At 44.1% G+C, this 71531-nt stretch overlaps 3 protein-coding genes across 4 annotated transcripts in view; all 3 read right to left on the reverse strand.

The window, feature by feature from the left end:
• Positions 1-9452: 9452 nt before the first annotated feature.
• Positions 9453-28116, reverse strand: LOC133416844 (adhesion G protein-coupled receptor F5-like). The gene is made up of 19 exons (XM_061704096.1): positions 27953-28116; positions 27244-27279; positions 22873-23019; positions 22602-22763; positions 22399-22467; positions 21441-21470; positions 21281-21369; positions 21141-21202; positions 20749-20873; positions 20397-20612; positions 19950-20150; positions 16238-16372; positions 15953-16137; positions 15471-15647; positions 14226-15392; positions 12774-12815; positions 12434-12490; positions 12282-12342; positions 9453-11328 (listed from the first exon to the last, which is right to left on the reverse strand). Exons 3-19 carry the CDS (start codon positions 22994-22996, stop codon positions 11276-11278), a joined length of 2955 nt encoding a protein of 984 aa, XP_061560080.1. The 5' UTR covers positions 22997-23019; positions 27244-27279; positions 27953-28116; the 3' UTR covers positions 9453-11275.
• A 4673-nt stretch (positions 28117-32789) lies between these two features.
• On the reverse strand, positions 32790-40924 carry LOC133417360 (uncharacterized). The gene is made up of 8 exons (XM_061705093.1): positions 40702-40924; positions 40183-40292; positions 37650-37884; positions 37399-37557; positions 36233-36265; positions 33412-33555; positions 33136-33303; positions 32790-32860 (listed from the first exon to the last, which is right to left on the reverse strand). The coding sequence occupies exons 2-8, from the start codon at positions 40285-40287 to the stop codon at positions 32790-32792; spliced, it is 915 nt and encodes a 304-aa protein (XP_061561077.1). The 5' UTR covers positions 40288-40292; positions 40702-40924.
• An 11500-nt stretch (positions 40925-52424) lies between these two features.
• LOC133417146 (adhesion G-protein coupled receptor F1-like) overlaps positions 52425-71531 on the reverse strand; it is a 19405-nt gene continuing 298 nt past the window's right edge. The window contains exons 2-20 of one of the 2 annotated variants that reach the window (XM_061704675.1): positions 71400-71531; positions 70687-70722; positions 66314-66460; positions 66043-66204; positions 65822-65908; positions 64866-64895; positions 64706-64794; positions 64566-64627; positions 64174-64298; positions 63822-64037; positions 63375-63575; positions 59423-59557; positions 59138-59322; positions 58656-58832; positions 57201-58577; positions 55749-55790; positions 55409-55465; positions 55257-55317; positions 52425-54303 (exon numbers count right to left, since the gene is read on the reverse strand). The exon at positions 71400-71531 is cut by the window's right edge and continues 36 nt beyond it. In XM_061704675.1, coding sequence (XP_061560659.1) covers positions 54251-54303; positions 55257-55317; positions 55409-55465; positions 55749-55790; positions 57201-58577; positions 58656-58832; positions 59138-59322; positions 59423-59557; positions 63375-63575; positions 63822-64037; positions 64174-64298; positions 64566-64627; positions 64706-64794; positions 64866-64895; positions 65822-65908; positions 66043-66100 — 2955 coding nt within the window. In that variant the 5' untranslated portion in view covers positions 66101-66204; positions 66314-66460; positions 70687-70722; positions 71400-71531 and the 3' untranslated portion in view covers positions 52425-54250. Of the gene's footprint in view, positions 54304-55256; positions 55318-55408; positions 55466-55748; positions 55791-57200; positions 58578-58655; positions 58833-59137; positions 59323-59422; positions 59558-63374; positions 63576-63821; positions 64038-64173; positions 64299-64437; positions 64484-64565; positions 64628-64705; positions 64795-64865; positions 64896-65821; positions 65909-66042; positions 66205-66313; positions 66461-70686; positions 70723-71399 lie in introns of those variants that run through there. The other variant, XM_061704676.1, reaches the window with a different exon arrangement.

Genomic DNA, 71531 nt, shown 5'->3' on the forward strand with positions numbered 1-71531 from the left:
TACGCGCCACGTGAGTTTGCATCGTTTATACTGGCTGGAGTCTATATCACACCGCAAGCTAACCTCAATAACATTAACTATACTATAGGAAAAATGTCAAACAGAATATGAACCAATAGGGTGCAAGGCTTTTGAGAGCTGGTCAAAAAAAAAATTCAAATAAATTATGTATGTTTAGTGTTCAAGGAAACTGTATACTCACTGCAGTTGTAAATGAATGGCTAATGCTTATCTATTTACCACAGTATACCTGAAAAGTAGACATACAGTGTGTGTGTGTGTTGGGGGGGGGGGAAATGGCTCCCCAATTACACAGAACTCCTCATTCTGTACAGTAAGCATAGCAAATTTGTCATTTAAGAATAATTCTAACTTGTCAGTGATCTGCATTGCTGTCAATTCTTACTTTGAAAAATGAGTTGAAAGATGGCGTGTAGTCCTTATTCAGACAAAAGATGTATGCAGCCAGAAGAAGGAGAACGATGAATCTAAATGCCTTTAGTAATTTCATCTCCACTGCAGAGAGAAATCATAATCACAATCATAATTTATAATTAACACATTCACACCCATAGACAATTTAGAGCCTTCAATTACTGGGAGAAAATGTAAACTCCATGCAGAAGGGTCTGAGCCCCGGTTGGAACCCAGGACCTCTTGACTTTGAGGCAGATCTTGTTTGTTCTAGTCCCTCGCACCCCCACACCCATGAATTGAATTTTTTTTTTCTTAAAACGTGATAGGCATTGCAAATGAGTAAATCACATCAATTTGTTATCATCTTCTCTGCTTAAATGCAGCTTATTTTGAAAATACAGTTTTTTGTTTGTAAGACAAACATTTCTAAGACTAATGTAAAATGTTTCACCTACAAATTTTGAGTAAAAATGTACAACATAAAAAGGAGGGGAAAAGTGTTTATTTACCTTTGGTCTTGTTATTTATGATGACTTATTTTCACGAATGCCTGAAGAAATTTGCACGTCAAGTAGTCATCCATCAACTGTATACAGTTTGTGTCCAAGTTACACACCAGTCTGACAGGTTCAGATTCTTCCAGTCGTAGACAGAACAATTAGAATCATAATACATAGTTATGCGGTCAAGCCAGCCTCCACTCGTAAAGTAGCAGTCAAGCCAGCCGCCCCTAATTTTGTTCATACTAGGCATTACGGTAATAGGTCGCCAACTCGCGGCGAAGCCACCTTCAAAATAAAAGCTTCCCAATAATACGGACGTCAGTGCTCTTCGGTTTAGGAATGCAACCAGCAAAGTTAGTTTGAATCTTGAAATACTGACATACATACATACATACATTAAAAAAATTACTTTATTTGATATCTTAGGAAAAATAAATGGTCATGGACTGCACTTATATAGCGCTTTATCTACATCATCACAGTGCCCAAAGCCTCACATTCATAAACCAATGGGCGACTGCTGCCATGCGAGGTGCTGCCAGACCCACTGGGAGCAAATTAGGGTTCAGTGTCTTGCCCAAGGACACTTCGACATGCGGACAGTCGTAGCAGGGATTCGAACCTCTTCTACATACTGAGCCAAAGCCACCCTAACATAATCCCATTGGTATCGCAAGACAAGTCCAGATCTGTGTGACAGACCACCAAGGACTCCACGAAAAGAGGTTTGATGAAGATCTGATATTGTATTTCAAAATAAAAATCTCTGAAAACTGCATATGTTGTTGCCATTACCCCTGACTGAAAACATCTGTTAAATATTTTTAATGAGATATCGCAACACCGGTCCTGTTCTGGGGGACACTACACCTCCCCAGGTCTGCAACAAAAGAGATCCCATCAAAATCTGATGTGGCATTTCAAAATAAAAGACTCTTGAAATTGGTATATTTCACTGTCACTACCACTGATTTAAAACATTCATTTAAAAAAATTACGAGATATCGCAACACCAGTCCAGTTGTGGGGGACACTACACCACACCAGGTCTCCACTAAAAGAGGTTTGATCAAGATTTAAAAAAAAAAAAAAAAAAAAAAAATAGAAAACCATCTTTCTTGTAACTATTTAAAATATACTGTTTTCCTTCCAGCGGCACGGTGGCCAACTGGTTAGAGCGTCAGCCTCACAGTTCTGAGGACCTGGGTTCAATCCCCGGCCCGGCCTGTGTGGCGTTTGCCTGTTCTCCCCGTGCCTGTGTGGGTTTTCTCCAGGCACTCCGGTTTCCTCCCACATCCTAAAAACATGCATTAATTGGAGACCCAACAACCCTGTGACTCAATAGGATAAGTGCTGTTGAAATGGATGGATCCATGCATGTCTTCCTTCCAGTGTCAGACTGGCATGAGAAATTACTTCAGTGGTTAAAGTGTTAATGTTGATACCCCAAACAATCATATTTAATGATAAAACAATCTGTGTTTTTTTTTACAGATAGCAGATATATTACATCAAATGGTGATTACAGTAATGTAGTAGCATCCTGTAATTGTCTCCTACATGTATGAAGGGTAAAAGGTGTTGCGATACGAACAGGATTATTTCTAATTATTTCTTAAAAGATGTAGTATTGACATAGATTTTTTTTAATGAATGTTTTAAATCAGGCGGTTGGAGCGTCTGCCTCACATTTCTGCCTCACAGTTCTGAGGAGCAGGGTTCAATCCCCGGCCCCGCCTGTGTGGAGTTTGCATGTTCTCCCCCGTGCCTGGGTGGGTTTTCTCCGGGCCTCCGGTTTCCTCCCACATCCCAAAAAGATGCATGCTAGGTTAATTGACAACTCTATATTGCCCATAGGTGTGAATGTGAGTGCAGATGGTTGTTTGTTTGTATGTGCTCTGTGATTGGCTGGCAACCAGTTCAGGGTGTACCCCGCCTCCTGCCCGATGATAGCTGGGATAGGCTCCAGCACGCCCGCGACCCTAGTGCGGAGAAGCGGCTCAGAAAATGGATGGATGTTTTAAATCAGTGGCAGTGACAGACTTTTATTTTGAAATGCCACATCAGATTTGGCCCCTCCTTGAGCTGTCCCCTTATCGTGGTGGAGGGGTTTGTGTGTCCCAATGATACTAGGAGCTAATTTGTCTGGGGCTTTATGCAAACAGGTCCTAGGTGAGGGACCAGACAAAGCACAGCTCCAAAAAACCCCTATGATGACAAACAATTCAGGAAGACGTTTTCACTTGCCCGGACGTGGGTCACCTCTGGAGCCATGCCTGGAGGTGGGGCTCGAAGGCGAGCGCCTGGTGGCCGGGCCTGCACCCATGGGGCCTGGCCGGGCAGAGCCCGAAAGGGTAACGGGGGTCCCCCTTCCCATGGGCTCACCAACTGTGGGAGGTGACTGTGATTGTGAGGAATGGCCCCCTCAATCAGAACCTGAGCGGTGTTCTGTTATTGGACTTCTGTGCTCATCACGAATTGTCCATAACGAACACCATGTTCAAGTACAAGGGTGCCCACACGTGCACTTGGCACCAGGACACCCTAGGTCGCAGTTCGATGATCGACCTTGTGGTCATGTCATCGGACTTGCGGCCGCATGTCTTGGACACTCTGGTGAAGAGAGGGGCAGAGCTGTCAACTGATCACCACCTGGTGGTGAGTTGGCTCCGATGGTGGGGAAAGATGCCGATCCGACGTGGCAGGCCCAAACGTATTGTGAGGGTCTGCTGGGAACGTCTGGCAGAATCCCCTGTCAGAAAGAGTTTCAACTCCCACCTCCGACAGAACTTTGCTTATGTTCCGGGGGAGGCGGGGGAAATCGAGTCTGAGTGGACCATGTTCCGCGCCTCCATTGCTGAGGCGACCGATCAGAGCTGTGGCCGTAAGGTGGTCGTTGCCTGACAGCAATCCCCGAACCCGTTGGTGGACACCGACGGTGAGGGATGCCGTCAAGCTGAAGAAGGAGTCCTATCGGGTCTTTTTGGCCTGTGGGACTCCTGAGGCAACTGATGGGTACCGGCTGGCCAAGCGGAATGCAGCTTTGTTGGTCACTGAAGCAAAAACTCTGATTATGGGAGGAGTTCGGTGAGGCCATGGAGAAAGACTTTCGGATGGCTTCGAGGAAATTCTGTTCCACCATCCGCCGTCTCAGGAGGGGGGAAGCAGCACACCATCAACACTGTGTATAGTGGGGATGGGGCGCTGCTGACCTCAACCCGGGACGTTGTGAGTCGGTGGGGAGAACACTTCGAAGAGCTCCTCAATTGCACCGACACGCCTTCCCATGAGGAAGCAGAGTCTGGGTTCTCTGAGGCGGGCTCTCCTATCTCTGGGGTTGAGGTCACCGATGTGGTGAAAAAGCTCATCGGTGGCAAGGCCCCAGGGGTGGATGAGATTTGCCCGGAGTTCCTAAAGGCTCTGGATGTTGTCGGGCTGTCCTAGTTGACACACCTCTGCAACATCGCATGGACATCGGGAACAGTGCCTCTGGATTGGCAGACTGGGGTGGTGGTCCCCCTTTTTAAGAAGGGGGACCAGAGGGTGTGTTCCAACTACAGGGGAATCACATTCCTCAGCCTCCCTGGTAAGGTCTATTCGGGGGTGCTGGAGAGGAGGGTTCATCGTGAAGTCGAATCTCAGATTCAGGAGGAGCAGTGTGGTTTTTGTCCTGGCCATGGAATGGTGGACCAGCTCTGTACCCTCGGGAGGGTCCTCGAGGGTGGATGGGAGTTTGCCCAACCAGTCTACATGTGTTTTGTGTACTTGGAAAAGGCATTCAATCGTGTACCTCTGGGAGTCCTGTGGGGGGTGCTTCGGGAGTATGGAGTACCGAACGCCCTGATACGGGCTGTTCGGTCCTTGTACCGCCACCCGTCCCCGCTCCGGCGGCTCTCGTCCAGCGGCCGCCACCCGACCCCGCTTCGGCGGCTCTCGTCCAGCGGCCGCCACCCGACCCCGCTTCGGCGGCGCTCGTCCAGCGGCCGCCACCCGACCCCGCTACGGCGGCGCTCGTCCAGCGGCCGCCACCCGACCCCGCTACGGCGGCGCTCGTCCAGCGGCCGCCACCCGTCCTCGCTCCGGTGGCGCTCGTCCAGCGGCCGCCACCCGTCCTCGCTCCGGCGGCTCTCGTCCAGCGGCCGCCACCCGACCCCGCTCCGGCGGCTCTCGTCCAGCGGCCGCCACCCGACCCCGCTCCGGCGGCTCTCGTCCAGCGGCCGCCACCCGACCCCGCTCCGGCGGCTCTCGTCCAGCGGCCGCCACCCGACCCCGCTCCGGCGGCTCTCGTCCAACGGCCGCCACCCGACCCCGCTTCGGCGGCGCTCGTCCAGCGGCCGGCACCCGACCCCGCTACGGCGGCGCTCGTCCAGCGGCCGCCACCCGACCCCGCTCCGGCGGCGCTCGTCCAGCGGCCGCCACCCGTCCTCGCTCCGGCGGCGCTCGTCCAGCGGCCGCCACCCGTCCTCGCTCCGGCGGCGCTCGTCCAGCGGCCGCCACCCGTCCTCGCTCCGGCGGCGCTCGTCCAGCGGCCGCCACCCGTCCTCGCTCCGGCGGCGCTCGTCCAGCGGCCGCCACCCGTCCTCGCTCCGGCGGCGCTCGTCCAGCGGCCGCCACCCGTCCTCGCTCCGGCGGCTCTCGTCCAGCGGCCGCCACCCGTCCTCGCTCCGGCGGCGCTCGCCCAGCGGCCGTCACCCGTCCTCGCTCTGGCGGCATTCGTCCAGCGGCCGCCACCCAACCCTATTGCCTGGCCCCTGCATTACCATTGGCTTCGGCACCGTGGCCGTCCACCTGAATGGCCCTGTAAAGACCCTGGTGCTTGGCGTCCTGGACGACCTCCTGAACCGCTCAGCCAAGCACCTCACCCTGGGTGGCCTGGATGGCCACCAGACTGACCTGAGGGGTGGACTCTGTACCCTCCTCCAGGCCCCCTTCCGCCCACCCTGGGTTGGTGACTTTTTGGTTGTTGTTTGGGGAACGTCTGGGATCCGTTCCTTTAGAGGGGGGGTACTGTCATGGTCTGTGTTTTGGTTTGGGTTGTGTTTAGTTTTGTTCCATGTTTTCCTGTGTTCCATGTTTGTTGTGTGCTCATTAAGTTGTTGTGTCCACCTGTTCTCGTCTGCTTTGTGTCAACCAATCAGCTCTCTCCAGCCACTCATGTCTTGTCCAGGTGTTCCTCGTTGTCTCGTCTATCTGTTTGTATTTAGTTCCCTGGTTTCTTTCAGTTCTTGTCGGTTCATTGTCGTTGTCACATGTCTCTGCCATGTCATAGTCGTCAGTTGTCTTTGTCATTGTGGTATGTCATTGTCAGGTGTCATTTTCCGTTTCTATTCCACGTCTTACTCACAGTTCATAGTTTGTTTCCAGTTTTAGATATTCGAGTGTTTCTTTGCTACTTTGATTTGAGTGGTATCTGTTGTGGGACTTTGTTCAGTTTTCCCTTTTCTAAGATTAAATATTATTTTGAGACTCCCGCACTCCTGCCTTGCCTCCCTGCTTCCCTGCAATTGGGTCCACCATGTTCTCACCTTGCGTTACTCGCCCTCGCCTTAACCACGTACGTGACATACACATTGTTCCCATGTGCTAAAATAAAGGGGTTTATTGTGAATTTCGAAATCTGGATTGTGCCAAATTGGGGAGAGCATACTGGGAGCTCATTGAGAACCTTTAGCTTCTAAACTTTTCCACCAAGCCGTTAAGGTGGATGCAACTATTGGGTTCTTGAAACATTCATGGCGTTTAAGACTTCTGAGAGTTTGATGTTGTTGCATTCTCTCTGTTCCAATTCTAGCCAAGAATGATGATGCATTTGATGAGGTATTGTAATTGGTTAGCTATATAGTAGTGTTTAAAGTTGGTAAATTTAAGCCTCCCTCCTGTTTACTTTTCTGAAGAGTGGATAAACTAATTCTGTTTTTCTTATTTTTTGAATAAAAATTTATTACGGGTGGCACAGTGGACGACTGGTTAGAGCCTCAGCCTCACAGTTCTGAGGACCCGGGTTCAATCCCCGTCCCCGCCTGTGTGGATTTTGCATGTTCTCCCCGTGCCTGCGTAGGTTTTCTCCGGGCATTCCGGTTTCCTCCCACATCCCAAAAACATGCATTAATTGGAGACTTTAAATTGCCCGTAGGTGTGACTGTGAGTGCGAATGGTTATTTGTTTGTATGTGTCCTGCAATTGGCTGGCAACCAGTTCAGGGTGTACCCCGCCTCCTGCCCGATGACAGCTGGGATAGGCTCCAGCACGCCCGCAACCCTAGTGAGGAGAAGCAGCTCAGAAAATGGATGGATGGATAAATGTATTACGGTTGAAACTAATGTTTGGAACCATCTAAATGTGGTCTCAAATTGAATCATTGAGAATAAATAATTTATTTGAGGTAACGTTTTGATTTTTATTGTGGCTATTCTTCCCAGTAGTTACATTGGCAACTTATTCCAGCGTATTAAATCAGATGAGATTTTTTCCAGAAGTGGTTTGTAAATTAAATTTGTTAGCTCTGTGAGTTTTTGGCGAAATATGAAAACCTAAATACTTAATGTTTCCTATAGGAATGGGGTTATCTGGGATTTGATCTGCAGGATTCCATGAGTTCCATTCTTCCCTCACTCGTGAACAAGACCCCAAGATACTTGAACTCCTCCACTTGGGGCAGGATCTCATCCCCGACCTGGAGAGGGCACGCCACCCTTTTCCGACTGAGGACCATGGTCTCAGATTTGGAGGTGCTGATTCTCATCCCAGCCGCTTCACACTCGGCTGCGAACTGCTCCAATGAGAGTTGGAGGTCACGGCTTGATGAAGCCAACAGAACCACAGCACCTGCAAAAAGCAGAGATGCAATACTGAGGCCACCAAACCGGACCCCCTCTACGCCTCGGCTGCACCTAGAAATTCTGTCCATAAAAGTTATGAACAGAATCGGTGACAAAGGGCAGCCTTGGCGGAGTCCAACCCTCACCGGAAACGAGTCCGACTTACTGCCGGATATGCGGACCAAACTCTGACTCCGGTCGTACAGGGAGTATGGGGTACCGAACCCCCTGATACGGGCTGTTCGGTAACAGCCCGTATCAGGGGGTTCGGTACCCCATACTCCCGAAGCACCCCCCACAGGACCACCCGAGGGACACGGTCGAACGCCTTCTCCAAGTCCACAAAACACATGTAGACTGGTTGTGGGAAAGAAGGAGCTAAGCCGAAAGGCGAAGCTCTCGATTTACCGGTCGATCTACGTTCCTACCCTCACCTATGGTCACGAGCTGTGGTTCGTGACCGAAAGAACAAGATCCCGGATACAAGCGGCCGAAATGAGTTTCCTCCGCAGGGTGTCCGGGCTCTCCCTTAGAGATAGGGTGAGAAGCTCGGTTATCTGGGAGGATCTCAGAGTAGAGCCAGATGAGGTGGCTGGGGACTCTGATTCCGATGCCTCCCGGACGCCTCCCCGATGAGGTGTTCCGGGTACGTCCCACCGGGAGGAGACCCCGGGGACGACCCAGGACACGCTGGAGAGACTCTCGGCTGGCCTGGGAACGCCTTGGGATCCCCCCAGAAGAGATGAATGAAGTGGCTGCGGAAAGGGAAGTCTGGGCGTCCCTGCTAAAGCTACTGCCCCCGCGACCTGACCTCGGATAAGCGGTAGAAGATGGATGGATGGATGGATGGATGGATTCCATGAGTTTGCTGTTATTGGGAGTATTGTTGATTTTGTCCAGTTGAGAGAGTAATCTGGTATTTGTGAAAATGTTTTCATGAGTGTAGACTGCCTGAAGAGATGACTTGGGTTCCTGTAAATAAAGACGAATTTCATCAGCATCCAGATTGAGTTTGTGTTCTGTCAACTGGCGAGCAGATACCTTTAAATTAGCATTCAGATACCTTTAAATTAGCATATAGCGGTAGCAAGAGGTTTGATGAATATTGCAACAAAAATGTCTCCAGTCCGCTTGATGACATCACACCAAGATATAGCGGCATATTATTTTTGGCGATGTAAAATGGGGTTGCCAGGGCAAGCCGTGTTGGATGTCACCCTCAACGTTTGAGAGATTACAGCGTGAATGCGGTTCCCGTCCACATTATTGGGTTTTGTGGCAGCTCTGTTCTCCATGAGAGGGGTCTTTATTGTTGTCTGTGTATTCCTTGTGACCTCGTTAGGACACGTCCTCCAGTGCTTTACATTACACCAGCAACACTTGAGTTCCTGATGATGGAAGCTGCAGTATTTGTGTGTCCTTCTGTGTGAGCCCGGGAGTGTTCCTGCCCTCACCAGTAGCAGCAACATTGTCGATGGGCCACCATACTATTTTTGGGGGCATTTACATTCATATTCATTTCTCCCACTGCGCTCCCTGTCGAATATCTTGCTCAATTTTTTTACTTTCTTTTGTGTGTGTGTGTGTGTGTGTGTGTGTGTGTGTTAGCACTGCTAAGGCCCAACAAAATATCCTATGCTTAAGTCATAAAATGCATGCAACTGCAATTTTCTGAAGGACAAAAGCAATTTCAAAGCACAATTCATTGCTTGGGTTCAACATTTTAATCATCACGTACACATTAATTTACAAATACACTTCATTATCTATGTTTTTAATGATGTCTTGAATTAATTATTGAATCATTTGAACACGGAACATACTGTATCGCAACATAGTATAATATACTCCCTTAATGGAAGTATGTTAAATAACACTAACAGGTAAGACAGGAAAAATATACAAACGTGTACAATAGTGTTACACAAATGATGTCCTTGACTAACACAGTCAGTATATAACTGCTTCTGCACTAAAAATACATACACTACTCACAAAAAGTTCGGGATATTTGGCTTTCAGGTAAAATTTTAGGTTGAGTCTAAAATGCACTGTATACTGCGTATTACTCTTATTTTGACCAACTGTTCAATGTTCAGGTAGTTTTTGAACAACTTGCTCTTCTCTAACAAGGAGATGAACAGAAAAATACACAAAAAGTGTTTGATCCATGAATTGACCAATTAGTTTCCTGGTTTAATTAGACTTGGTATTTAAACAGTCCTCTTCATCTCGCTCTTTACATTCAAGAGACCAAAATTTAACCTAATCAACAGTACCTCGCCATTACAAAGCTTCAAACGGGATGTTTCAGAGGACAGTGGCTATTGTGCTTAGAGTGTTGCTAATTTTGTCATTCAGCTCCTTGATAAAGAACAGAAAGATGTGCAAAATGTAGTGAAACATTGAAGTGATTGACCAGTGCATTCAAATGTTGAAAGAAGGTCAAATTAAGTCCACCTGTAAAGGTTGAAAGGCATTTTAGGTTAATCCTGAAATTTCACTCCAAAGCTGAGTATCCCTAACGTTTTGTGACTAAAGAATAATTCCGCAAAGTAGTAAAGCGTATTACAGAACGTTAAACATTTTAAAAGTAAGACAATCCTGAGCCTCTGTGACTTTTGTCAAGAGTTACCTGTTGTATTGTACATTTGATTAGAGGAAACATACTGTACACACTAAGTATAAGGTATAATTTATCACACATATATTTGTAAAGTGCTTCAAACAGCTTATGATAACGTTGTCTTGCAAGTGTATCAAACTTATTTAATGATATAAATCATGAAAACAGTGAATGCTTTTAAATTGCCTCCTGTCATGCTGTGATATTTATTCTTTAATAATTTTACTTCAACTGATAATCCTATGCCAGTCGTTGCAATGCACCTCCAGTAAATTCATGCAAATTCACTGACCTGTGTAGGATAATCAAAACTTTGCCTGGACAGGTCAGACAAAAGAAAAAGCCCTTCGCAAATTAATTACAATATTTTGGGTCTAATGTGTTATTAAATTAACAACTCTAACAATCACGTATCCATACAAAATCATCAATTATTTTCTGTGAGATTACGTCACCAACCAAAATGCAGAAGAAATATTTTGAGGACTATACCATTGGTTAATGATTTAAAGCAATTGGTAATTTAGCAATCCTTAGATACTTTGCAAACTTGACAGCAAAAAAAAAAAAAAAAAAAAGTTATCGTATCATTGCCACACGATTGCTTCTTTGTTCGTAAACCTGCCTACGATCATGCAGATAGAGTCCAATATTTAGAAACAAGTAACAGTGTTTGGGGTCTGTTTGGGACAAAGTAAATCCTAAATAGGTCACCAGTTTCAAGGCAATAGTACTGCTGTCAAATGTGTTTAGTTGATAGAGTCGTGGATGGAATTATAATAAGTAGACAACGGGACAGTAGTATTAAAGTACTTTAGCATTAGTGTAACAGCTTATCTCTGCGCATTCACACACTTTCTGGAAACAGTTTGTTGCTTGGTCAGCCTGAGCAGAGATGTTCGCAGGAGACATCAAGCATTGATCGCCTGAGATGAAGATAAATCTGATGACACGTTGTTGCCACCTGAAAAACATGAACAAAATGGATTCAATCCGTGACCAAACTGTAGCAAATGGCTAGATGCTACATCCTGGTTGCTGTCATATGTTGCTTTGTTTACTGGGTCATGTTGATCATCCCATCTTGACATAATTTGGTCCAAAGGGTTGGTGGGAAAGTCTTGAACTAAAATTGTCTCAGGGAAGGAGCAACATTACTGTGTTTGTTGGGACAGTTTACAGCTGCGTGCGTAGCTGGCAGAATCGGAATTAGTACTGCCAAATCAGAGCCAATGGTTCTCAGTGGGTTAAAAACTCTGGTTTTGGAGTGGCCTAGTCAATGCCTTGACTTGAATCCAAATGAAATGCTGTGGCTTGACCTTAAAAAGGCCGCTCATGCTTGAAAGCCTTCAAGAGTTGTTGAATTAAAACAATTCTGCAAGAAAGAGTGTGCCAAAATATCTCCACAGAGGTGTGAAAGACTCATTGTAAGTTTTGAAAACGCTCTATTTCAGTTGCTGCTGAGAGTGGCCCAAACAGTTATGATAACATTGTTGGAGAAAGTATCTGTGATCTGCTAACAAAATGTGGCCCAAACAGTTATTAGGTTTACGGGCGATTACTTGTTCACACAGGGTCAGGTAGCTCTGAATATATTTTTTTCCCCTTCATAAATAAAATCACCATTTAAAATCTGCATTTTATGTACTGTAAGCTCATATGGATGTGTAGCTAGTCAGTTTTTGGTGTTTCTGAGTATTCTGACCTGATATGTAAAATATAATGTAATCAGTGGATTCCCATGTTATTTGCGATGATACGACTGTAACTACCATTGGTAACTGACAACAGAGAGATGAATATGTGCTCAGAATGAGCTACAAAAATGTACAAACAAGGTTAAAAACCACTACAACTTAGGTTTTGTGCTTTATGAACATAGGAGGTATACCGCACACTTTTCAAAAGATGCTATACCTCTTCTTCCAAAGTTCTTCCATATCTGCCATCCACTTGATGAATTTGCAGAACTCGTCGTCTAAAAGAATTGACAAAACCACACATAAAAAACATTGTTGGAGAAAGGATCTGTGATCTGCTAACAAAATGTGGATGAGTTCTGTTCTTACCCTTGTCCCGCTTCCAGAACTTGTAGACGATTTGAAAACTGAAATTTCTGACCGGACCTGAAAAACGTTTATGCACACAAATTAGCATACTACTGTAAAATTCTAGGTCGATGATTCTGCGAGGAGTTATGACAAGTTTGTGACTTTTATACTCATTTGCTAATGTGTGTTACCAATAACACAATGAAGGAAATCTAAGCAAAGATAACATCAAAACTAGGACAGTTGTGAGACTGCTGAAATGCAGTCATTGTGATTGCCATGCTCATTTTAATTGTGCATAATTGCAGCACAAACACTCACACAAAAATTGCCTTTTTTTCCTGTTAGAGGCACTTACCTTTTTGTCTAAGAGAGTTCCAAAAACTAATATGAAGAAACCCTATGTGAAGATAGAGAGAAATTTTAGAAAACAAGAAACATTTTTAGATGAACAATGTTGTGCATTGTAAAACATGCAACCACATCCACATGTATGTATGTTGACTCATCATACATTTAATATCAGAACTTGTTATGGCAGTTCTGAATTACCAATTTCGAAGGGACACTACACATTGATATTTATTTCTTTTTCTTTTCTTTCCTTTTGATTTTTTATAACAGGATTGTTCAATTTGGTAAATCCAAGTGCTTAATGGAAAGCTAGCAAGGATGGATAAAATGAAGCCTCGTTGTCTTGGATCTTTGTCATGCTTGAAATCATAAAATTTCCTGTGTTTGGCAACTCTCATGAGATTTCATTTTAGTGGCTATAGGATTCTGCGAACAATTTTTTTATTTTTGTGTTTTTGTTTGCAATGCCACCACAGATGTACCAGTAATAGCGAATATTGGGAAAATGGTCCACGTTCCTCTCCTGTACCAGTAATAGCGAATATTGGGAAAATGGTCCACGTTCTTCTCCTTGCTAATTAATACAATATTGTATGGCTAGAGCAACAACATGGCGATATCATTATCAGAAAAACTAAATGAATGCTCCAAAATCAGCTCTGTTCCGAGTGTAGTAAATTACTGTGATATTCGCCTCCCAGTAATTCCCTTTACCACTACATCATGCCTCTGCGAGGTGTTAAAGTCAATGATAATAAGTTAATGATTGTACATAATTTGTTGTTTAACTGCACAGTGGTTACACATCTGCCCACTTACATTATAATTAAGAATGTTCTTAAATTGACTTAATATAGACAAGACTGAATAATAATAAAAAGTAAAACGAAAGAAAGTAACTTATAAACTGCATGCTTACACAACACTGCATACACATTTTTGTTCTCCACTTTCTATTACAGATACACACACAGCTCCTCTCACAAACATATAGTTGCATTATATATACACTTGTACGTATAATACACCTGGTCGCACAGAGCAACACTCGCACAAAAATCAACACACCAAGTCAAAGCTAGGAATGGTCCGCGACTGCATGACATCACGACAGAAAGCAGAGACTCCACTATAAAAGACTATGGCAGCAGACTTCCGGAGTCTTTTCACCTGGAGCTGTTCGAGCTGCGTGTGGAAGACCTTAGCGCTGAAGCTTCACCAACCTTGTAGTTTAGCTCTGTATTTTTGGCTCGAATAAATTGTTACACTTTTCATCCGGCCTGATCATTGAAGAATCACCTCGACCAGAATAAAAGAACCAGGTTATTAGAGGTTCGCACGGCCACCAGGCTTAAACCTGAGCCATTGCCTTCCTTTGTTCGTGAACCTCTAATAAAAGGAAACCATATAAAACACCAAAAAAATATATACATACAAAACAATAACAGAAACTCACCTGCAGAGAATTGAAGAAGGCGAAGGCTATGTGCATTCCTAGATTAGTTGGGTCAATTAAGATTCCAACTCCAAGACTCCAAGTTATTCCAAAAAAGGGTGTGAGGATGGCCAAGCTCCGAATAATGACCACCAGGACATACTTCTCATCGTCTTGTGCAGTGCTTGTCATCCCCCGACTCTGCAGTATTTTTACTATCACCACAATTAGGATTACAATGTTTATAAACACAATGAGCAGTGCCGGGATCACAAATGCCAGCAGCGCTCGTGACCTTTCCCAATTTAGCCAGCAGATGAAAAAGGTAGCAGCAGTGCATGCATCTGGATTCCTTTGATCACCTTCCGAGATACTTGCACCAATAATGAACCAAATGTTTGCAATCAGGAGAGACAGTGCAATGTTAACAATGGAAACATGGCGCAAGTGTGATGTGTTGCTCTTCCTAACTTTTTTCCATATAAACGCCTCAATAATGAGGCATATAACTAGGGATGCCATGGAAATACCGACGCCAATGTAGGTTATGAAATCCAACACACGTCTGTTTGGAACAAAGGGTGACATTAGCATTGAAAAGGAGGTTAGGTGGTCACACTGACATGTAACCGTTTCGTCATCTCTGTCAACTAGCTCGCAGCCTTCATCGTCCCATCCTCCAAGACCTTCAAAGAGAGTAAAGTTCCAGAACACACACTGAGGGTTCCCCAGAGTCTCATTTATAATGTCAAATGTGAAAGAGACATTGTCCACGGTGGTGTCAGACTGAACAAGTACGACTCTCCCATTGATTACCCTGCCTGTAGAGTTGTTTTCATCTCTTGGGGGAAGTACATTATCCAATGATTCAAAGGTTATCACAGTGAGGTTTGTTGGCCCACTAGACTCCTCTATGTCTATCTCCACTGTAGAATTAAAATCCCCATTGAAAGTGTTGGTGAATGTAGTTTTGTTCAAGAGAATCAAAGGTGTTTCAATGTTAAACGAGGCATTGATTAGCCTACTCGCTATACCCTCAAGACCAAACAACAATAATGAGCTGACACTCTCATTTCTGGGAGTGATGTTTCTTGTTTCTATGGTCTCAATGACTGCTTCAAGGTTGAGAATGTCCCATGATTCTCTTGCCTCATCTCTAGTAAGGACATCAGTAGTGATAAGAATATCCTAAAGTAAAAGGGGAGAAAGAAAAACAGTCAATACTTATTTTAACATCTGTTGTTAGATCAGCAAGAAAACACATACCTCCATGGAGTCCTGACTTATCTCGATATTAAATGTTGTTACAAACGTTGCTACATTGTTGAGAATTGTAACAATGGCCTCAATATTGTTAGGAGATTCAGTCACTTGCTGACTTAGTTCAAGAGTGGTGATCCTGAGTTCTTCCAAGAAATCTGACAACGTCCCTTCAGTCAAAAACTGATTTTGCAAAGGGGAAAAAACAGTGTTACAATCAGTGCATGGCTCAAGGTTTCTACACACAACAGTGAAATTATCCAACTCAGCCAAATGTATCTAATGTTTCAACAAACTCAGATTTGTAGTTCATCGATCAAATGCAGTGTTTTATCATTTGTGATTTTACTGCCTTAATGGAAGTCCAGAAAACCCCTACTGGGGAAACAACTCCCATTGGTTCTCCAATAACGCAAATAGTCCTTGCAGTTTCAGTTGTGTGCCAAAGAAAAAAAAGAAACAAAAATCAAGCCAACCAGCTCACTCACCCCAGATTCAAAGATTAGTTGCGCAATCCTTTGGAGGGTGCAATTGTCTGCTCGATCTTCCCATTCTCCACTTTCCCTGCAAATGGCAGTCTTCTCTCCCACCTCATTTAGTTCACAAGTAGCTCTACCCGTATCATTTAAAAATCCATTTCCAAATACTGGATCAGCATCACATGTGAATGCACCTGGTAAGACAATACATGTTTACAAGTGAGAGAGAATGGTTAGAAAAAAGCCTGAACTGTATCATATTAAATGTGTTGTCATTGCTTGGTCAATACTTACCATCAGCCACTAACACCAATGTTAGAATCCGTTTGAATTGCAAAAAATCAATCACTTGACAAGTAATGTTTAATTCTTGGTTATCACAGTCTGCCTGTGTGATTGTTATCAGATGTCGGATTGCAGGGCCTGTTTCTAAACATGGACAAACAACACACAGCACTGTGAAAGTGATCACAATTATTTCCATAGTTAAGTAAATAAAATAAATAAATTCTAAAAGTGAATTTTGCTTTGTGAATTTTTGAAAATCCCTAATTCAGTAAAACCCACACAAGAACAAGAAAACTCCACACCACTGTTGTGTGACTGGTAGGGTTGGGGATCGAGAATTGAGAACCGGTTGGGAGGGGAAACGTAACTGTTGAAGCGTTCTGACTCAATTCTGAATCTTTAGCGAATGATCAATGAACAGCTAGCGTGCAGGCAGGGGCGGGACTTCATTAAACGTACTGCCATGTGATTTGCATTTCACCAGCGCTGAGGAACATAAGAACTGAAGAAGTGAAGAGTGATTCGTTCATTGAACTTGTCATTCGCGATCCATGAGACACGAATGATTCGTTCATTGAACTTCTTCGTTTGTGATCCTCTAAGGAACGATGTACTAGTGCGATGAGTGAATCGTTTGCGTAAGGAACAGCGCACTATGCAGTGAACGTACTCATGAGTGATTTTTAACCACAAGTCCAGACGTCCTTGTGGGGATAGCTTTCACTCGCAGCCGTTTGTTCAACCTAATGGCTAATGTTGAGTCAGTCAAGCACATGAAAACAAGCACACATATTTAAAATAAATGTAAATTAAAAATAAATGTATGTACGTACACAACATTCCCTCTGTCTCCAATGCAATTATTAAAGCTTTTTATTTCATATTATTATTAATAACACAGGATGTGCTCGAGTTATGACGCACTCGACCTACGACATTTCGACTTTACGACGCCCGTGCCTCGTCCGCCATTTTGTCCCAGCACCATAGTGTTTCTGCTTAGCTAGTGCATAGCTCTTAGTTGTTTTTGCGGCGGGAGTATCTTTGTGTTACTTTTTATAATAAATAGTACAGTGGAAGATCCAGAAGACCGATATATAATTATACAGGCTACAATATTTAACAAGCTTTTCACAATTGTCAATCTATATGCTCCAAATAAAGATGATCCAGCCTTTTTTCACATGCTCTTTTCACACTTGTTAAAGTTGTCAGCCAATTCTACAATTATTATGGTAGGTGATTTTAACCTTACACTAAATCCCCTAATAGATCGCTCAAATCTCAAAAATAGCAATCAGCCAGAATGCTCCAGTATACTCGAGGAGTATATGGATAACTTTGGTCTCATTGACATATGGATGCTGAAAAATGGTACAAAAAGAGAATACATATTTTTCTCATCAGTTCACCGTTCTTTCGCAAGAATAGCTTTCATTCTTTCAAACAATTCGGCAGCTCAAAGAATTAGCCCCAAAATACATCCGATCATCATCAGCGACCAAGCACCAATCCAAAAGTTTAATCAAATTTCGGACCCCCACCAACATGGCGCTTCAACACGTCCCTTCTTCTCCTCTTGTCCCTGTTTGCTGTTCCAGAGTCTGTGGGGGCGGGACTTTATTTCACTCCTTCCTGATCTCGGGGGTGGGGGGGGAACCACTGGGGTGACCTCCTGGGGAGTAATGGTGGTGTGATGGTGACTCGCCCATGTTCCGTGGGTGCTGGGGCGGTGCCGGCTTGCACCCGCTTGGGTCCCCCGCTCTGGCTGCTGGTTGGAGGAGTGGGACTCTCCTGTCGCTCCTCGGGCCTGCTTCCTGCTCTTCTCTCCGTTCCTTGCGTGCCGCTGCGGTCGCTTCTTCCTTTTCCCGTGCGGGAGACGGGTGGTCCCCTGCGGGCTGTGGGTCCTACCGTGGGGTTCTTTTCCCTGCCTGATTTGGGGTGGGGAGGTGTGGGTGTCTGTGTCTGTGCTGTTTCCCGGTCCGTGCGCTTTGGCCCTCGGCCCTGCCTGCCCCCCTGGATTTTAAATGCATCACACACACTCCCCATGTTTTAATGCACCACATACACCTATCTCTGGGGGGCCGTGGGTCGTAGTTGGGGGGGTTTGGCTGTTAGGCAGTAGTGCCTGGCAGCACTGCCTCCACTCCCTCGGCTCACTGACATCTCCAGATTTTAATGCACCATACCACTTGGGGGGGCACTGATACACGGGGTAGGGCCAATGACTGCCAGTCAGGGACCTGGCAGTCATAGTAACAGGGGGGAGGTGGGTCTCACTTACTTGCATGGCGGTGCACCCGAGGCCGGGCCACCCGGGCTGGATGACTGCTTGGTGTTCGGGCTGACCTATCATGGCCCGCGGCTGCTCCTTGGGTTCCTCCCCTTATCATTCCCCTGTTGGGTGCCCCTATTCGCCCTCCTTTCCAACAAACAAGCGACACTCTCCCGCCCTTGGGCTGGGCGGGGACTGGCTGCATCGCGGGCCCTGCGGGTTAGGGGGGGCGTCTAGCTCTCCTGGGGATGGTGTTGGTGTGTGTGGGGCGGTGGTGTAGGGTGGGGTGGTTGGCTGGGGGGGTGGCATTGGGTGCTTGCGGCCCCCACTGGGTGGCCGGTTGTTGGGGCGCCTCGGTGGGGCCGGTGGACCGCCCTGGGTCCCTCGGTGTGGGACGTGTCCCATCCACCGGGCTGCTCTCGGGTGGACCCCTGGGCCTGATCCCGCCCCTCGATTGATTGGGTGGGGTCCTCAGCCGCCGCGGTGCGGCCACAGCAATTACAGAACATTCTGTCAGTTACATAATTAATACCACCACACTTCAGTTGTACCGCCGGCATGACGACCCTTGTCCTGCATGCTTCTTCTCCTGTCCTTGTCCTGTTCTATCTTGTCCTGTCCTTCCCTCACAGGGTGTAGCACTACAGCCCCATTCAACACTCATATTTAATGTTTCATTGTAGATAATGTAATGATTTACTTCTCTCATCTTGTTTACAATTAGTGCTTTGTCTTTTGTCTTTGTTTCTCTCTCCCCTCTAGAAACTTTGTTCTGTTCGACTGATCGACTCTGATTCTCAATAAACTTAAATTATAATACTAAGAAACCACAGCGGAAGCTTAAAAACTCCACTGTGACACAGTAAAATTCGGTATAAAAGGGATACAGATATTCCAATCTGCTTGACCTAACAGCCGAACAGGACAAAAAAAATAAACCATTGGACTTGATGAAACAGTCCCAAATAACGATTTTAACAATGCTATATTTAACTTTTAGCTGAAACATTAATTAATGAATATTACATCAATTGGGTTAGTTCCACACACATTGCCTTTCAGTTCATAGGTTTGATATTGATACTGGTTATAAAGAACCTTGAATCAAATTTGGGCTGCTAAGGAAATGGATGTTCATAATTTGGACACCCTTTATTTAAACCATGCAAACTTCAACCCTAAAAGAATCGGAATCAATAATCGTTTGGAACCTGAATCAGGACTGGAATCGCTCAAATTCAAACGATGCCCAAACCTTGTGATTGGTCAAGTATTTTCTCATTTTCTTGTTGTTTTCTAACAACAAGATGCCTATTCAAAAGATACAAATTCACTATAACTCACAATTTGGCAAGGCTAACAATAATTTTGGGCTAAACCGTAGATCTGCATAACTTTACAAATGCAAGACATAATTTTGATGCTTTTCTGTTTTAGTTTTACCTGCATTTGGGATGTCTTTAAACTCCACCTGGTAGGGGTCCTGGACAGTGCACTCTAGTGACACTTGCTGCCCAACATCACACAAGATAGTGTTTTGGAGGGGAACCATCTGGATTGTGGGTGTTTCCAAAAGACTGAGTATTTCATTAGAGTCCTGTCGGAAACTTGAATTCTGATCAAACAGCTGACATTGATAGCGTCCTGTAATGAAATTGTTTTGCAAATTAAAATTAAGACTTCATTACCAACTACCAAGTATTCCAACAATTGTTAGATTACAATAAAGGGAAATGGATTTCAAACAGTGTATAAAGGGTTAGGTCGAGTTGCTTTTCCTCAATTTTCCCCAGAAAAGATTACAACTGTGCAGTAGTCTCATATACATTTTATTGAGTATTTATTTCGAAAGACCATGTACTAATATAAAGTACTTCAAGTGATTCTTACCATTGTCAGTGGAAAAATAATTTGTGATCGTAAGTGTTGGCACTCCATTAACTTGTGAAAAGCTGTGTCGATCGTCTTCATTTATTAAAACACCATCACGTGTCCACTCTGACAAGGTGATACGAAACTCTAGCTCTTCTGGTGGCGGGCCACATGTCACACTCAAAGTGTCGTCGAAAAATAAAACATCTGGTTGAAGTATTAAGTCTCTACGGCCTTTAATGGAAAACAATACAAAGAGTGGACAATTATTTTTCTGCAGAAAATTTTCTAGACAAATAGGCTTAATAGTGAGATGATATTAAAACGTCTCTAAGGTTGTTCCAATGAGAACATTATTAAAGTTACTTACTCTCAAATACCATAGGAAATGTGTTTCTCAGGTCATTGAATAATGCCACTAGAAGTGCATCAACAGCTGGGTCTTGAATTGGAGTATTTGCAGTAATTTCAAAGTCACCAATGGTGCTACCATTCCTATATCAAACATTTCAAAACAGAATAAGCATTACAGGGGAACTTGATGGTAGACCTTTAAAAGAGGTCTAATGTTGCTTCATCTCAGAAAATGTTTACATTCTTGTTTGTTGTTTGAGTACACAGTGACTGAAGATACCTTTTGTTAAAATCATGAAACAAAGGACAAAAAGGCTTGCATTGTACTGTAGGCACAGTAAGGAAAGGTAGGTAAGTTAAATCATTGTAAAAAGCTTAACAAATATCAAATTAAAGAATTAAATCTACCTGAAGCCTGAAAGATTCGCTGATAGTAGACCTGGGATATGGATCGCAGATTGTGTTTCAATCTGTTTGAGATGGTGAGCACATCCAACGTGAGTTAAATAATTACAGCAATCATAACAATTGTGAGCATTCTTACTTACAGAACCTAAACATCTCTGGTGAACTTCATTATTTATATTGTTGTATAATTCGTCAAATTCGATCCCCATTGTGAACGACAACGACCTCTCTAAAATAAAAAGAGACCTCATTAGTACAAATTAGAATTAAGAAAAGAGTCATTGTGTGTAACTTATTTACCGTCTATTGTCAGGGTTGTACGAGTTATACCTAAAAAATTAATGGAAGAACAAAGTTGAATCAGAAGTGTTCAAACATTCCAATAGCCTTTCGCTAATCTAACTCAAGTAGTGTACAAATGTCTTAGCAAGAGTAAAGAAAAAGAAAAAGTTGTCAAACATTGTGCCATTTTAATTGCTAAGGATATTATGGTATATCAGATACAACTGATATATATCACTTACTGTGTACAATATACTCCATTTCCAAAAGTATTGGGATAACTGAGACAAAATTTGGATTTGCTGTCAACTGGACACATTTGAGTTTGACATCAAAACACAAATGTAAAAGAAATCATGCTTGTGCAATGACTCTCTCAGCCTTACAATTGCTTGTTTGTTTTTTGCCCAGAGACAGATCTCACACAGTGTTCATGTTGGTTACATCTTTAACTATTAAAAAAAGTTGGCAGGCGAAATTCAAAATCTGAAACTAAGTGAAGACATTCAGTGCTATTTATAGTTTGAATAATCAATGTAATAGGATATACCTGGGCAACAAGCACATCTATCAGGCACGTTTGAATTATTTTGTTGACTTATGCAAATTCCTGGAAATAAAAGCTTTAATGTTTATCACTTGTGTCATAGAGATCTTTTCAAGTCTAACGCAAATGTTTTCAATTTATCGCAAAAAAATAAAGGAATTGGCCTCACTGTTCCAATAATTCTGAAGGGTAGAGTACTTCTGTCTACAACTTTATACAATAATTTGAGTTAGCTAAAGACTCATTCGACATATTTCATGTTTGGTGCCGAAGAACGTAAGACGTATTTGAAGACTTATTTGGAGAGCAATTTAAAATGCTGCTATCTATCTTATTTCATACTGTTAGCTCCATGTGAATGTAATTGGACTGAGAGTTTAGTTCTTAGATGAAAGAATGTAAGAGTTGTATATGTCTCAGATACTTCACTTTCTGTTGGTGGTGATGTTGTTGTTGTTGTTGTTGTTGTTGTTGTTGTTGGACATGTGGTGATTATATCTGTGGAGCAAAATTAAAAGTTGTGTTTATTCGCAGTATACAAATACATGGTCATTACATGATAATTACTAACAAACTTAATAGTGAATTTGTTGTTCATATTCTGAAACAGGAGTCGGAGTAGCTGCACTTACTTAATTCACAATACTGGCCATCTGGAGGAATTCCATTTATGCAGTCGCAGGTTTGCATACTGGCATTACTGCATGTACCATAAATCTCACAGATGTCACATGGCCATAGATATGGATCCTCACACTGACATTGCTCTTGTCCCTTAAAGTCTGAATAGCAGGCTGAAAAAAAATTATGCCACTACATTGACTAATAAAATATTGAAAAAACTCAAAGACTAGACTTTTTAGACAGATTACAGAAACAAATTAATGTTCAATACATTCTCACCTGTGGTCAAATTTAAGCTTGTCAGTATTAAATCAATTGTAATGTTGAAAGGTAAAGGGACATTTTCCACAGCTTTTCTTAGTTGAACAATGAGTTCCTCTGGCTCAGTGTTGAATGTGGTCATGGTGAGAAGAGTGTCCACTGAAGCTAAGGAGGAACACAGAAAAACAATTTACATCAAGTGTAGTATTCATGAGAGTGTTAACATCATTTTACATAGAGTTCAGATATTAGGTGAATGAATGTAAGAGTTTTACCGGAATTTCTCGTGTATAATGTGCATTTTTCACCGCCAAAAATTGTCAAAAGTCAATCTTGTCCATTTTACATTGGTATCGGGGAAAATGGAAAAAAACTTTTACATTTTATAAATGTATGCTGCCATCTAGTGGTTATGAAAAAGGTGTAGCCTACAACAATATGACAAAGGTACGTACGACTGCAAACCTGTACAGTTGTGCTCATAAGTTTACATACCCTGACAGAATTTGTGAAATATTTTTTAAAAATATGACTGAACAACAACCATCATTAATTTCTTTATGGTTATATTTTGTTAAATTATCATGCTTTTCTGAAATGTTTGACCGTTTAATTTGAATCCCATTAAAATAAAAATAAATGTGTTTTGCCTGGCCCTTCATGTTTTCCATCCACCCATCCATCATTTTCTCCCACTTATCCGAGGTCGGGTCACGGGGGCAGTCGCTTGAGCAGGGACGCCCAGACTTCCCTCTCCCCAGCCACTTCATGCAGCTCCGTCGGTGAGATCCCGAGGCATTTCCAGGCCAGCCGAGAGACGTAGTCTCCTGTCCTGGGTTGTCCCTGGGGTCTCCTTCCGGTGGGACGTGCCCGGAACACCTCACCAGGAAGGCGTCCGAGAGGCATCCGAATCAGATGCCCCAGCCACCTAATCTGGCTCCTCTCAATGTGGAGGAGCAGCGCCTCTACTCTGAGCTCCTACCAAGCTTCTCACCCTATCTCTACGGGAGGGCCCGAACACCCTGCGGAGGAAACTAATTTCGGCCACTTTTATCCAGGATCTCGTTCTTTCTGCCACGACCCACAGCTCGTGACCATAGGTGAGGGTAGGAACGTAGATCGACCGTTAAATTGAGGACTTCGCTTTCCGGCTTAGCTCCTTCTTAACCACAACAGACCGACACAAAGTCCACATCACTGCAGACGCTGCACCGATCCGCCTGTCAATCTCGCGTTCCATTCTTCCCTCACTCGTCAACAAGACTCCAAGATACTTGAACTCCTCCACTTGGGGGAGGATCTCATCCCTGACCTGGAGAGAGCACGCCACCCTTTTCCGAGTGAGGACCATGGTCTCAGATTTGGAGGTGCTGATTCTCATTCCAGCCACTTCACACTCGGCTGCGAACTGCTCCAGTGAGAGTTGGAGATCACGGCTTGATGAAGTCAACAGAACCACATCATCTGCAAAAAGCAGAGATGCAATTCTGAGGCCACCAAACTGGACCCCTTCTACGCATCGGCTGCGTCTAAAAATTCTGTCCATAAAAGTTATGAACAGAATCGGTGACAAAGGGCAGCCTAGGCGGAGTCCAACCATCACCGGAAACGAGTCTGAGTTACTGCCGTCAATGCGGACCAAACTCTGACACCGGTCATACAGGGACCGAACAGCGTCAGGGCATTCGATACCCCATACTCCCAAAGCACCTCAAAAAAGACTCTCTCTGGTTGGGCGAACTCCCATGCACCCTAGAGGACCCTGCCGAGGGTGTAGAGCTGGTCTACTGTTCCACGGCCAGGACCAAAACCGCACTGCTCCTCCTGAATCTGAGATTTGACTTCCAAACGGACCCTCCTCTCCAACACCCCCCGAATAGACCTTACCAGGGAGGCTGAGGAGTTTGATCCCCCTGTAGTTGGAACACACCCTCCGGTCCCCAGTCTGCCAATCCAGAGGCACTGTCCCCGATGTCCACGCGATGTTGCAGAGGCGTGTCAACCAGGACAGCCCCACAACATCCAGAGCCTTTAGGAACTCTGGGCGAATCTCATCCACCCGCGGGGCCCTGCCACCGAGGAGCTTTTTAACTACCTTGGTGACCTCAAACCCAGAGATAGGAGAGCCCGCCTCAGAGAACCCACACTCTGCTTCCTCATGGGAAGGCGTGTTGATGGAATTGAGGAGGTCTTCGTAGTGTTCTCTCCACCGACTCACAACGTCCCGAGTTGAGGTCAGCAGCGCCCCATCCCCATTATACACAGTGTTGGTGGTGCACTGCTTTCCTCTCCTGAGACGCCGGATGGTGGACCAGAATTTCCTCGAAGCCGTCCGGAAGTCTTTCTCCATGGCCTCACCGAACTCCTCCCATACCCAAGTTTTTGCTTCAGCGATCACCAGAGCTGCATTCCGCTTGGCCAGCCGGTAACCATCAGCATCAGGAGGCCTACAGGCCAAAAAGGCCCGATAGGACCCCCTTCTTCAGCTTGACGGCATCCCTCACCGTTGGTGTCCACCAACGGGTCGGCCGCCTCAGCAATGGAGGCGCGGAACATGGTCCACTCGGACTGGATGTCCCCCACCTCCCTTGGAACATGAGCAAAGTTCTGTCGGAGGTGGGAGTTGAAACTACTTCTGACAGGGGATTCCGCCAGACGTTCCCAGCAGAACCTCACAATACGTTTGGGCCTGCCACGTCGGACCGGCATCTTCCGCCACCATCGGAGCCAACTCACCACCAGGTGGTGATCAGTTGACAGCTCCGCCCCTCTCTTCACTCGAGTGTCCAAGACATGCGGCCGCAAGTCCGATGACACGACCACAAAGTCGATCATCGAACTGCGACCTAGGGTGTAACTCGGCACCTCTCACCGTGGGCAACTCCAGAGTGGAAGAGAGTCCAACCCCTCTCGAGAGGACTGGTACCAGAGCCCAAGCTGTGTGTGGAGGCGAGTCCGACTATATCTAGTCAGAACTTCTCGACCTCACACACCAGCTCGGGCTCCTTCCCTGCCAGAGAGGTGACATTCCACGTCCCTAGAGCCAGCTTCTGTAGCCGGGATTCGGATCGCCAAGGTCCCCGCCTTCGGCCACCGCCCAGCTCAAACTGCACCCGACACCTGAGGCCCCTCACACAGGTGGTAAGCCCATGGGAAGGGGGACCCACGTTACCCTTTCGGGCTGTGCCCGGCCGGGCCCCATGGGTGCAGACCCAGCCACCAGGCGCTTGCCTTCAAGCCCCAACACCAGGCCTGGCTCCAGTGGGGGGCCCCGGTGACCCGCGTCCGGGCAAGGGAAAACGAAGTCCATTGTTTGTCATCATCATTAGGGGTCTTTGAGCCGTGGTTTGTCTTGTCCCTCACCAAGGACCTGTTTGTCATGGGTGACCCAGCCAAGGGCATAAAGCCCAAGACAACTTAGCTCGTAGGATCACTGGGACACACAAACCCCTCCACCATGACAAGGTGATGGCTCAAGGAGGGGGACCGGTGTCAAATCTTCCAAAATTCTTTAAAAAAAATAGCCATCAAATGTTCTCTAGAAATGTATTTGAACTTTTTCAGGGCGAATCCCTCTCCTGAGACAGCCCCCATGGAAGTGTTTGATGATCTTTTTCGAGCTGTGGAGACCAACACCTCAAAACTAGTATTACTACTTTACCTGGGGGCTGCCTTTGATACCGCCTATCAATATGTACTGCTAGATCGTCTTGAAACGTCGATATGTATTAGAGGTATATATATAGATATATATTGTGCGTGTGTGTGTATACACTCAATTGCTTGGTGTGAAGCCACTCCCTGATTGCTATAAATAACTCTTGGGAGGTCCCATGACTCCATGACATCCATTCCTTTTCTATTGAGGTTCAGAATTTGCATAGACACTCCCACCGCAATCCAATTGAACAGCCGGGTCCACTACCCTTGTCCTGCTCTATTCCCCTCCTGTCCCTGTCCTGTCTTGTCTGTCTTACATTGTCCTGTTCTTCCCTCAAAGGGTCGAGCAATACTGCCCCGTACAATACTGGAATTGAATGTGAAATTGATGATGCGAAAAATTTTTGGTTTTGCTCATTTTTCTTACAAATAGTGTCCCCTGTCTATTTTTGTTTTTGTTTTTCTCTATCAGCTCCTTTTTCTTTCTGTCACTCCTCTTTAAAAATGTGTTCTGTCCAACTGAAATGCTAAATAAAGAATAAGAACCACAGTGGCAGTATAAGTGGCATTATAAAAAAAGTGGCAGTATAAAAAAAAGTGTTACAGCTGAAGAGCACAGGTTAAACTTAAACTGTGCAGGTTCTAAAACACTGATACGTTAGTCCTTAAAATTGCGTTCAAAGAAGATCTTACAAAAAGTAACAGTTTTCAAACATCTTTATACAGTACCTTCTTTTAGTTGTGGTTGTGGACATGGGTTGATACCTGAAGAGTGAATTAGAAAAAGTATATTAGTATTAAAGTCACTGATGGTGTAGTGGTACACTCGCCTGACTTTGGTGCGGGCAGCATGGGTTCAGTTCCCACTCAGTGACGGTGTGACTGTGAGTGCGAATGGTTGTCCCTATCTGTATGTGCCCTGCGACTGACTGGCAATCAGTTCAGGGTGTAGTCCGCCTTTCGCCCGAAGTCAGCTGGGATAGGCTCCAGCGACCCACGACCCTAACCAGTATAAGCGGCGTTGAAAATGGATGGATGGATATGAGTATAACTCTCTAAAATGCATCCAATTCGATGCAACCATCGACTTTATAAGGAGCTTGTCATCATTGGGATCGTGGGTGAGCTGGAGCATATGTCAGCTGTCTTTGGGTGACAAGTCTGGTAAATTCTGGATTGTTCACCAGCCAGTCAAAGGTTACTAAACGTAAAAAACTTGATAGTACCTGTCATTTGAATAAAACAATGTGTCAGAGCTGGCCTGGGAACAGCTAAGTGGAGCCGGAGGAGGTGGCCGGAGACAAGGAAGTCTTGGCATCCCAATTTAGACTGCTGCTCTCACAACCCCGATGATTAGAAGACAATGGATTGATGGACACCAGCCATGCTTGACTTTTATAGACTGTTGATTCAACAGTTTCATAAGAGCTGCACTTACTTGAGATTGGTTTACAGAACTGTCCAAACGGAGGGATGCCATTAATGCAGTCACAGGTGAATGTACTAGCATTGCTGCATGCACCATAGGTGTCACAGATGTCACATGACCAAGCAAAGGAATCTTCACAATGACACTCATGTCCTCCGGTAGACTTCAGATAGCAGCCTAAAAAGATATTGGTACCACAATATTAATAGTAACCTATTTAAAAACATACAATGACAATGGCCTCTATCATTTGTGTAGGAGACTGATGAACAAAGAAAATCTCACCTGTGGTCAAATTCCAGCTTGTCAGTCTTAAATTATCTGCTATCTCAAATGGCAAAGAGACATTATCCACAGCATCCCTCAGTAGATTAATGATGTCTGATGGCTCAGTGTCGGCTGGAGTGTCCACCGTGAGGACAATGTCCACTGAAGGAGAGGAGCACCACAGGAGACAGGAAAAAACACTTTACCCCAAATGCAGCCATCATGACTTGATAAGCTATTTGTCTGCACTTCATCTCAAGATGAAGTTTTACACCTCATGGTACCTTTGCTATTTGAAAAGTAAGTTTGCTAACATGGGACACAAAATGCAGTCTTTTTGACTTTAAGACCAAATTGTCTAATCTTCTGCTTTCAATGAAGAAAAATATTTCCAAGTACCTAAACTGCTGAATTAAGATCAGAAGATTTAACCAAACCTGTCAAGACTGAATGAACACACCTAATATTGTTGAATCACTTGAAAATGTTAACGAAAAAAAGTAAAGAATATTTTGCTTCCATTTACTTGATTGCTATTTTAATTTCTTCAGCTTCTATGACATTAATACAATTATAGTCCTTAAAACTGCCTTCAAAGAATGTCTTACATCGTCATGGAACAGGAATCAAAATTTTTTATACTGTACCTTCTTTTAGTTGTGGTAGTTGTGGTGATTCACATGTGTCGATATCTGAAGAGAAAAATTGGAAAAAAGATTTTAGTATTGCTCTCTGAAGTGGGAAAAAAATGCCCTCATCAAATTCTTTCTATCCATCTAACTTTCGAATGAGCTTGTCTTCATTAGGGTTGTGGGTGAGCTGGAGCCAATCTCAGCTGGCTTTGAGGGAGAGGTCTGGTAAATTCTGGGCTGTTCACCAGTCAGTCAAAGGTTATCAAATGTTTCAAACCCTAAAAAAAAAACTTTATAGCAACTGTCATTTGAATAAAAGACAGCTAGATACACAATACATGGCAATTACCATCAATTCCACAGGCCTGAGTACCTCGAAATCTTTGAAACTTCTGGGACTGTCATCTTAGACATGTTCAACATTGCGTAGGAGATTCGCAAAGAATTTCAAATTTGACACACTAAGGTTTTGCTCCCCCACCCCCCATTAAGGAGGAACAATGGTTTGGCTCCAACGTTAGGGTAAACGTACTCCTCAGGAAGACGTGGACTGAGAAAAGGCATTCCACCTTGTCCCTGTGGTGATGTGAGGAGTGGAGAGCGGCAGGTGTACAGAGTCCTGGCACGCTACTACGGGTCATTTGGCCCTCATAAAATGGGAGAAGGAGCTGGGTTGACATAACCGGTTGTGAGTCGTGCTTGTTCACTGTGAATGTTGGACTCTGGCAAGGCTGTCCTTTGTCAACGGTTGTGTTCATTATATTTCTGGAAATAATTTCTCCATGCAGCCCATGCGTAGAAGGCATCCAGTTTGGTCACTTTAGGATCTAATCCCTTTTAATTGCAGATGATGAGGCGCTGATAGCCTGAATAATCGGTGAACTGCAACATTTGCTGGGATGGTCCCCAGCTGAGTGTGGAGCTGCTGTGACTGGAATTATCCCCGATGAATTGAAGGTCCTGTTCTTCAATTGGGAATGGGTGTATTGTGCCTTACGGGGTTGGAACAAAGCCTTTCTTCAGGTGCAACAGGTGGAGCAGTTCTAGTCTCTTGTGGTCTTGGTTACTCGTGAGTGACGGATGCATTGTGAAATCCAAAGTCGATTCGATACGGCCGTTTGCAGTAATGCATTCACTGCATGGAACTGGTGTGGGGACGTGATAGTTGAGCGAAAACAGGAAGCTTCCAATTGATAAGTCCACCTACATTCCCACTCTCATCGATGGTAACAAGCTTTGGTGAGTGACCTAAAGAACAAGATCGAGCGCACAAGCGACCAAAAGAAGCTTTTTCCGCCGTGTGGCTTTGCTTACTCTAATCTATGGCAAGAGAAGCTCTGTCATCCAGGAGGGAGTCAGAGCCACTGATTCTCCGCATTGTGAGGAGCCAGATGAGCTGGCTCTGGCACTTCGGTAAGATTCCTCCCTGACAGATCACGACGAAGTGGCCCAGTTATGTCCCACTGGGAGGTAACACTGGGGCACACCTAGAATATGCTGGAGGGACAACGTGTCAGAGCTGGCCTGGGAACAACTAAGTGGAGCTGGAGGAGGTGGCCGGAGACAAGGAAGTCTTGGCATCCCAATTTTGACTGCTGCTCCCACAACCCCGATGATTAGAAGACAATGGATTGATGGACACCAGCTATGCTTGACTTTTATAGACTGTTGTTTGAACAGTTTCATAAGAGCTGCACTTACTTGAGATTGGTTTACAGAACTGTCCAAACGGAGGGATGCCATTAATGCAGTCACAGGTGAATGTACTAGCATTGCTGCATGCACCATAGGTGTCACAGATGTCACATGACCAAGCAAAGGAATCTTCACAATGACACTCATGTCCTCCGGTAGACTTCAGATAGCAGCCTAAAAAGATATTGGTGCCACAATATTAATAGTAACCTATTTAAAAACATACAATGACAATGGCCTCTATCATTTGTGTAGGAGACTGATGAACTAAGAAAATCTCACCTGTGGTCAAATTCCAGTTTGTCAGTCTTAAATTATCTGCTATCTCAAATGGCAAAGAGACGTTATCCACAGCATCCCTCAGTAGATTAATGATGTCTGATGGCTCAGTGTCGGCTGGAGTGTCCACCGTGAGGACAACGTCCACTGAAGGAGAGGACCACCACACGAGACAGGAAAAAACACTTTACCCCAAATGCAGCCATCATGACTTGATAAGCTATTTGTCTGCACTTCATCTCACGATGAAGTTTTACACCTCATGGTACCTTTGCTATTTGAAAAGTAAGTTTGCTAACATGGGACACAAAATGCAGTCTTTTTGACTTTAAGACCAAATTGTCTAATCTTCTGCTTTCAATGAAGAAATATATTTCCAAGTACCTAAACTGCTGAATTAAGATCAGAAGATTTAACCAAACCTGTCAAGACTGAATGAACACACCTAATATTGTTGAATCACTTGAAAATGTTAACGGAAAAAAGTAAAGAATATTTTGCTTCCATTTACTTGATTGCTATTTTAATTTCTTCAGCTTCTATGACATTAATACAATTATAGTCCTTAAAACTGCCTTCAAAGAATGTCTTACATCGTCATGGAACAGGAATCAAAATTTTTTATACTGTACCTTCTTTTAGTTGTGGTAGTTGTGGTGATTCACATGTGTCGATATCTGAAGAGAAAAATTGGAAAAAAGATTTTAGTATTGCTCTCTGAAGTGGGAAAAAAATGCCCTCATCAAATTCTTTCTATCCATCTAACTTTCGAATGAGCTTGTCTTCATTAGGGTTGTGGGTGAGCTGGAGCCAATCTCAGCTGGCTTTGAGGGAGAGGTCTGGTAAATTCTGGGCTGTTCACCAGTCAGTCAAAGGTTATCAAATGTTTCAAACCCTAAAAAAAAAAACTTTATAGCAACTGTCATTTGAATAAAAGACAGCTAGATACACAATACATGGCAATTACCATCAATTCCACAGGCCTGAGTACCTCGAAATCTTTGAAACTTCTGGGACTGTCATCTTAGACATGTTCAACATTGCGTAGGAGATTCGCAAAGAATTTCAAATTTGACACACTAAGGTTTTGCTCCCCCACCCCCCATTAAGGAGGAACAATGGTTTGGCTCCAACGTTAGGGTAAACGTACTCCTCAGGAAGACGTGGACTGAGAAAAGGCATTCCACCTTGTCCCTGTGGTGATGTGAGGAGTGGAGAGCGGCAGGTGTACAGAGTCCTGGCACGCTACTACGGGTCATTTGGCCCTCATAAAATGGGAGAAGGAGCTGGGTTTACATAACCGGTTGTGAGTCGTGCTTGTTCACTGTGAATGCTGGACTCTGGCAAGGCTGTCCTTTGTCAACGGTTGTGTTCATTATATTTCTGGAAATAATTTCTCCATGCAGCCCATGCGTAGAAGGCATCCAGTTTGGTCACTTTAGGATCTAATCCCTTTTAATTGCAGATGATGAGGCGCTGATAGCCTGAATAATCGGTGAACTGCAACATTTGCTGGGATGGTCCCCAGCTGAGTGTGGAGCTGCTGTGACTGGAATTATCCCCGATGAATTGAAGGTCCTGTTCTTCAATTGGGAATGGGTGTATTGTGCCTTACGGGGTTGGAACAAAGCCTTTCTTCAGGTGCAACAGGTGGAGCAGTTCTAGTCTCTTGTGGTCTTGGTTACTCGTGAGTGACGGATGCATTGTGAAATCCAAAGTCGATTCGATACAGCCGTTTGCAGTAATGCATTCACTGCATGGAACTGGTGTGGGGACGTGATAGTTGAGCGAAAACAGGAAGCTTCCAATTGATAAGTCCACCTACATTCCCACTCTCATCGATGGTAACAAGCTTTGGTGAGTGACCTAAAGAACAAGATCGAGCGCACAAGCGACCAAAAGAAGCTTTTTCCGCCGTGTGGCTTTGCTTACTCTAATCTATGGCAAGAGAAGCTCTGTCATCCAGGAGGGAGTCAGAGCCACTGATTCTCCGCATTGTGAGGAGCCAGATGAGCTGGCTCTGGCACTTCGGTAAGATTCCTCCCTGACAGATCACGACGAAGTGGCCCAGTTATGTCCCACTGGGAGGTAACACTGGGGCACACCTAGAATATGCTGGAGGGACAACGTGTCAGAGCTGCCCTGGGAACAACTAAGTGGAGCTGGAGGAGGTGGCCGGAGACAAGGAAGTCTTGGCATCCCAATTTTGACTGCTGCTCCCACAACCCCGATGATTAGAAGACAATGGATTGATGGACACCAGCTATGCTTGACTTTTATAGACTGTTGTTTGAACAGTTTCATAAGAGCTGCACTTACTTGAGATTGGTTTACAGAACTGTCCAAACGGAGGGATGCCATTAATGCAGTCACAGGTGAATGTACTAGCATTGCTGCATGCACCATAGGTGTCACAGATGTCACATGACCAAGCAAAGGAATCTTCACAATGACACTCATGTCCTCCGGTAGACTTCAGATAGCAGCCTAAAAAGATATTGGTACCACAATATTAATAGTAACCTATTTAAAAACATACAATGACAATGGCCTCTATCATTTGTGTAGGAGACTGATGAACAAAGAAAATCTCACCTGTGGTCAAATTCCAGCTTGTCAGTCTTAAATTATCTGCTATCTCAAATGGCAAAGAGACGTTATCCACAGCATCCCTCAGTAGATTAATGATGTCTGATGGCTCAGTGTCGGCTGGAGTGTCCACCGTGAGGACAACGTCCACTGAAGGAGAGGAGCACCACAGGAGACAGGAAAAAACACTTTACCCCAAATGCAGCCATCATGACTTGATAAGCTATTTGTCTGCACTTCATCTCAAGATGAAGTTTTACACCTCATGGTACCTTTGCTATTTGAAAAGTAAGTTTGCTAACATGGGACACAAAATGCAGTCTTTTTGACTTTAAGACCAAATTGTCTAATCTTCTGCTTTCAATGAAGAAACATATTTCCAAGTACCTAAACTGCTGAATTAAGATCAGAAGATTTAACCAAACCTGTCAAGACTGAATGAACACACCTAATATTGTTGAATCACTTGAAAATGTTAACGAAAAAAAGTAAAGAATATTTTGCTTCCATTTACTTGATTGCTATTTTAATTTCTTCAGCTTCTATGACATTAATACAATTATAGTCCTTAAAACTGCCTTCAAAGAATGTCTTACATCGTCATGGAACAGGAATCAAAATTTTTTATACCAATGGTTTGGCTCCGTCTGACACCTTCGACTTGCCCATTCATTGTGCGTGTGCTGAGGGGGCATGAGCGCGTTTTGACGTTACGCTCAGCGTTGCGTCAATGCATAGGGTGTCTGACGCCCAGTTTCTAGCTCAGCTCGTGGCTTTTATGCTTGCATTGAATCGTATTTATTCAATTTTCAGTAAAACACAGCGAAATTTAACACATCGGATCATCAAATGAAAGCAGCACCTACTGGCAAAGTTGCTGCACAATCTAAAAAGAGTCAGATTAATGCTACGTTCACATTGGAAGCAAACTTTCACCACACGTTACTCACACAAGTTTGATTGCTGGAGTTATTTTTTGCACACTGAACGTGCGTGCATGCGCTTCATTTGCGCCACATTTCTGTGCTCCTCCCACCTCTGTCCCTCTTCAGTGGGTCGTTAGCGCACTCACGTCCAATGACGATGCACTGTGAGTGGCCACGGCAAGTATGACATGCTCCCAACTCGTTCCTTTGAATTATTATTTTTTTCTTCCATGTTTTACTCCCCATTTCAGCCCCTCTGCCCGGCGACGGTGCGCCGTGAGCAGCCACGGCAGCTAGCAGTACGCCTTGTCCCCCAGGCTGGCCCTTTACTCACCATTCTCCAAGCCAATTGGCTGTCGCAACATGATTTGTGGCTTGAGTTCTAATTTTCCAACCCGAGTAAAATGGGCGAAGTAGTGACTTTTCGCTTGTGCTCACTCCACTCGCGTTGCGTCAAACGGAGTATTAAGATGCATTCACACCGGTTGCAAATTTAACTATTCTTGTGACGTAATTACATATAAAGTCAATGAAGTTTGCGTGGGTCATGTGTTTGACACGACACGAGTCGCCCTGGCCGTGATCAACAGCACACGGTTGTCAGCGCACTCTGCTGAAGAGGAGAATAACAATGTGATGCAAAAGAAGCGTTCACTTTGTATAAACACATGCTGAAAGGCAGACAAATACTACAATTCAGAGGCATTACATAATGTATGAATGTTACCCTAAAAAAAAGTTGATATTGTCTATCTTGAGAAGCCAAATTCACCAACTTAAGTCATATATTATGGGTTGAGTCGTGTACTTCAGTCCACTGGAATTTTGGAACTGATTGGAACTGGTATCGTGTTCCGAGAGGAGAAAATTAAGAAATATCTATCACCATGTATGCCTCTCACTGACATATAAATGTTAGGTCTGACATTTTGGCCTAAGAGATAAAAAAAAGTACTACAGTGTTCCCTCGCCACTTTGCGCTTCATGTTTTGCGGCTTCAGTGCTTTGCAGGTTTTTCAAAAATATTCCTCAAAAAAAAAAATTATTAATCAAAAAATTAAAATGAAATAATACAGGCATATCAGCAGCCATATTGCATTCATGTTTCATGTTGATGCACGAGAGAGGTTTCCCTGCATGCCAAACAAAGAGATGAGTTGACTCAGAGGATTTGTACATGCCTGTACTGTACATGCCACACTCATACAAGGCGCGTGATTGGTTCCCCAGCGCAGCATCAACCAATGAGAGCACGAGTGGATTTATCCCGTGAGCTGATTGGCTGCGCATCATCACAGCCTCACCCAGCATCTTCCCTTGTTGTGTCTCAGCAGTCTCGTCCACGCTGTTGACTTGTCTCGCAGACTGTATCTTAGTGTTGTGTTCATGATAACTTTTTTTGTTTAAGAGATAACTTTTTTTGATTAGTTAAGCCCTTACAATGCCGCCTAAGAAGATGATGACCATCAGCGAAAAAGTTAAACTTTTAGATATGATCAAAGAGGGCAGAAGTTATGCATCTGTGGCACGCCATAATGGCGTAAATGAATCTACAGTGCGGTACATCGAGAAAGAGGAAGCAAACATCCGCAAAACTGCTTCAATCAGGAAGCGAAACGTGTGGTAAGAAAACAATGTTGATGAATGTTAATTACTGTAGAAGGTTTTATAATTAAAGATTTAAGTAAATATGTGTACTGTTGTAATCTTTGTCTCAAATATGTAAAGTATAAATACTGTTTACATATTTTAAACATTCTGGTACCCACATACACATACACAAAAATTCCTAGGGGGGGGGGCACCTTTCGCGGGGGGTTCTGGTCCCCATTAACCGTGAAAAATGAGGGACCACTGTATTTATAGGAGCATGTAAAAAAATTAAATAAAAAATACAGTACCTGTCATTGGTGGTGTGGGAAGTGTAATGATACCTGTGAAACACAAACAGTTAACAAATGAGTAAAATGTTAAGTAATTCAATAATATGCAAAACATGTCTTTCTTCTTTTTATGACATGTGCTCTCCCCTGTGTGGAGTTTGCATGTTCTCCGCGTGCCTGGGTAGATTTTCTCCCGGTAATCCAGTTTCCTCCCACTTCCCAAAAAACATGCGTGGTAGGTTCGGTGATGACTAAATTGGCCGTAGGTGTGAATGTGAGTGTTAATGATTGTTGTCTATCTGTGCCCTGCGATTGACTGCAACCAGTTCAGGGTGTAACCCGCCTCTCGCCCACACTCAGTTGGCTCCAGTATGCCCGCAACCCTATCGTGAGGATAAGTGGTGTAGAAAATGGATGGATGGTGTTGGATTGTTCTATTTGTACTCATGAAGCTATGTTCCTTTTTCTAACAATTAAGTTCCATTTCCAAAACACTAGGGTAATACATGTTTAAGTTTTGTTATCCATGGGAATATGTACAAGGTAGATTACTGAAGAATGATGCTCTTAGGATGACTCCCCTTTTCTGATAACACCCAAGGCCAGAGGTACCTTCTGCTAAACATATATCAAAACCTTCTGCTGAACAGTCATAACGAAACCTTCTGACGTGTATGAAAGGAGTTAGCGCAAATAAACAAGGTGTGTGTGGGCAGTTCATTGAATGCACCCTTAGACTCAGCACGTTGGTGTCTTGTTTTTTCCTCTCTCTTTGGACAAAGAAAACGAACACGCAAGGACGATTGAAGGTTCCATGATCTATTGAACATTGACATTATATTACGTCCTTAACAAAGGATATAATGTCCACATTTAGGCCATTGTAAGTCATGCTCCTTATGACCATGCGAGTCTGTTAGCATCCTATGCCGGTAGAAAGTTCACACAGCAGCTAAGCTGTTAGTTACATAGTTCAGTAAGTAAGCGACTGTCCAGGTAGCTGTCTGTACTCCTTGCAAAGCTGCACTTAAGACGCTGTTCACCACAGTCATTGTCTGTCCATTTACTGACGTCTTCAAAAGAATGAAACATCTCACTAGCTAACTTTTGTTTATGTTAGCAATATTTTCACATAATCATTTCGTATGCCGTTTGTGAAACTGTTTCATATAAGCTGCACTTACTTGGTTCACAGAACTGGCCATTTGGAATTCCATTTACGCAGTCGCAGTTTTGTGGGCTGGCATTGCTGCATGCACCGTAAGTGTCACAAACGTCACTTGACCATAACAACTGATCCTCACAATGACACTGATGTCCTCCAGTCGAGTTAGGATAGCAGGCTGAAAAGAAATGGGCGTGACAGCATTAACTAATTAATTAACTAAAACATGAAAATACATTCAATTGGTCAGTTTAAGACAAAAACGCTCACCTGTGGTCAAATTTAAGCTTCCCAGCACTAATTCATCTATGATATGGATTGGTAAAATGACATTTTCCACAGCACCCCTCAGTAGATTAATGAACTTTATTGCCTCGGCGTTGTTTGGAGTGTCCATTGAGAGGAAAAGATCTACATTTATTTTGGAGCAATTTTCTGGAAAACAATCTCCTGCAGCTCTTTTCTCTCTGGCATGACTGTGGGATCGTTGTCTCACTGTCAGCTCCTGGAAAGTATAAAAACACGTTTGATTCACATAAAATACCAATTTGTGGTTGTTTTTAGGTTGAAATAGTAGCTGTTTTGTTGTCTTCAACAAACATTTTAGTTCAGTTTTGTTTACCACATGAACACAATTTTTTATAAATGTTTCTTTTTGTCTGTCTCATCATTCATTCCATCCATCCATCCATCCATCCATTTTCTGAGCCGCTTCTCCTCACTAGGGTCGCGGGCGTGCTGGAGCCTATCCCAGCTGTCATCGGGCAGGAGGCGGGGCACACCCTGAACTGGTTGCCAGCCAATCTCAGAATCAGAATCAGAATCAGAATCAGAATCATCTTTATTTGCCAAGTATGTCCAAAACACACAAGGAATTTGTCTCCGGTAGTTGGAGCCGCTCTAGTACAACAAACAGTCAATTTACAGAACACTTTGGGGACATAAAGACATTGACAAAAAACAATTGTGCAAAAAGATGCAGAGTCCTCTAGCACTTAGAGCAGTTCGAACGACTAATATTGCAATAGTCCGGTGCAATGACCATTGTGCAAAGGGCGCTGAGACTTCAAGGAGTGTATGCGGTTTAAAGTGACGAGTAGTGCGATCATCTGGGACAATGTCGGTTGTGCAAATGTTACAGATACTCCTCAATCAGTGTGCAAATGGAGCAGATGCTACTCTGGCATGAGTGGCTAGTATATGCAAATAGTGCAGCCTGGCGAGACAACTACAGTGAGTGCACAAGTAATAAATAATTGGCCCCACAGAAATGTGACAACGAACTCAAGTCAAAAAATTGCCAGCTTGTTGTAATGGAATTATAGGTTAGGTGTTTAAGAAGTTGATCGCAAGAGGGGAGAAGCTGTTGGAATGTCTACTAGTTCTAGTTTGCGTTGATCGGTAGCGCCTACCTGAGGGAAGGAGCTGGAAGAGCTGGTGACCGGGGTGCAGACGGTCCGAGAGGATTTTGCACGCCCTTGTCTTAGTTCTGGCAGCGTGCAAGTCCTCAATGGTGGGTAGGGGGGTACCGACAATCCTTTCAGCAGTTTTGATTGTCCGTTGCAGTCGGAGTTTGTCCTTTTTTGTAGCAGCACCAAACCAGACTGTGATGGAAGAACACAGGACCGATTCGATGACCGCTGTGTAGAACTGTCTCAGCAGCTCCGGTGGCAGGCCGTGCTTTCTCAGAAGCCGCAGGAACTACATCCTCTGCTAGGCCTTTTTGAGGATGGAGTTGATGTTGTTCGCCCACTTCAGGTCCTGAGAGATTGTAATTCCCAGGAACTTGAAGGTCTCGACGGTTGACACAAGGCAGCTGGACATTTGTTTTTGTGTTTTTCGTCCGTCTTTGGAGACCTTACACGACTCACTTACACAAGGGGAGACCTGCTAACCATCAAGGAGGCTACTCCGGACTTTCTGTCACCAACTTTCGAAAATCCGCTCAGTTTTTTCCCCGAGTTACTCACCGGAGCGGCGTCCGCGGTTTTCGGCGCATGGATGCGGAAGCGGCGCCACAGAGGAAAACGAGCCGGCATTCAGGTGAAACTCCGCAAGAGAGGACACAGATTGGCGTTCCCGTCGATCCACCTCGCGAATGTACGCTCCCTACCCAACAAAATGGACGAGCTTCATCTTCTGTTAAAGACCAGTAAAGACTTCGGACGTTCCGCGGCCATGTGCTTCACGGAGACCTGGCTTTGCGACGCCGTACCCGATGGCGCGCTTCCCGGCTTCAACATTCATCGAGCGGACCGCGACATGGAATCATCGGGAAAAACGAAGGGCGGCGGGATATGCCTCCATATAAACGAAAAATGGTGTACGGACGTCACGGTGCTCAGCACACACTGCAGCCCGCATTTGGAGTCGCTGTTTCTGAACTGTAAACCATTTTACGCGCCACGTGAGTTTGCATCGTTTATACTGGCTGGAGTCTATATCACACCGCAAGCTAACCTCAATAACATTAACTATACTATAGGAAAAATGTCAAACAGAATATGAACCAATAGGGTGCAAGGCTTTTGAGAGCTGGTCAAAAAAAAAATTCAAATAAATTATGTATGTTTAGTGTTCAAGGAAACTGTATACTCACTGCAGTTGTAAATGAATGGCTAATGCTTATCTATTTACCACAGTATACCTGAAAAGTAGACATACAGTGTGTGTGTGTGTTGGGGGGGGGGCAAATGGCTCCCCAATTACACAGAACTCCTCATTCTGTACAGTAAGCATAGCAAATTTGTCATTTAAGAATAATTCTAACTTGTCAGTGATCTGCATTGCTGTCAATTCTTACTTTGAAGAATGAGTTGAAAGATGGCGTGTAGTCCTTATTCAGACAAAAGATGTATGCAGCCAGAAGAAGGAGAACGATGAATCTAAATGCCTGTAGTAATTTCATCTCCACTGCAGAGAGAAATCATAATCACAATCATAATTTATAATTAACACATTCACACCCATAGACAATTTAGAGCCTTCAATTACTGGGAGAAAATGTAAACTCCATGCAGAAGGGTCTGAGCCCCGGTTGGAACCCAGGACCTCTTGACTTTGAGGCAGATCTTGTTTGTTCTAGTCCCTCGCACCCCCACACCCATGAATTGAATTTTTTTTTTCTTAAAACGTGATAGGCATTGCAAATGAGTAAATCACATCAATTTGTTATCATCTTCTCTGCTTAAATGCAGCTTATTTTGAAAATACAGTTTTTTTTTGTAAGACAAACATTTCTAAGACTAATGTAAAATGTTTCACCTACAAATTTTGAGTAAAAATGTACAACATAAAAAGGAGGGGAAAAGTGTTTATTTACCTTTGGTCTTGTTATTTATGATGACTTATTTTCACGAATGCCTGAAGAAATTTGCACGTCAAGTAGTCATCCATCAACTGTATACAGTTTGTGTCCAAGTTACACACCAGTCTGACAGGTTCAGATTCTTCCAGTCGTAGACAGAACAATTAGAATCATAATACATAGTTATGCGGTCAAGCCAGCCTCCACTCGTAAAGTAGCAGTCAAGCCAGCCGCCCCTAATTTTGTTCATACTAGGCATTACGGTAATAGGTCGCCAACTCGCGGCGAAGCCACCTTCAAAATAAAAGCTTCCCAATAATACGGACGTCAGTGCTCTTCGGTTTAGGAATGCAACCAGCAAAGTTAGTTTGAATCTTGAAATACTGACATACATACATACATACATTAAAAAAATTACTTTATTTGATATCTTAGGAAAAATAAATGGTCATGGACTGCACTTATATAGCGCTTTATCTACATCATCACAGTGCCCAAAGCCTCACATTCATAAACCAATGGGCGACTGCTGCCATGCGAGGTGCTGCCAGACCCACTGGGAGCAAATTAGGGTTCAGTGTCTTGCCCAAGGACACTTCGACATGCGGACAGTCGTAGCAGGGATTCGAACCTCTTCTACATACTGAGCCAAAGCCACCCTAACATAATCCCATTGGTATCGCAAGACAAGTCCAGATCTGTGTGACAGACCACCAAGGACTCCACGAAAAGAGGTTTGATGAAGATCTGATATTGTATTTCAAAATAAAAATCTCTGAAAACTGCATATGTTGTTGCCATTACCCCTGACTGAAAACATCTGTTAAATATTTTTAATGAGATATCGCAACACCGGTCCTGTTCTGGGGGACACTACACCTCCCCAGGTCTGCAACAAAAGAGATCCCATCAAAATCTGATGTGGCATTTCAAAATAAAAGACTCTTGAAATTGGTATATTTCACTGTCACTACAACTGATTTAAAACATTCATTTAAAAAAATTACGAGATATCGCAACACCAGTCCAGTTGTGGGGGACACTACACCACACCAGGTCTCCACTAAAAGAGGTTTGATCAAGATTTAAAAAAAAAAAAAAAGAAAAAAATTGAAAACCATCTTTCTTGTAACTATTTAAAATATACTGTTTTCCTTCCAGCGGCACGGTGGCCAACTGGTTAGAGCGTCAGCCTCACAGTTCTGAGGACCTGGGTTCAATCCCCGGCCCGGCCTGTGTGGCGTTTGCCTGTTCTCCCCGTGCCTGTGTGGGTTTTCTCCAGGCACTCCGGTTTCCTCCCACATCCTAAAAACATGCATTAATTGGAGACCCAACAACCCTGTGACTCAATAGGATAAGTGCTGTTGAAATGGATGGATCCATGCATGTCTTCCTTCCAGTGTCAGACTGGCATGAGAAATTACTTCAGTGGTTAAAGTGTTAATGTTGATACCCCAAACAATCATATTTAATGATAAAACAATCTGTGTTTTTTTTTACAGATAGCAGATATATTACATTAAATGGTGATTACAGTAATGTAGTAGCATCCTGTAATTGTCTCCTACATGTATGAAGGGTAAAAGGTGTTGCGATACGAACAGGATTATTTCTAATTATTTCTTAAAAGATGTATTATTGACATAGATTTTTTTTAATGAATGTTTTAAATCAGGCGGTTGGAGCGTCTGCCTCACATTTCTGCCTCACAGTTCTGAGGAGCAGGGTTCAATCCCCGGCCCCGCCTGTGTGGAGTTTGCATGTTCTCCCCCGTGCCTGGGTGGGTTTTCTCCGGGCCTCCGGTTTCCTCCCACATCCCAAAAAGATGCATGCTAGGTTAATTGACAACTCTATATTGCCCATAGGTGTGAATGTGAGTGCAGATGGTTGTTTGTTTGTATGTGCTCTGTGATTGGCTGGCAACCAGTTCAGGGTGTACCCCGCCTCCTGCCCGATGATAGCTGGGATAGGCTCCAGCACGCCCGCGACCCTAGTGCGGAGAAGCGGCTCAGAAAATGGATGGATGTTTTAAATCAGTGGCAGTGACAGACTTTTATTTTGAAATGCCACATCAGATTTGGCCCCTCCTTGAGCTGTCCCCTTATCGTGGTGGAGGGGTTTGTGTGTCCCAATGATACTAGGAGCTAATTTGTCTGGGGCTTTATGCAAACAGGTCCTAGGTGAGGGACCAGACAAAGCACAGCTCCAAAAAACCCCTATGATGACAAACAATTCAGGAAGACGTTTTCACTTGCCCGGACGTGGGTCACCTCTGGAGCCATGCCTGGAGGTGGGGCTCGAAGGCGAGCGCCTGGTGGCCGGGCCTGCACCCATGGGGCCTGGCCGGGCAGAGCCCGAAAGGGTAACGGGGGTCCCCCTTCCCATGGGCTCACCAACTGTGGGAGGTGACTGTGATTGTGAGGAATGGCCCCCTCAATCAGAACCTGAGCGGTGTTCTGTTATTGGACTTCTGTGCTCATCACGAATTGTCCATAACGAACACCATGTTCAAGTACAAGGGTGCCCACACGTGCACTTGGCACCAGGACACCCTAGGTCGCAGTTCGATGATCGACCTTGTGGTCATGTCATCGGACTTGCGGCCGCATGTCTTGGACACTCGGGTGAAGAGAGGGGCAGAGCTGTCAACTGATCACCACCTGGTGGTGAGTTGGCTCCGATGGTGGGGAAAGATGCCGATCCGACGTGGCAGGCCCAAACGTATTGTGAGGGTCTGCTGGGAACGTCTGGCAGAATCCCCTGTCAGAAAGAGTTTCAACTCCCACCTCCGACAGAACTTTGCTTATGTTCCGGGGGAGGCGGGGGAAATCGAGTCTGAGTGGACCATGTTCCGCGCCTCCATTGCTGAGGCGACCGATCAGAGCTGTGGCCGTAAGGTGGTCGTTGCCTGACAGCAATCCCCGAACCCGTTGGTGGACACCGACGGTGAGGGATGCCGTCAAGCTGAAGAAGGAGTCCTATCGGGTCTTTTTGGCCTGTGGGACTCCTGAGGCAACTGATGGGTACCGGCTGGCCAAGCGGAATGCAGCTTTGTTGGTCACTGAAGCAAAAACTCTGATTATGGGAGGAGTTCGGTGAGGCCATGGAGAAAGACTTTCGGACGGCTTCGAGGAAATTCTGTTCCACCATCCGCCGTCTCAGGAGGGGGGAAGCAGCACACCATCAACACTGTGTATAGTGGGGATGGGGCGCTGCTGACCTCAACCCGGGACGTTGTGAGTCGGTGGGGAGAACACTTCGAAGAGCTCCTCAATTGCACCGACACGCCTTCCCATGAGGAAGCAGAGTCTGGGTTCTCTGAGGCGGGCTCTCCTATCTCTGGGGTTGAGGTCACCGATGTGGTGAAAAAGCTCATCGGTGGCAAGGCCCCAGGGGTGGATGAGATTTGCCCGGAGTTCCTAAAGGCTCTGGATGTTGTCGGGCTGTCCTAGTTGACACACCTCTGCAACATCGCATGGACATCGGGAACAGTGCCTCTGGATTGGCAGACTGGGGTGGTGGTCCCCCTTTTTAAGAAGGGGGACCAGAGGGTGTGTTCCAACTACAGGGGAATCACATTCCTCAGCCTCCCTGGTAAGGTCTATTCGGGGGTGCTGGAGAGGAGGGTTCATCGTGAAGTCGAATCTCAGATTCAGGAGGAGCAGTGTGGTTTTTGTCCTGGCCATGGAATGGTGGACCAGCTCTGTACCCTCGGGAGGGTCCTCGAGGGTGGATGGGAGTTTGCCCAACCAGTCTACATGTGTTTTGTGTACTTGGAAAAGGCATTCAATCGTGTACCTCTGGGAGTCCTGTGGGGGGTGCTTCGGGAGTATGGAGTACCGAACGCCCTGATACGGGCTGTTCGGTCCTTGTACAACCGGTGTCAGAGTTTGTTCTGCATTGGTGGCAGTAAGTCTGACTCGTTTCCGGTGAGGGTTGGACTCCACTAAGGCTGCTTAGTGGAGCACCGATTCTGTTCATAACTTTCATGGACAGAATTTCAAGGCGCAGCCGAGGCGTAGAGGGGGTCTGTTTTGGTGGCCTCAGTATTGCAGCTCTGCTTTTTGCAGAGCATGTGGTTCTGTTGGCTTCATCAAGCCGTGATCTCCAACTCTCACTGGAGCTCTCACTGAACCGATTGTGAAGCTGTTGGGATGAGAATCAGCACCTCCAAATCTGAGAACATGGTCCTCAGTCGGAAAAGGGTGGCATGCCCTCTCCAGGTCGGGGATGAGATCCTGCCCCAAGTGGAGGAGTTCAAGTACCTTGGGATCTTGTTCAAGAGTGTGGGAAGAATGGAACGGGAAATCAACAGGTGCAGCGTCTGCAGTGATGCGCACTTTGTATCGGTCCGTTGTGGTAAAGAAGGAGCTAAGCCGAAAGGCGAAGCTCTCAATTTACCGGTCGATCTGCGTTCCTACCCGCAACTATGGTCACGAGCTGTGAGTCGTGACCAAAAGAATGAGATCCTGGATGCAAGCGGCCGAAATGAGTTTCTTACGCAGGGTATCCGGGCTCTCCCTTTGAGAAGAGCTCAAAGTAGAGCCGATACTCCTCTGCATTGTGAGGAGCCTGATTAGGTGGCTGAGGCATCTGATTCGGATGCCTCTCGGACGTATCCCTGGTGAGGTGTTCCGGGAGCGTCCCACCGGAAGGAGACCCCGGGGACATCCCAGGACACGCTGGAGAGACTACGTCTCTCGGCTGGCCTGGGAACGCATAGGGATCCCCCCCGGAAGAGCTGGATGAAGTTGCTGGGGAGAGGGAAGTCTGGGCTTCCCTGCTAAAGCTACTGCCCTCGTGACCCGACCTCGGATAAGCGGTAGAAAATTGATGGATGGACATCAGATTTGGGTGGGACCACTTTTGTTGGATACCTGGGGTGGTGTAGTGTCCCCCAGAACTGGACTGGAGTTGTGATAACTAACATATTTTTTAAAAATAATTTTTGAAATCCGTGATAATGACAGTGAAATATACCAATTTCAGTGGACTTTTATTTTGAAATGCCACATCAGATTTTGATGGGATCTCTTTTGTTGCAGACCTGGGGAGGTGTAGTGTCCCCCAGAACTGGACCGGTGTTGCGATATCTCATTAAAAAGATTTAACAGATTTTTTTCAGTCAGGGGTAATGAAAGCAACATATGCAGTTTTCATTGATTTTTATTTTGAAATACAATATCAGATCTTCATCAAACCTCTTTTCGTGGAGTCCTTCGTGGTCTGTCACACAGATCTGGACTTGTCTTGCGATACCAATGGGATTATGTTAGGGTGGCTTTGTATCTCAAGATTCAAATTAACTTTGCTGGTTGCATTCCTTAACCGAAGAGCACTGACGTCCGTTTTATTGGGAAGTTTTTATTTTGAAGGTGACTTCGCCGCGAGTTGGCGACCTACTACCGTAATGCCTAGTATGAACAAAATTAGGGGCGGCTGGCTTGACTGCTACTTTACGAGTGGAGGCTGGCTTGACCGCAGTAATGGGAAACAGTGTAATGCTACACAACTGAAAACTACACTTACGACACTAAACACATTATTAAATGCATACTGTAACTCTCTGGCAGTGTCAGTAAAAACAAGGCATTCTTATTCTCTTATGTAAGCAGGACGGTCTGCGGCCCATGCCGCACTTTCCTGGTGAAGATCCAGCTACAGTAGTGGTTTGGCAATCTTTTCTGGCATGTTGACGGGTCGGTAAAATTATGTAGTTTACTTTCAATTTCACTTTACTTGAAACAGCTTTGTTTGCAAGTTACACAAGCTACCTTTTGCCCTAAATCAGGGGTGTCAAACTCAAATTCACGGTGGGCCAAAATAAAAAATTGGGACAACGTCATGGGCCAAACTCAATATTTAATGAAAAATTACTGCGATGTGCACGTTTCCCTTTTCTGCAGAAATGTAGCATTAAAGTTGATTATTGACATCAAACTTACATTTTGCTTAACCACTGAATCTGGAATAAACAAACTTTAATATTATAAACACGAGAAATCAAATTTGCGATAAAAGACATCAGTGGTATTTATTTGTTGTTTTGTATTTAAATAGATGACAGGAATTCTTCTGTCTCTCCAGCTTTTATTTATCGATCGCCAACGACCTCTTTTTGATGTAAATCTTTTTTCAAAGGCCAACGACAAAACAAAAACAAAATAAGAATGTCCTTCAATAAAAATCCAAACCTCAAACTATTAACAGTCCCTGCCTAGGAGTTGATAAAGGGCATTGAGAAAAAAACATTAATTCAATTATCCATCCATCCATCCATTTTCTGAGCCGGTTCTCCTCACTAGGGTCGCGGGCGTGCTGGAGCCTATCCCAGCTATCATCGGGCAGGAGGCGGGGTACACCCTGAACTGGTTGCCAGCCAATCGCAGGGCACATACAAACAAACAACATTCGCACTCACATTCACACCTACGGGCAATTTAGAGTCCCCAATTAATGCATGTTTTTGGGATGTGGGAGGAAACCAGAGTGCCCGGAGAAAACCCACACAGGCACGGGGAGAACATGCAAACTCCACACAGGCGGGGATGGGGATTGAACGCCGCACCTCAGAACTGTGAGGCTGACGCTCTAACCAGTCGTCCACCGTGCCGCCTAATTCAATTATGTTATATTATTTGTTACAGTCACATTGGCCCGTGACCCATGTGAGGATAAGTGTTAAAGAAAATGGATGGATGGACAGCCACGTTGCTCCGCACACGACAAACAGGTCTGTCTTTTACTTTCGTGAACAGACTATCTGCCTCTCTCTTGTCTTGGAAGTTGACTGTTTTCCATCTTTTGTTTGGCCATTTTTGGGAAGGGAAAGTGTAAATTTGCTCGAGGAGACTGGTAGCATAGTTGCTCACGACTGCAACATAAAGGGAAGGGGCGCTCGCCGGTCTAGACTGATGGGCCAACACACTAGCAAAGCATTCTGGGATTTGTAATATGAGTGGTGCATGTACTTGAAATACCTGGGTGGGTTTTTTTTTTCTTTTTATATGCCTGGTTAATAACAACTCCACACCCTGATACTAATTAAACAGTAAATACTCCCCGGACTGTCTACAGGGTTGTCTTTCTGATTTATTTGTTATGAATGTACCACAACGGGTGTTGTTTGGATCAAAAATTGCAAAACACTGTTCTCTTGGTTTGGTTATTGCTTTAAATCCAAATTACAAATGAGGCACAAGGTTGACACTCAACCACCCCCCCCCCCCACCCCCCCCACACACTTTGTTTATTTGTAAAGTGTCCTTACATGTCATGAAAGGTGCTATATGAATGTAATTTATTCTTTTTATTATTATTATTGATAGAGAGTACTGCTGGCTGAGCTGCGCTTGGTTATTTTTTTTGTGTGTCTTGTTCGGCTACTAGGTCAAGCAGAAAGGAGGATCTGTATCCCTTTTATGTCGGAACAGTTTTACTGGGTCACAGTGAACTTTTTAAGCTGCTGCTGTGGTTTCTTAGTATTATAATGGATATTTATTGAGAATCAGAGTCGATCAGTCAAACAGAACAAGGTTTCTAGAGGGGAGTGAGAAAAGAAGACAACAAAAGACAAAGCACTAACTGTAAACAAAATGAGGAAAGTAAATCATCATATACATAGAACAAAGACACATTAGATATCAGTGTTGTACGGGGCAGAAGGGAAGGACAAGATAGGACTGGACTGGACTGGACAGGAGGGGAAGCATGCAGGACAAGGGTCGTGAACCCGGCTGCACAACTGAAATGTGGTGGGAGTGGCTATGTAAATTATAAACGTCTATAGGACCAGAGTGTGAACGAGGGGATACCCAAGGAATTTGCATATGTTATTTGTCGCAATGAGTGAGTGGCCCCACACCCAGGGGTGTGTGTCTGCGGACACATGCAAGGAAATTCACACCATTTCGCAAGCACAATGACGGACAGAAGTGTCCTGTAATTGCTGTGCCTCCGCAAGAAACGGAGAGAAGAGGAGGAAGCAGGCCTGAGGAGCAACAATGGTTTCCCACCGGCCACCGACCAGTAGCCAGAGCGAGGGATGAAGGCGGGAGCCAGCTGGCGCCGCTCCAGCACCTGATGAACATGGGCGAGTCCACCACCAATGCCCGCTGGGAGGTCCGCCCAGTGATCACCCCTCCACGAGATCAGGAAGGAGTAAAGAAAGCATAGGGTCAAGAAGAGAAGATCCCCACTCCATGCGTGTGCTTAAGTCACCAAGTATGCACAATCTTGGGGAAGGTGGAATCCTGCAGTTCAAAGTATAAAAGAGTTTCTGCGTAACCCAAGTCCAAAAGCATTGAATTGGTGTGCGTTCCCATATACAGTAGCATGAAAATACGTGTTTGGGGTATTTTTGGTGCATTGCATTAGATCGAGACGAGCCCAATTTAAAGTGTGTCCGATGGAGCACTTTATAGTGTATAAGCTGTAAATTTTTGTTTTTTGTCATTCTAAACATATTGTTACATATCTGTTTCCAGTAATTACGGTCAGCGGACAAAGAAATGTCTTCTTCCCATTTAGTGATTGGTAAGTGCATTGATTTAGTGCATGAGATTAATTTGTAAACTTTTGAGCGATTTTTTTTCCTTTGCGGGAGAAGTTTCACTATTTGCTGAACAAACTCCAGCAGTCCGAGGGCGCTCTGGAGTGTTGTACTCAGTTTTTTGTTTTTTTTATTGCTGCTTTTAATTTATTGTATTGAAGGAAGTTTCCGCCACTTATTTGAAAGTCTTGGAACAATTCATCATGTGTCCTAAAAATATTATCGTTAAATAGTTGTTGTAGGTGGTCAATTACACATTGTTCCCATGTGCTAAAATAAAGGGGTTTATTGTGAATTTCGAAATCTGGATTGTGCCAAATTGGGGAGAGCATACTGGGAGCTCATTGAGAACCTTTAGCTTCTAAACTTTTCCACCAAGCCGTTAAGGTGGATGCAACTATTGGGTTCTTGAAACATTCATGGCGTTTAAGACTTCTGAGAGTTTGATGTTGTTGCATTCTCTCTGTTCCAATTCTAGCCAAGAATGATGATGCATTTGATGAGGTATTGTAATTGGTTAGCTATATAGTAGTGTTTAAAGTTGGTAAATTTAAGCCTCCCTCCTGTTTACTTTTCTGAAGAGTGGATAAACTAATTCTGTTTTTCTTATTTTTTGAATAAAAATTTATTACGGGTGGCACAGTGGACGACTGGTTAGAGCCTCAGCCTCACAGTTCTGAGGACCCGGGTTCAATCCCCGTCCCCGCCTGTGTGGATTTTGCATGTTCTCCCCGTGCCTGCGTAGGTTTTCTCCGGGCATTCCGGTTTCCTCCCACATCCCAAAAACATGCATTAATTGGAGACTTTAAATTGCCCGTAGGTGTGACTGTGAGTGCGAATGGTTATTTGTTTGTATGTGTCCTGCAATTGGCTGGCAACCAGTTCAGGGTGTACCCCGCCTCCTGCCCGATGACAGCTGGGATAGGCTCCAGCACGCCCGCAACCCTAGTGAGGAGAAGCAGCTCAGAAAATGGATGGATGGATAAATGTATTACGGTTGAAACTAATGTTTGGAACCATCTAAATGTGGTCTCAAATTGAATCATTGAGAATAAATAATTTATTTGAGGTAACGTTTAGATTTTTATTGTGGCTATTCTTCCCAGTAGTTACATTGGCAACTTATTCCAGCGTATTAAATCAGATGAGATTTTTTCCAGAAGTGGTTTGTAAATTAAATTTGTTAGCTCTGTGAGTTTTTGGCGAAATATGAAAACCTAAATACTTAATGTTTCCTATAGGAATGGGGTTATCTGGGATTTGATCTGCAGGATTCCATGAGTTCCATTCTTCCCTCACTCGTGAACAAGACCCCAAGATACTTGAACTCCTCCACTTGGGGCAGGATCTCATCCCCGACCTGGAGAGGGCACGCCACCCTTTTCCGACTGAGGACCATGGTCTCAGATTTGGAGGTGCTGATTCTCATCCCAGCCGCTTCACACTCGGCTGCGAACTGCTCCAATGAGAGTTGGAGGTCACGGCTTGATGAAGCCAACAGAACCACAGCACCTGCAAAAAGCAGAGATGCAATACTGAGGCCACCAAACCGGACCCCCTCTACGCCTCGGCTGCACCTAGAAATTCTGTCCATAAAAGTTATGAACAGAATCGGTGACAAAGGGCAGCCTTGGCGGAGTCCAACCCTCACCGGAAACGAGTCCGACTTACTGCCGGATATGCGGACCAAACTCTGACTCCGGTCGTACAGGGACCGAACAGCCCGTATCAGGGGGTTCGGTACCCCATACTCCCGAAGCACCCCCCACAGGACCACCCGAGGGACACGGTCGAACGCCTTCTCCAAGTCCACAAAACACATGTAGACTGGTTGTGGGAAAGAAGGAGCTAAGCCGAAAGGCGAAGCTCTCGATTTACCGGTCGATCTACGTTCCTACCCTCACCTATGGTCACGAGCTGTGGTTCGTGACCGAAAGAACAAGATCCCGGATACAAGCGGCCGAAATGAGTTTCCTCCGCAGGGTGTCCGGGCTCTCCCTTAGAGATAGGGTGAGAAGCTCGGTTATCTGGGAGGATCTCAGAGTAGAGCCAGATGAGGTGGCTGGGGACTCTGATTCCGATGCCTCCCGGACGCCTCCCCGATGAGGTGTTCCGGGTACGTCCCACCGGGAGGAGACCCCGGGGACGACCCAGGACACGCTGGAGAGACTCTCGGCTGGCCTGGGAACGCCTTGGGATCCCCCCAGAAGAGATGAATGAAGTGGCTGCGGAAAGGGAAGTCTGGGCGTCCCTGCTAAAGCTACTGCCCCCGCGACCTGACCTCGGATAAGCGGTAGAAGATGGATGGATGGATGGATGGATGGATTCCATGAGTTTGCTGTTATTGGGAGTATTGTTGATTTTGTCCAGTTGAGAGAGTAATCTGGTATTTGTGAAAATGTTTTCATGAGTGTAGACTGCCTGAAGAGATGACTTGGGTTCCTGTAAATAAAGACGAATTTCATCAGCATCCAGATTGAGTTTGTGTTCTGTCAACTGGCGAGCAGATACCTTTAAATTAGCATTCAGATACCTTTAAATTAGCATATAGCGGTAGCAAGAGGTTTGATGAATATTGCAACAAAAATGTCTCCAGTCCGCTTGATGACATCACACCAAGATATAGCGGCATATTATTTTTGGCGATGTAAAATGGGGTTGCCAGGGCAAGCCGTGTTGGATGTCACCCTCAACGTTTGAGAGATTACAGCGTGAATGCGGTTCCCGTCCACATTATTGGGTTTTGTGGCAGCTCTGTTCTCCATGAGAGGGGTCTTTATTGTTGTCTGTGTATTCCTTGTGACCTCGTTAGGACACGTCCTCCAGTGCTTTACATTACACCAGCAACACTTGAGTTCCTGATGATGGAAGCTGCAGTATTTGTGTGTCCTTCTGTGTGAGCCCGGGAGTGTTCCTGCCCTCACCAGTAGCAGCAACATTGTCGATGGGCCACCATACTATTTTTGGGGGCATTTACATTCATATTCATTTCTCCCACTGCGCTCCCTGTCGAATATCTTGCTCAATTTTTTTACTTTCTTTTGTGTGTGTGTGTGTGTGTGTGTGTGTGTGTGTGTGTTAGCACTGCTAAGGCCCAACAAAATATCCTATGCTTAAGTCATAAAATGCATGCAACTGCAATTTTCTGAAGGACAAAAGCAATTTCAAAGCACAATTCATTGCTTGGGTTCAACATTTTAATCATCACGTACACATTAATTTACAAATACACTTCATTATCTATGTTTTTAATGATGTCTTGAATTAATTATTGAATCATTTGAACACGGAACATACTGTATCGCAACATAGTATAATATACTCCCTTAATGGAAGTATGTTAAATAACACTAACAGGTAAGACAGGAAAAATATACAAACGTGTACAATAGTGTTACACAAATGATGTCCTTGACTAACACAGTCAGTATATAACTGCTTCTGCACTAAAAATACATACACTACTCACAAAAAGTTCGGGATATTTGGCTTTCAGGTAAAATTTTAGGTTGAGTCTAAAATGCACTGTATACTGCGTATTACTCTTATTTTGACCAACTGTTCAATGTTCAGGTAGTTTTTGAACAACTTGCTCTTCTCTAACAAGGAGATGAACAGAAAAATACACAAAAAGTGTTTGATCCATGAATTGACCAATTACTTTCCTGGTTTAATTAGACTTGGTATTTAAACAGTCCTCTTCATCTCGCTCTTTACATTCAAGAGACCAAAATTTAACCTAATCAACAGTACCTCGCCATTACAAAGCTTCAAACGGGATGTTTCAGAGGACAGTGGCTATTGTGCTTAGAGTGTTGCTAATTTTGTCATTCAGCTCCTTGATAAAGAACAGAAAGATGTGCAAAATGTAGTGAAACATTGAAGTGATTGACCAGTGCATTCAAATGTTGAAAGAAGGTCAAATTAAGTCCACCTGTAAAGGTTGAAAGGCATTTTAGGTTAATCCTGAAATTTCACTCCAAAGCTGAGTATCCCTAACGTTTTGTGACTAAAGAATAATTCCGCAAAGTAGTAAAGCGTATTACAGAACGTTAAACATTTTAAAAGTAAGACAATCCTGAGCCTCTGTGACTTTTGTCAAGAGTTACCTGTTGTATTGTACATTTGATTAGAGGAAACATACTGTACACACTAAGTATAAGGTATAATTTATCACACATATATTTGTAAAGTGCTTCAAACAGCTTATGATAACGTTGTCTTGCAAGTGTATCAAACTTATTTAATGATATAAATCATGAAAACAGTGAATGCTTTTAAATTGCCTCCTGTCATGCTGTGATATTTATTCTTTAATAATTTTACTTCAACTGATAATCCTATGCCAGTCGTTGCAATGCACCTCCAGTAAATTCATGCAAATTCACTGACCTGTGTAGGATAATCAAAACTTTGCCTGGACAGGTCAGACAAAAGAAAAAGCCCTTCGCAAATTAATTACAATATTTTGGGTCTAATGTGTTATTAAATTAACAACTCTAACAATCACGTATCCATACAAAATCATCAATTATTTTCTGTGAGATTACGTCACCAACCAAAATGCAGAAGAAATATTTTGAGGACTATACCATTGGTTAATGATTTAAAGCAATTGGTAATTTAGCAATCCTTAGATACTTTGCAAACTTGACAGCAAAAAAAAAAAAAAAAAAAAAAGTTATCGTATCATTGCCACACGATTGCTTCTTTGTTCGTAAACCTGCCTACGATCATGCAGATAGAGTCCAATATTTAGAAACAAGTAACAGTGTTTGGGGTCTGTTTGGGACAAAGTAAATCCTAAATAGGTCACCAGTTTCAAGGCAATAGTACTCCTGTCAAATGTGTTTAGTTGATAGAGTCGTGGATGGAATTATAATAAGTAGACAACGGGACAGTAGTATTAAAGTACTTTAGCATTAGTGTAACAGCTTATCTCTGCGCATTCACACACTTTCTGGAAACAGTTTGTTGCTTGGTCAGCCTGAGCAGAGATGTTCGCAGGAGACATCAAGCATTGATCGCCTGAGATGAAGATAAATCTGATGACACGTTGTTGCCACCTGAAAAACATGAACAAAATGGATTCAATCCGTGACCAAACTGTAGCAAATGGCTAGATGCTACATCCTGGTTGCTGTCATATGTTGCTTTGTTTACTGGGTCATGTTGATCATCCCATCTTGACATAATTTGGTCCAAAGGGTTGGTGGGAAAGTCTTGAACTAAAATTGTCTCAGGGAAGGAGCAACATTACTGTGTTTGTTGGGACAGTTTACAGCTGCGTGCGTAGCTGGCAGAATCGGAATTAGTACTGCCAAATCAGAGCCAATGGTTCTCAGTGGGTTAAAAACTCTGGTTTTGGAGTGGCCTAGTCAATGCCTTGACTTGAATCCAAATGAAATGCTGTGGCTTGACCTTAAAAAGGCCGCTCATGCTTGAAAGCCTTCAAGAGTTGTTGAATTAAAACAATTCTGCAAGAAAGAGTGTGCCAAAATATCTCCACAGAGGTGTGAAAGACTCATTGTAAGTTTTGAAAACGCTCTATTTCAGTTGCTGCTGAGAGCGGCCCAAACAGTTATGATAACATTGTTGGAGAAAGTATCTGTGATCTGCTAACAAAATGTGGCCCAAACAGTTATTAGGTTTACGGGCGATTACTTGTTCACACAGGGTCAGGTAGCTCTGAATATATTTTTTTCCCCTTCATAAATAAAATCACCATTTAAAATCTGCATTTTATGTACTGTAAGCTCATATGGATGTGAAGCTAGTCAGTTTTTGGTGTTTCTGAGTATTCTGACCTGATATGTAAAATATAATGTAATCAGTGGATTCCCATGTTATTTGCGATGATACGACTGTAACTACCATTGGTAACTGACAACAGAGAGATGAATATGTGCTCAGAATGAGCTACAAAAATGTACAAACAAGGTTAAAAACCACTACAACTTAGGTTTTGTGCTTTATGAACATAGGAGGTATACCGCACACTTTTCAAAAGATGCTATACCTCTTCTTCCAAAGTTCTTCCATATCTGCCATCCACTTGATGAATTTGCAGAACTCGTCGTCTAAAAGAATTGACAAAACCACACATAAAAAACATTGTTGGAGAAAGGATCTGTGATCTGCTAACAAAATGTGGATGAGTTCTGTTCTTACCCTTGTCCCGCTTCCAGAACTTGTAGACGATTTGAAAACTGAAATTTCTGACCGGACCTGAAAAACGTTTATGCACACAAATTAGCATACTACTGTAAAATTCTAGGTCGATGATTCTGCGAGGAGTTATGACAAGTTTGTGACTTTTATACTCATTTGCTAATGTGTGTTACCAATAACACAATGAAGGAAATCTAAGCAAAGATAACATCAAAACTAGGACAGTTGTGAGACTGCTGAAATGCAGTCATTGTGATTGCCATGCTCATTTTAATTGTGCATAATTGCAGCACAAACACTCACACATAAATAGCCTTTTTTTCCTGTTAGAGGCACTTACCTTTTTGTCTAAGAGAGTTCCAAAAACTAATATGAAGAAACCCTATGTGAAGATAGAGAGAAATTTTAGAAAACAAGAAACATTTTTAGATGAACAATGTTGTGCATTGTAAAACATGCAACCACATCCACATGTATGTATGTTGACTCATCATACATTTAATATCAGAACTTGTTATGGCAGTTCTGAATTACCAATTTCGAAGGGACACTACACATTGATATTTATTTATTTTTCTTTTCTTTCCTTTTGATTTTTTATAACAGGATTGTTCAATTTGGTAAATCCAAGTGCTTAATGGAAAGCTAGCAAGGATGGATAAAATGAAGCCTCGTTGTCTTGGATCTTTCTCATGCTTGAAATCATAAAATTTCCTGTGTTTGGCAACTCTCATGAGATTTCATTTTAGTGGCTATAGGATTCTGCGAACAATTTTTTTATTTTTGTGTTTTTGTTTGCAATGCCACCACAGATGTACCAGTAATAGCGAATATTGGGAAAATGGTCCACGTTCCTCTCCTGTACCAGTAATAGCGAATATTGGGAAAATGGTCCACGTTCCTCTCCTTGCTAATTAATTCAATATTGTATGGCTAGAGCAACAAAATGGCGATATCATTATCAGAAAAACTAAATGAATGCTCCAAAATCAGCTCTGTTCCGAGTGTAGTAAATTACTGTGATATTCGCCTCCCAGTAATTCCCTTTACCACTACATCATGCCTCTGCGAGGTGTTAAAGTCAATGATAATAAGTTAATGATTGTACATAATTTGTTGTTTAACTGCACAGTGGTTACACATCTGCCCACTTACATTATAATTAAGAATGTTCTTAAATTGACTTAATATAGACAAGACTGAATAATAATAAAAAGTAAAACGAAAGAAAGTAACTTATGAACTGCATGCTTACACAACACTGCATACACATTTTTGTTCTCCACTTTCCATTACAGATACACACACAGCTCCTCTCACAAACATATAGTTGCATTATATATACACTTGTACGTATAATACACCTGGTCGCACAGAGCAACACTCGCACAAAAATCAACACACCGAGTCAAAGCTAGGATTGGTCCGCGACTGCATGACATCACGACAGAAAGCAGAGACTCCACTATAAAAGACTATGGCAGCAGACTTCCGGAGTCTTTTCACCTGGAGCTGTTCGAGCTGCGTGTGGAAGACCTTAGCGCTGAAGCTTCACCAACCTTGTAGTTTAGCTCTGTATTTTTGGCTCGAATAAATTGTTACACTTTTCATCCGGCCTGATCATTGAAAAATCACCTCGACCAGAATAAAAGAACCAGGTTATTAGAGGTTCGCACGGCCACCAGGCTTAAACCTGAGCCACTGCCTTCCTTTGTTCGTGAACCTCTAATAAAAAGAAACCATATAAAACACCCAAAAAATATATACATACAAAACAATAACAGAAACTCACCTGCAGAGAATTGAAGAAGGCGAAGGCTACATGGATTCCTAGATTAGTTGGGTCAATTAAGATTCCAACTCCAAGACTCCAAGTTATTCCAAAAAAGGGTGTGAGGATGGCCAAGCTCCGAATAATGACCACCAGGACATACTTCTCATCGTCTTGTGCAGTGCTTGTCATCCCCCGACTCTGCAGTATTTTTACTATCACCACAATTAGGATTACAATGTTTATAAACACAATGAGCAGTGCCGGGATCACAAATGCCAGCAGCGCTCGTGACCTTTCCCAATTTAGCCAGCAGATCACATTTTCTCGAATGTAAGCATTGTTCGGTGCTGTTACAGCAATCGTAATAACTGTGATAATCAGTGGGGCCCCATAGCCAAGAGAGTATCCAATAGCCATCATAGTGGTTTTAGAAAGTTCTCCACCAAAGACTCTGACTGAGCGGTAGAACAGCAACAGTGCAGACGCCAACATCCAGAAAAAGAGAGCGAGGTAAAAGAAATGGATGAAAAAGGTAGCAGCAGTGCATGCATCTGGATTCCTTTGATCACCTTCCGAGATACTTGCACCAATAATGAACCAAATGTTTGCAATCAGGAGAGACAGTGCAATGTTAACAATGGAAACATGGCGCAAGTGTGATGTGTTGCTCTTCCTAACTTTTTTCCATATAAATGCCTCAATAATGAGGCATATAACTAGGGATGCCATGGAAATACCGACGCCAATGTAGGTTATGAAATCCAACACACGTCTGTTTGGAACAAAGGGTGACATTAGCATTGAAAAGGAGGTTAGGTGGTCACACTGACATGTAACCGTTTCGTCATCTCTGTCAACTAGCTCGCAGCCTTCATCGTCCCATCCTCCAAGACCTTCAAAGAGAGTAAAGTTCCAGAACACACACTGAGGGTTCCCCAGAGTCTCATTTATAATGTCAAATGTGAAAGAGACATTGTCCACGGTGGTGTCAGACTGAACAAGTACGACTCTCCCATTGATTACCCTGCCTGTAGAGTTGTTTTCATCTCTTGGGGGAAGTACATTATCCAATGATTCAAAGGTTATCACAGTGAGGTTTGTTGGCCCACTAGACTCCTCTATGTCTATCTCCACTGTAGAATTAAAATCCCCATTGAAAGTGTTGGTGAATGTAGTTTTGTTCAAGAGAATCAAAGGTGTTTCAATGTTAAACGAGGCATTGATTAGCCTACTTGCTATACCCTCAAGACCAAACAACAATAATGAGCTGACACTCTCATTTCTGGGAGTGATGTTTCTTGTTTCTATGGTCTCAATGACTGCTTCAAGGTTGAGAATGTCCCATGATTCTCTTGCCTCGTCTCTAGTAAGGACATCAGTAGTGATAAGAATATCCTAAAGTAAAAGGGGAGAAAGAAAAACAGTCAATACTTATTTTAACATCTGTTGTTAGATCAGCAAGAAAACACATACCTCCATGGAGTCCTGACTTATCTCGATATTAAATGTTGTTACAAACGTTGCTACATTGTTGAGAATTGTAACAATGGCCTCAATATTGTTAGGAGATTCAGTCACTTGCTGACTTAGTTCAAGAGTGGTGATCCTGAGTTCTTCCAAGAAATCTGACAACGTCCCTTCAGTCAAAAACTGATTTTGCAAAGGGGAAAAAACAGTGTTACAATCAGTGCATGGCTCAAGGTTTCTACACACAACAGTGAAATTATCCAACTCAGCCAAATGTATCTAATGTTTCAACAAACTCAGATTTGTAGTTCATCGATCAAATGCAGTGTTTTATCATTTGTGATTTTACTGCCTTAATGGAAGTCCAGAAAACCCCTACTGGGGAAACAACTCCCATTGGTTCTCCAATAACGCAAATAGTCCTTGCAGTTTCAGTTGTGTGCCAAAGAAAAAAAAGAAACAAAAATCAAGCCAACCAGCTCACTCACCCCAGATTCAAAGATTAGTTGCGCAATCCTTTGGAGGGTGCAATTGTCTGCTCGATCTTCCCATTCTCCACTTTCCCTGCAAATGGCAGTCTTCTCTCCCACCTCATTTAGTTCACAAGTAGCTCTACCCGTATCATTTAAAAATCCATTTCCAAATACTGGATCAGCATCACATGTGAATGCACCTGGTAAGACAATACATGTTTACAAGTGAGAGAGAATGGTTAGAAAAAAGCCTGAACTGTATCATATTAAATGTGTTGTCATTGCTTGGTCAATACTTACCATCAGCCACTAACACCAATGTTAGAATCCGTTTGAATTGCAAAAAATCAATCACTTGACAAGTAATGTTTAATTCTTGGTTATCACAGTCTGCCTGTGTGATTGTTATCAGATGTCGGATTGCAGGGCCTGTTTCTAAACATGGACAAACAACACACAGCACTGTGAAAGTGATCACAATTATTTCCATAGTTAAGTAAATAAAATAAATAAATTCTAAAAGTGAATTTTGCTTTGTGAATTTTTGAAAATCCCTAATTCAGTAAAACCCACACAAGAACAAGAAAACTCCACACCACTGTTGTGTGACTGGTAGGGTTGGGGATCGAGAATTGAGAACCGGTTGGGAGGGGAAACGTAACTGTTGAAGCGTTCTGACTCAATTCTGAATCTTTAGCGAATGATCAATGAACAGCTAGCGTGCAGGCAGGGGCGGGACTTCATTAAACGTACTGCCATGTGATTTGCATTTCACCAGCGTTGTCATTCACTTTGACGAATGACCAATGAGCAGCCAGCGTCAGGCAGTGCCGTGCAGGCGGGGGAGGGACTTAAGTGAACTGGGTGATTCGTTCAGTGAACTGGTGTACTGAAGAATTGAAGAGTGATAAGTTCAGTGAACTGATGTACTGGTGTAATGAGCAACTGAAGAACTGAAGAGTGATTCGTTCATGGGAGGGACTTCAGTGAACTGAGTGATTCGTTCAATGTACTGGTGTACTGAGGAACATAAGAACTGAAGAAGTGAAGAGTGATTCGTTCATTGAACTTGTCATTCGCGATCCATGAGACACGAATGATTCGTTCATTGAACTTCTTCGTTTGTGATCCTCTAAGGAACGATGTACTAGTGCGATGAGTGAATCGTTTGCGTAAGGAACAGCGCACTATGCAGTGAACGTACTCATGAGTGATTTTTAACCACAAGTCCAGACGTCCTTGTGGGGATAGCTTTCACTCGCAGCCGTTTGTTCAACCTAATGGCTAATGTTGAGTCAGTCAAGCACATGAAAACAAGCACACATATTTAAAATAAATGTAAATTAAAAATAAATGTATGTACGTACACAACATTCCCTCTGTCTCCAATGCAATTATTAAAGCTTTTTATTTCATATTATTATTAATAACACAGGATGTGCTCGAGTTATGACGCACTCGACCTACGACATTTCGACTTTACGACGCCCGTGCCTCGTCCGCCATTTTGTCCCAGCACCATAGTGTTTCTGCTTAGCTAGTGCATAGCTCTTAGTTGTTTTTGCGGCGGGAGTATCTTTGTGTTACTTTTTATAATAAATAGTACAGTGGAAGATCCAGAAGACCGATATATAATTATACAGGCTACAATATTTAACAAGCTTTTCACAATTGCCAATCTATATGCTCCAAATAAAGATGATCCAGCCTTTTTTCACATGCTCTTTTCACACTTGTTAAAGTTGTCAGCCAATTCTACAATTATTATGGTAGGTGATTTTAACCTTACACTAAATCCCCTAATAGATCGCTCAAATCTCAAAAATAGCAATCAGCCAGAATGCTCCAGTATACTCGAGGAGTATATGGATAACTTTGGTCTCATTGACATATGGATGCTGAAAAATGGTACAAAAAGAGAATACATATTTTTCTCATCAGTTCACCGTTCTTTCGCAAGAATAGCTTTCATTCTTTCAAACAATTCGGCAGCTCAAAGAATTAGCCCCAAAATACATCCGATCATCATCAGCGACCAAGCACCAATCCAAAAGTTTAATCAAATTTCGGACCCCCACCAACATGGCGCTTCAACACGTCCCTTCTTCTCCTCTTGTCCCTGTTTGCTGTTCCAGAGTCTGTGGGGGCGGGACTTTATTTCACTCCTTCCTGATCTCGGGGGTGGGGGGGGAACCACTGGGGTGACCTCCTGGGGAGTAATGGTGGTGTGATGGTGACTCGCCCATGTTCCGTGGGTGCTGGGGCGGTGCCGGCTTGCACCCGCTTGGGTCCCCCGCTCTGGCTGCTGGTTGGAGGAGTGGGACTCTCCTGTCGCTCCTCGGGCCTGCTTCCTGCTCTTCTCTCCGTTCCTTGCGTGCCGCTGCGGTCGCTTCTTCCTTTTCCCGTGCGGGAGACGGGTGGTCCCCTGCGGGCTGTGGGTCCTACCGTGGGGTTCTTTTCCCTGCCTGATTTGGGGTGGGGAGGTGTGGGTGTCTGTGTCTGTGCTGTTTCCCGGTCCGTGCGCTTTGGCCCTCGGCCCTGCCTGCCCCCCTGGATTTTAAATGCATCACACACACTCCCCATGTTTTAATGCACCACATACACCTATCTCTGGGGGGCCGTGGGTCGTAGGTGGGGGGGTTTGGCTGTTAGGCAGTAGTGCCTGGCAGCACTGCCTCCACTCCCTCGGCTCACTGACATCTCCAGATTTTAATGCACCATACCACTTGGGGGGGCACTGATACACGGGGTAGGGCCAATGACTGCCAGTCAGGGACCTGGCAGTCATAGTAACAGGGGGGAGGTGGGTCTCACTTACTTGCATGGCGGTGCACCCGAGGCCGGGCCACCCGGGCTGGATGACTGCTTGGTGTTCGGGCTGACCTATCATGGCCCGCGGCTGCTCCTTGGGTTCCTCCCCTTATCATTCCCCTGTTGGGTGCCCCTATTCGCCCTCCTTTCCAACAAACAAGCGACACTCTCCCGCCCTTGGGCTGGGCGGGGACTGGCTGCATCGCGGGCCCTGCGGGTTAGGGGGGGCGTCTAGCTCTCCTGGGGATGGTGGTGGTGTGTGTTCGGCGGTGGTGTAGGGTGGGGTGGTTGGCTGGGGGGGTGGCATTGGGTGCTTGCGGCCCCCACTGGGTGGCCGGTTGTTGGGGCGCCTCGGTGGGGCCGGTGGACCGCCCTGGGTCCCTCGGTGTGGGACGTGTCCCATCCACCGGGCTGCTCTCGGGTGGACCCCTGGGCCTGATCCCGCCCCTCGATTGATTGGGTGGGGTCCTCAGCCGCCGCGGTGCGGCCACAGCAATTACAGAACATTCTGTCAGTTACATAATTAATACCACCACACTTCAGTTGTACCGCCGGCATGACGACCCTTGTCCTGCATGCTTCTTCTCCTGTCCTTGTCCTGTTCTATCTTGTCCTGTCCTTCCCTCACAGGGTGTAGCACTACAGCCCCATTCAACACTCATATTTAATGTTTCATTGTAGATAATGTAATGATTTACTTCTCTCATCTTGTTTACAATTAGTGCTTTGTCTTTTGTCTTTGTTTCTCTCTCCCCTCTAGAAACTTTGTTCTGTTCGACTGATCGACTCTGATTCTCAATAAACTTAAATTATAATACTAAGAAACCACAGCGGAAGCTTAAAAACTCCACTGTGACACAGTAAAATTCGGTATAAAAGGGATACAGATATTCCAATCTGCTTGACCTAACAGCCGAACAGGACAAAAAAAATAAACCATTGGACTTGATGAAACAGTCCCAAATAACGATTTTAACAATGCTATATTTAACTTTTAGCTGAAACATTAATTAATGAATATTACATCAATTGGGTTAGTTCCACACACATTGCCTTTCAGTTCATAGGTTTGATATTGATACTGGTTATAAAGAACCTTGAATCAAATTTGGGCTCCTAAGGAAATGGATGTTCATAATTTGGACACCCTTTATTTAAACCATGCAAACTTCCACCCTAAAAGAATCGGAATCAATAATCGTTTGGAACCTGAATCAGGACTGGAATCGCTCAAATTCAAACGATGCCCAAACCTTGTGATTGGTCAAGTATTTTCTCATTTTCTTGTTGTTTTCTAACAACAAGATGCCTATTCAAAAGATACAAATTCACTATAACTCACAATTTGGCAAGGCTAACAATAATTTTGGGCTAAACCGTAGATCTGCATAACTTTACAAATGCAAGACATAATTTTGATGCTTTTCTGTTTTAGTTTTACCTGCATTTGGGATGTCTTTAAACTCCACCTGGTAGGGGTCCTGGACAGTGCACTCTAGTGACACTTGCTGCCCAACATCACACAAGATAGTGTTTTGGAGGGGAACCATCTGGATTGTGGGTGTTTCCAAAAGACTGAGTATTTCATTAGAGTCCTGTCGGAAACTTGAATTCTGATCAAACAGCTGACATTGATAGCGTCCTGTAATGAAATTGTTTTGCAAATTAAAATTAAGACTTCATTACCAACTACCAAGTATTCCAACAATTGTTAGATTACAATAAAGGGAAATGGATTTCAAACAGTGTATAAAGGGTTAGGTCGAGTTGCTTTTCCTCAATTTTCCCCAGAAAAGATTACAACTGTGCAGTAGTCTCATATACATTTTATTGAATATTTATTTCGAAAGACCATGTACTAATATAAAGTACTTCAAGTGATTCTTACCATTGTCAGTGGAAAAATAATTTGTGATCGTAAGTGTTGGCACTCCATTAACTTGTGAAAAGCTGTGTCGATCGTCTTCATTTATTAAAACACCATCACGTGTCCACTCTGACAAGGTGATACGAAACTCTAGCTCTTCTGGTGGCGGGCCACATGTCACACTCAAAGTGTCGTCGAAAAATAAAACATCTGGTTGAAATATTAAGTCTCTACGGCCTTTAATGGAAAACAATACAAAGAGTGGACAATTATTTTTCTGCAGAAAATTTTCTAGACAAATAGGCTTAATAGTGAGATGATATTAAAACGTCTCTAAGGTTGTTCCAATGAGAACATTATTAAAGTTACTTACTCTCAAATACCATAGGAAATGTGTTTCTCAGGTCATTGAATAATGCCACTAGAAGTGCATCAACAGCTGGGTCTTGAATTGGAGTATTTGCAGTAATTTCAAAGTCACCAATGGTGCTACCATTCCTATATCAAACATTTCAAAACAGAATAAGCATTACAGGGGAACTTGATGGTAGACCTTTAAAAGAGGTCTAATGTTGCTTCATCTCAGAAAATGTTTACATTCTTGTTTGTTGTTTGAGTACACAGTGACTGAAGATACCTTTTGTTAAAATCATGAAACAAAGGACAAAAAGGCTTGCATTGTACTGTAGGCACAGTAAGGACAGGTAGGTAAGTTAAATCATTGTAAAAAGCTTAACAAATATCAAATTAAAGAATTAAATCTACCTGAAGCCTGAAAGATTCGCTGATAGTAGACCTGGGATATGGATCGCAGATTGTGTTTCAATCTGTTTGAGATGGTGAGCACATCCAACGTGAGTTAAATAATTACAGCAATCATAACAATTGTGAGCATTCTTACTTACAGAACCTAAACATCTCTGGTGAACTTCATTATTTATATTGTTGTATAATTCGTCAAATTCGATCCCCATTGTGAACGACAACGACCTCTCTAAAATAAAAAGAGACCTCATTAGTACAAATTAGAATTAAGAAAAGAGTCATTGTGTGTAACTTATTTACCGTCTATTGTCAGGGTTGTACGAGTTATACCTAAAAAATTAATGGAAGAACAAAGTTGAATCAGAAGTGTTCAAACATTCCAATAGCCTTTCGCTAATCTAACTCAAGTAGTGTACAAATGTCTTAGCAAGAGTAAAGAAAAAGAAAAAGTTGTCAAACATTGTGCCATTTTAATTGCTAAGGATATTATGGTATATCAGATACAACTGATATATATCACTTACTGTGTACAATATACTCCATTTCCAAAAGTATTGGGATAACTGAGACAATTTGGATTTGCTGTCAACTGGACACATTTGAGTTTGACATCAAAACACAAATGTAAAAGAAATCATGCTTGTGCAATGACTCTCTCAGCCTTACCATTGCTTGTTTGTTTTTTGCCCAGAGACAGATCTCACACAGTGTTCATGTTGGTTACATCTTTAACTATTAAAAAAAGTTGGCAGGCGAAATTCAAAATCTGAAACTAAGTGAAGACATTCAGTGCTATTTATAGTTTGAATAATCAATGTAATAGGATATACCTGGGCAACAAGCACATCTATCAGGCACGTTTGAATTATTTTGTTGACTTATGCAAATTCCTGGAAATAAAAGCTTTAATGTTTATCACTTGTGTCATAGAGATCTTTTCAAGTCTAACGCAAATGTTTTCAATTTATCGCAAAAAAATAAAGGAATTGGCCTCACTGTTCCAATAATTCTGAAGGGTAGAGTACTTCTGTCTACAACTTTATACAATAATTTGAGTTAGCTAAAGACTCATTCGACATATTTCATGTTTGGTGCCGAAGAACGTAAGACGTATTTGAAGACTTATTTGGAGAGCAATTTAAAATGCTGCTATCTATCTTATTTCATACTGTTAGCTCCATGTGAATGTAATTGGACTGAGAGTTTAGTTCTTAGATGAAAGAATGTAAGAGTTGTATATGTCTCAGATACTTCACTTTCTGTTGGTGGTGATGTTGTTGTTGTTGTTGTTGTTGTTGTTGTTGTTGTTGTTGTTGTTGTTGTTGGACATGTGGTGATGATATCTGTGGAGCAAAATTAAAAGTTGTGTTTATTCGCAGTATACAAATACATGGTCATTACATGATAATTACTAACAAACTTAATAGTGAATTTGTTGTTCATATTCTGAAACAGGAGTCGGAGTAGCTGCACTTACTTAATTCACAATACTGGCCATCTGGAGGAATTCCATTTATGCAGTCGCAGGTTTGCATACTGGCATTACTGCATGTACCATAAATCTCACAGATGTCACATGGCCATAGATATGGATCCTCACACTGACATTGCTCTTGTCCCTTAAAGTCTGAATAGCAGGCTGAAAAAAAATTATGCCACTACATTGACTAATAAAATATTGAAAAAACTCAAAGACTAGACTTTTTAGACAGATTACAGAAACAAATTAATGTTCAATACATTCTCACCTGTGGTCAAATTTAAGCTTGTCAGTATTAAATCAATTGTAATGTTGAAAGGTAAAGGGACATTTTCCACAGCTTTTCTTAGTTGAACAATGAGTTCCTCTGGCTCAGTGTTGAATGTGGTTATGGTGAGAAGAGTGTCCACTGAAGCTAAGGAGGAACACAGAAAAACAATTTACATCAAGTGTAGTATTCATGAGAGTGTTAACATCATTTTACATAGAGTTCAGATATTAGGTGAATGAATGTAAGAGTTTTACCGGAATTTCTCGTGTATAATGTGCATTTTTCACCGCCAAAAATTGTCAAAAGTCAATCGTGTCCATTTTACATTGGTATCGGGGAAAATGGAAAAAAACTTTTACATTTCATAAATGTATACTGCCATCTAGTGGTTATGAAAAAGGTGTAGCCTACAACAATATGACAAAGGTACGTACGACTGCAAACCTGTACAGTTGTGCTCATAAGTTTACATACCCTGACAGAATTTGTGAAATATTTTTTAAAAATATGACTGAACAACAACCATCATTAATTTCTTTATGGTTATATTTTGTTAAATTATCATGCTTTTCTGAAATGTTTGACCGTTTAATTTGAATCCCATTAAAATAAAAATAAATGTGTTTTGCCTGGCCCTTCATGTTTTCCATCCACCCATCCATCATTTTCTCCCACTTATCCGAGGTCGGGTCACGGGGGCAGTCGCTTGAGCAGGGACGCCCAGACTTCCCTCTCCCCAGCCACTTCATGCAGCTCCGTCGGTGAGATCCCGAGGCATTTCCAGGCCAGCCGAGAGACGTAGTCTCCTGTCCTGGGTTGTCCCTGGGGTCTCCTTCCGGTGGGACGTGCCCGGAACACCTCACCAGGAAGGCGTCCGAGAGGCATCCGAATCAGATGCCCCAGCCACCTAATCTGGCTCCTCTCAATGTGGAGGAGCAGCGCCTCTACTCTGAGCTCCTACCAAGCTTCTCACCCTATCTCTACGGGAGGGGCCGAACACCCTGCGGAGGAAACTAATTTCGGCCACTTTTATCCAGGATCTCGTTCTTTCTGCCACGACCCACAGCTCGTGACCATAGGTGAGGGTAGGAACGTAGATCGACCGTTAAATTGAGGACTTCGCTTTCCGGCTTAGCTCCTTCTTAACCACAACAGACCGACACAAAGTCCACATCACTGCAGACGCTGCACCGATCCGCCTGTCAATCTCGCGTTCCATTCTTCCCTCACTCGTCAACAAGACTCCAAGATACTTGAACTCCTCCACTTGGGGGAGGATCTCATCCCTGACCTGGAGAGAGCACGCCACCCTTTTCCGAGTGAGGACCATGGTCTCAGATTTGGAGGTGCTGATTCTCATTCCAGCCACTTCACACTCGGCTGCGAACTGCTCCAGTGAGAGTTGGAGATCACGGCTTGATGAAGTCAACAGAACCACATCATCTGCAAAAAGCAGAGATGCAATTCTGAGGCCACCAAACTGGACCCCTTCTACGCATCGGCTGCGTCTAAAAATTCTGTCCATAAAAGTTATGAACAGAATCGGTGACAAAGGGCAGCCTAGGCGGAGTCCAACCATCACCGGAAACGAGTCTGAGTTACTGCCGTCAATGCGGACCAAACTCTGACACCGGTCATACAGGGACCGAACAGCGTCAGGGCATTCGATACCCCATACTCCCAAAGCACCTCAAAAAAGACTCTCTCTGGTTGGGCGAACTCCCATGCACCCTAGAGGACCCTGCCGAGGGTGTAGAGCTGGTCTACTGTTCCACGGCCAGGACCAAAACCGCACTGCTCCTCCTGAATCTGAGATTTGACTTCCAAACGGACCCTCCTCTCCAACACCCCCGAATACACCTTACCAGGGAGGCTGAGGAGTTTGATCCCCCTGTAGTTGGAACACACCCTCCGGTCCCCAGTCTGCCAATCCAGAGGCACTGTCCCCGATGTCCACGCGATGTTGCAGAGGCGTGTCAACCAGGACAGCCCCACAACATCCAGAGCCTTTAGGAACTCTGGGCGAATCTCATCCACCCGCAGGGCCCTGCCACCGAGGAGCTTTTTAACTACCTTGGTGACCTCAAACCCAGAGATAGGAGAGCCCGCCTCAGAGAACCCACACTCTGCTTCCTCATGGGAAGGCGTGTTGATGGAATTGAGGAGGTCTTCGTAGTGTTCTCTCCACCGACTTACAACGTCCCGAGTTGAGGTCAGCAGCGCCCCATCCCCATTATACACAGTGTTGGTGGTGCACTGCTTTCCTCTCCTGAGACGCCGGATGGTGGACCAGAATTTCCTCGAAGCCGTCCGGAAGTCTTTCTCCATGGCCTCACCGAACTCCTCCCATACCCAAGTTTTTGCTTCAGCGATCACCAGAGCTGCATTCCGCTTGGCCAGCCGGTAACCATCAGCTGCCTCAGGAGTCCCACAGGCCAAAAAGGCCCGATAGGACCCCCTTCTTCAGCTTGACGGCATCCCTCACCGTTGGTGTCCACCAACGGGTCGGCCGCCTCAGCAATGGAGGCGCGGAACATGGTCCACTCGGACTGGATGTCCCCCACCTCCCTTGGAACATGAGCAAAGTTCTGTCGGAGGTGGGAGTTGAAACTACTTCTGACAGGGGATTCCGCCAGACGTTCCCAGCAGAACCTCACAATACGTTTGGGCCTGCCACGTCGGACCGGCATCTTCCGCCACCATCGGAGCCAACTCACCACCAGGTGGTGATCAGTTGACAGCTCCGCCCCTCTCTTCACTCGAGTGTCCAAGACATGCGGCCGCAAGTCCGATGACACGACCACAAAGTCGATCATCGAACTGCGACCTAGGGTGTAACTCGGCGCCTCTCACCGTGGGCAACTCCAGAGTGGAAGAGAGTCCAACCCCTCTCGAGAGGACTGGTACCAGAGCCCAAGCTGTGTGTGGAGGCGAGTCCGACTATATCTAGTCAGAACTTCTCGACCTCACACACCAGCTCGGGCTCCTTCCCTGCCAGAGAGGTGACATTCCACGTCCCTAGAGCCAGCTTCTGTAGCCGGGATTCGGATCGCCAAGGTCCCCGCCTTCGGCCACCGCCCAGCTCAAACTGCACCCGACACCTGAGGCCCCTCACACAGGTGGTAAGCCCATGGGAAGGGGGACCCACGTTACCCTTTCGGGCTGTGCCCGGCCGGGCCCCATGGGTGCAGACCCAGCCACCAGGCGCTTGCCTTCAAGCCCCAACACCAGGCCTGGCTCCAGTGGGGGGCCCCGGTGACCCGCGTCCGGGCAAGGGAAAACGAAGTCCATTGTTTGTCATCATCATTAGGGGTCTTTGAGCCGTGGTTTGTCTTGTCCCTCACCAAGGACCTGTTTGTCATGGGTGACCCAGCCAAGGGCATAAAGCCCAAGACAACTTAGCTCGTAGGATCACTGGGACACACAAACCCCTCCACCATGACAAGGTGATGGCTCAAGGAGGGGGAACGGTGTCAAATCTTCCAAAATTCTTTAAAAAAAATAGCCATCAAATGTTCTCTAGAAATGTATTTGAACTTTTTCAGGGCGAATCCCTCTCCTGAGACAGCCCCCATGGAAGTGTTTGATGATCTTTTTCGAGCTGTGGAGACCAACACCTCAAAACTAGTATTACTACTTTACCTGGGGGCTGCCTTTGATACCGCCTATCAATATGTACTGCTAGATCGTCTTGAAACGTCGATATGTATTAGAGGTATATATATAGATATATATTGTGCGTGTGTGTGTATACACTCAATTGCTTGGTGTGAAGCCACTCCCTGATTGCTATAAATAACTCTTGGGAGGTCCCATGACTCCCTGACATGCATTCCTTTTCTATTGAGGTTCAGAATTTGCATAGACACTCCCACCGCAATCCAATTGAACAGCCGGGTCCACTACCCTTGTCCTGCTCTATTCCCCTCCTGTCCCTGTCCTGTCTTGTCTGTCTTACATTGTCCTGTTCTTCCCTCAAAGGGTCGAGCAATACTGCCCCGTACAATACTGGAATTGAATGTGAAATTGATGATGCGAAAAATTTTTGGTTTTGCTCATTTTTCTTACAAATAGTGTCCCCTGTCTATTTTTGTTTTTGTTTTTCTCTATCAGCTCCTTTTTCTTTCTGTCACTCCTCTTTAAAAATGTGTTCTGTCCAACTGAAATGCTAAATAAAGAATAAGAACCACAGTGGCAGTATAAGTGGCATTATAAAAAAAGTGGCAGTATAAAAAAAAGTGTTACAGCTGAAGAGCACAGGTTAAACTTAAACTGTGCAGGTTCTATAACACTGATACGTTAGTCCTTAAAATTGCGTTCAAAGAAGATCTTACAAAAAGTAACAGTTTTCAAACATCTTTATACAGTACCTTCTTTTAGTTGTGGTTGTGGACATGGGTTGATACCTGAAGAGTGAATTAGAAAAAGTATATTAGTATTAAAGTCACTGATGGTGTAGTGGTACACTCGCCTGACTTTGGTGCGGGCAGCATGGGTTCAGTTCCCACTCAGTGACGGTGTGACTGTGAGTGCGAATGGTTGTCCCTATCTGTATGTGCCCTGCGACTGACTGGCAATCAGTTCAGGGTGTAGTCCGCCTTTCGCCCGAAGTCAGCTGGGATAGGCTCCAGCGACCCACGACCCTAACCAGTATAAGCGGCGTTGAAAATGGATGGATGGATGGATATGAGTATAACTCTCTAAAATGCATCCAATTCGATGCAACCATCGACTTTATAAGGAGCTTGTCATCATTGGGATCGTGGGTGAGCTGGAGCATATGTCAGCTGTCTTTGGGTGACAAGTCTGGTAAATTCTGGATTGTTCACCAGCCAGTCAAAGGTTACTAAACGTAAAAAACTTGATAGTACCTGTCATTTGAATAAAACAATGTGTCAGAGCTGGCCTGGGAACAGCTAAGTGGAGCCGGAGGAGGTGGCCGGAGACAAGGAAGTCTTGGCATCCCAATTTAGACTGCTGCTCTCACAACCCCGATGATTAGAAGACAATGGATTGATGGACACCAGCCATGCTTGACTTTTATAGACTGTTGATTCAACAGTTTCATAAGAGCTGCACTTACCTGAGATTGGTTTACAGAACTGTCCAAACGGAGGGATGCCATTAATGCAGTCACAGGTGAATGTACTAGCATTGCTGCATGCACCATAGGTGTCACAGATGTCACATGACCAAGCAAAGGAATCTTCACAAT

This window comes from Phycodurus eques, chromosome 18, assembly GCF_024500275.1.
Source record: "Phycodurus eques isolate BA_2022a chromosome 18, UOR_Pequ_1.1, whole genome shotgun sequence".
NCBI lineage: Eukaryota > Metazoa > Chordata > Actinopteri > Syngnathiformes > Syngnathidae > Phycodurus > Phycodurus eques.

Bases quoted from the DNA above. Each gene is read 5' to 3' on its own strand.
- LOC133416844 (XM_061704096.1), bottom strand. From the start codon at position 22,996: ATGACCACATTCAACACTGAGCCAGAGGAACTCATTGTTCAACTAAGA. The intron at 20,874-21,140 runs GTAGATTTAATT...TGTTTGATATAG, and splicing joins GCGAATCTTTCAGGCTTCAG to GAATGGTAGCACCATTGGTG. The intron at 12,491-12,773 runs GTAAGTGCCTCT...AACGTTTTTCAG, and splicing joins GAACTCTCTTAGACAAAAAG to GTCCGGTCAGAAATTTCAGT.
- LOC133417360 (XM_061705093.1), bottom strand. From the start codon at position 40,287: ATGAAATTACTACAGGCATTTAGATTCATCGTTCTCCTTCTTCTGGCT. The intron at 33,556-36,232 runs GTACTGTATTTT...CCTCTCCTTCAG, and splicing joins TCCCACACCACCAATGACAG to TGGACGTTGTCCTCACGGTG. The intron at 32,861-33,135 runs GTAAGTGCAGCT...GTGATCTGTCAG, and splicing joins GTTCTGTAAACCAATCTCAA to GGAGGAATCTTACCGAAGTG.